This window comes from Juglans regia, chromosome 1 (genome assembly GCF_001411555.2).
Source record: "Juglans regia cultivar Chandler chromosome 1, Walnut 2.0, whole genome shotgun sequence".
NCBI lineage: Eukaryota > Viridiplantae > Streptophyta > Magnoliopsida > Fagales > Juglandaceae > Juglans > Juglans regia.
The window spans coordinates 31,442,300-31,514,388 of NC_049901.1; the positions used below are offsets into that span (position 1 = coordinate 31,442,300).

Consider the following 72,089-nt stretch of genomic DNA (forward strand, 5'->3'; position numbering starts at 1 on the left):
AATTGATTGGCTCCACAAAATTTTAGATTTAATAATAGAGTTAATAATATTGTAATAAAAAGATACATGCACTATATATTTATATAATATGAACCATATTTTTATTGTTAAAAAACACATGTACTGTTTTTGCTTTTCGATTTTCGATCCTCACAATAATTAATAATTTCATCGTTCTGCTTCTATTCCTACCTTTTACTATTCTATATATATTTCCAATATATATCTTAAAAGCTGTTGAAAAATATGCTATTTGTAAATTATTATAATCATTTCTTATTATAATGAATACGAAAAGACAAATCTACATAAATTTGTTTTCCCATTATAACGTATTTTCATAATAAATCTGCTTTGTTAGCATATTTAAAGATATTAATAGTGGAATAGAAACTAACAAAAATCATAAAAGTAGCCACAAATAGAATGTAAAGGAAAATACAATTGTATCCCTATGTTTTGTAATTATTACAAACAGAGGGAAAGTTAATAAAAACTAGCATATTCCGTTAAAACAAGAAATTTCTGTTAAAACAAAAAAATTCCATTTCTTAGGCTCTTTATATATATAGAGATATATATTTTTAATTTTTTTCTCTTATTAAATATATAGTATATAGATGTTGAGTAGAAGAATTCAATAAGTTTAAGAAGAATAAAAGAAAAAAATCTTAAAAAAATTAAAAAAAAAAGGTGTATAGTGTGTGAGGATGATGAGTAATAAAACTCAATTTTTTTATGTGCTCCTAAATTATTATTTCTTATTTATCAATAATTTATTTTATAATTTTTACACCACGTACCATTTACGCTGCATAATTTAATTTAAAAAATAAATTTTAAATTTTATAAATTAAATTATGTTACAAAAAATTTTCAAATAGAATTACTTTACATTTATTAAATTGCATCACAGAGTACAATAAAAAAAGCCCATTTGCACCCGATGCTCCTAATTTTATTGAATTTGCACATCATCACCATCCTTCAAACAATTAAATTTGATGTAACCTTTAAGGTTTTTTTAATAGAACTTTTTAAAATTTCCTATCCGAAATTTGATACAGATAAAAAAAATTAAATAAAGAATAATATAATATCAACAGAAAATAATTACATAATAAGAATATAATGCATGGAATATAATGTATAGAATTATTCCATCGAGGAGAAGATGCAAATCGAAACCAATTGGCGAAACTTCTAGATTTGTAGTGGTCAGTAATCAGAACTTACTTTTAAAGGGTATTACCGTCATATTGTTTGCATGGACCTGGACCACCGGCATTCTAATAATTCAACCTAGCCGGAAAAAGAGAAACCACACGTGTCGTGTAGCGTAATGGTTTTCATCCAGACTGACAGCTGAATCGGACGGACGGGACAAACTTCGTACGAAAAATTCGACTAGAAATTGAAAATTAAGAAGGGCTTCGTAAAAGCGAGAAATCTCACCAAACCGCAACCACTTTTGGATGGATTTGAATTGAATTGATATAAATTGAATTGTTTATGAATTATTATAAATTAAAGTGATGGAATGAGTTTTATAAGATTATTTAAAATTAGTTTAGATGGATTTAAATATTAAAATAAATAAATTTATAAAAAGTTGAAATATAAGTTTCATATGTAAAAATGTGTTGAGTTAAAAAAATTATGATTTTTATGTGTAAAAAGATTTTAAATTTAGATGAATTTAATGATTTGAGAGTTAAATATTTAGATATTAAATTTAATTTAAAATTAAATTAAATTAAATTAGTTTCAGTTGGATTCCAAACGGCCTTAATAAGTTTTTTGAAACGAAAATAATCCTCTCAAATGTGTTTAATTTTTTTTAATAGTTAAAAAAGTGATTGTTAATAAATTTATAATCTTTTTAATGGTTAAAAATATTTAATTTTTTTTTTAAAAAAAGATAAAAATCCATTTATATGCATATTTAAAATTAAATTAAATTAAATTGATTTTAGTTCAATTGGATTTCTGAACGGCTTTTAATAACTTTTTTGAAACGAAAGTAATCCTCTCAAATGTGTTTAATTTTTTTTAATAGTTAAAAAAGTGATTGTTAAAAAATTTATAATTTTTTAATTTTTTAAATGTTAAGAATATTTAAAAAATTAATTTTTTTTAAAAAAAAGATAAAAATCCGATGTAGACTGTAGTACACCCAAATACTGTCCTTTTCTCGAAATTAAATTAAAAAACCTACTCAAGTAAACCAAACGACATGGACACGTGCATCCCGAATCCAGCGAGTAGTAGCTTTTTCCCTACGCTAGCGTGTACCAGATTTGCTAATCCGCGTCGCCTTTTCTCTATAAAACAACCGGGAAGCTCGGACACAGAGGCATAAAAACAACATTACGCAGTTCTGTCGCCCCTTTCCGTTCTGCACCAAATCTGTCCACTTTTTCTCCAAACAGATCAAATCCCAGATATTTTCTCTATTGCTCTAAAAGCACATCCAAAACCCTCGCATTTTCTTCTCTCATCGACCTAAAATCGGCGATAGGGTTTTGGAAATCCGTGTAATTTTTCGAAACTATAAGGGGGAGAGAGAGAAAACTGTATGAGCTGGTTTGGGAAGCCGGGTTTCTTATTGAATTATTCGAATTCTTCTTCGAATTCCAATCATTTTATAACGTGTCTCTTAATTTTTATTCTTCATTACTCGCCTCAATTGCCTCCTTCCCTCTTTAATTTCGAGAAAAAACGTCTGGATCCTTTATCCTCTATTATTAGCATTAGTAATAGTCATAGTAACAGATTAAATAATTGTCTTGTTGTCGATCGCCGATTGTCGCTGCGAAATGGAGTCTGTAGGCACCAAGAGTAATCCCCAATTGCGCAGAGGTTTGCTTTTGTAATTTTTACAGTTTCTTGACCGTACGACTCCCTCGCTCTCTCTTGACCTTTCGTTGTTTGTTTTTATTTTTAATACGAATTTGTTGTTGCCTTTAAAGTAAAAAATTACAGGGAAAGAAAATCCTATTATTACTGTAATGATCGCTACATTTGCTAGGGAGTATGTCTTGACTGGTATATACGTTTTTTGTTTTTTATTTTTAATTTTATTATTGATGTTGCTGAGTTATGCTGTTCTCTAGCTTCTGAAATTATTAATCACTCATTTTATTATGAACTATTAGCTTAGGTGCTCTTTGGACTTTGAAAATACAAAAAGGGGAAAATAAACTTTAAATTAAGGAAAAAGTTAGGTTATAAAAAAAAAAATGCTGTTTGGACAAATGAAAAAGGAAAATTAATTTAATTGTGTTGATTGTGGCAAGGAAACTTCGATGTGCTTTCAATTGGTATTAGTCGAGCCGTTTTGGATGGCTTCATTAATCTGAATTCGTTCATTTTCTTTGTAGGTCTCTGCTCAAATGTCGAGAGGAAGCCATCTGTCATTGTCATTGGCGGCGGTATGGCTGGAATTGCAGCTGCCCGTGCTCTTCATGATGCCTCGTTTCAGGTGTTCTGAGTATAACGTGTTAAGTGCTATTGTGGATGATAACCATTGTTTCGTGATGCCTCGTTTCAAGTAAACTTCGATGTTTACTTGGGTTTGATCGGCTCTTAACCAACTCCCTGCCCAAAAGCAGCCAGATTTTTGAAATCATAGATGTTGAGGAAAAAGCTACTTTTGGGTTGGCCCTACTTTATAGAAAAATGATAAATATGAGGCTGACCCAAAGTTATTTGAAATTAGCACATTGTTGGGTTTAGTTAGAGCTAAGACTCTTCAGTCATAGTTCGTGTACTATATTTGGTGGGCAATATGGTTTAAGCAAACTGCTAGGTGATCTACTGCCAAAAGGCACTTATAATATGCAATTATATGCCAGTGTGGAGCTGATATATACTTGCTGTTAATTTAGGTTGGTCTCACTTTAAATTTGGAGAAGTCCAACGTAGTTAAGCTTAGTCCACTTTGTCTATGCATGCTAAATAAGTAGCTAATACTGATATTATATGTGCTACCTGTCACTTGCAGTCTGGCTGGATGGATGAGTGTGAGTGTGAGAGAGTATCATTGTACTTTGATGTGGCAAGATATATTTTTTTCTCCACCGTGATGGATGAATCTATGTTGCTATTAATTGTACTTTGATTTGATAAGATGCATCCATGCATCCTTTTATTTTTGCTTGATTTTTTTGTGTGTGTCCAGGTTGTCTTGTTGGAATCACGGGATAGGATTGGTGGTCGCGTTTATACAGATTACACCTTTGGTTTTCCAGTTGACTTGGGTGCATCATGGTAAATTTTTTTGTAAATATGTTCCTTATTAGATATTTGAGAGTGCCCATATATTAATGTCGAAACTTGACATATTGGCGTGATGCCGTAGGTTGCATGGAGTGTGCAAAGAGAATCCCTTGGCACCATTGATTGGGAGATTAGGACTACCCTTATACCGTACTAGTGGGGACAACTCTGTGCTTTATGATCATGATTTGGAGAGGTTAGTATTTATTTTGCTGCTTTTGATGTGTGATTTTTTTTTCCCTGATAGATGTGCAAATATTTGAATTCTTCTAAACAGGGTTTACTTCCTAGAGGAGGGTTTAAAGGGCCTCGCATTGCTCAGATTCCATATTATAAAAAAATCTATTCTTTCTACCAACTTGCATGAATTCCTGCTATTTAAAAGCTCTAACTTCGTCATTTCATCCTGTTTGTAAGGTTTAAAATACCCATTTAGAGTAGTGACTGGATCCCCTTATTGCTGAAGCAAATAAAGACTATTCCTACGTTCTAATGCATACATGGTTTCAATCCTGTTATTTTTTATATATATTGTAATTTTTGAGTTATTTTTTAGCTCCGGTACGTGGATATGTCAGCTATTTCTCTTTACCTATTAGAATGTATGTCAAGCTGAAATAATTCAATTGCCTTAATTTTGAATAAGGCAAGGTTCTCATGCATTTTAAAAATTTTCAGCCATATTTGTTTCTTATATATTTTTGGCGTATTTGTTTGCTTGTTCTATTATGGTGTATTGCTATGTAAATGTAAGTCCATCTTTCAAACTGCTGCCGGCAATAAACTGAAACGCAACGAAATACAAAGGATACATTCAAATGTGTTGTATGTGGTTGTGGATAGCTATTTTTTTTTTTTGGTGAGGATAAGTAATGGCAGATACCGAAGTGGGTATACAATATCTTGTGGATTCCCTTTGGCTAGCTCTGTGTGAATTTAGCGAGTGTGGTTCTTGTGCAGGCGGTTGCGAATTATTTAAATCTCTGGCAATCATAGCATAAATAATTGTTAAAAGGACAAAATCATGGAACAAAGCTTCTTATGTTATCAATTCACTCCTTCAGAATATCTTCTTGTATAGATTGCATCTGTAACATATATTGACTTTTATTTTTCGACATGTCCTCCAGTGTAGCTGGAATTTCCTAAACTCAGTTTGCTTGTTTTTGAGTATTATTTAATGGATAATTTTTTTGGTTTTATATATCATATGTTCTCTGCAGCTATGCGCTCTTTGATATGGATGGAAATCAAGTTCCTCAGGAATTAGTTACTAAAGTTGGTGAAGCATTCGAGAGTATTTTAAAGGAGGCAAGTGATATTTTATTTTTCATTATTCAATTTTAGTTTTCTAGTTTTATCGATTTTGAGATTTATAGTTCGAATTTCATCCAAGTCATGTCTGGTGCTTCTAATATTTATTCTGTCTCGCTATGGACATTCATTGACTTGATATTTTCATTCTTAAATGTAGACGGATAAAATAAGAGAGGAATCAAGCGAAGACATGTCCATATTCCGTGCTTTCTCAATTGTTTTTGAAAAGAGGCCAGAATTGAGGTTTCATCAACATGCTTGCATAATACAATTCGTAGTTTTATTTTTGTGTTAATTGATAGTCAAGAACTGGTTTACCTAAATTTTCCCTTGCATGCAACAGGTTGGAGGGGCTTGCTTATAATGTTCTTCAGTGGTATTTATGTAGAATGGAAGGCTGGTTTGCTGCGGATGCTGAGACCATCTCACTAAAATGTTGGGATCAGGCAAGTTTCTGTATGCCAGAAATTTATATATTGCAGGACTGCTTGAAGTCTATACGTAGCATTATGGGGAATTTTACCATTTTCAAGATGAATGGTGAAACAAGAAGTCTATAGTGGTAGACGCTAGAATATAGGTTTGCATTATGATAATTTCTTATGTTGGGAACTTGAAAATGAGTTAAATACTTTTTTTTTTAATTAATAAGAATTTTATTAACAAGAATAGGCATAGTCCAAGTACACAGGATGTACAAAAGAAATACCTACTATACTCTAGAAAGCAGGAAACTAAGACAGAAACAAATTCAGTACATTATCGTCATTCCTTACAAAGATCTTAGCCCACAAACTCAAAGTAGAAAAGAAAAAAGTTTGATGATCTTCAAAAGAACGCTCTTTTTCTTCAAAACATCTTTCATTTCTTTCCAGCTATAAACATCACATTAAACACAAATGAATCATTCTCCATCTGGCAGCAACACATGTCCTTGCCTTGAAACCACGCCAACAAGCAAGAAGATCCACGACTTCCTTAGACATCACCCAATATAAACCTATCCAACCAATGACCTCGTTCCACAAAGACTTTGCTACCTCACAATGTAAAAAAAAGATGATTAACAGATTTATCATACTTCTTGCATATGACACACCAATGAGCTATACACAAACCATGTTTTCTAAGGTTATCCGTGACCAATACTTTCCCTAGAGCAACCACCCAACTGAAGAACACCACCTTAGTAGGTAACTTCACCCTCCAAATGCCTTTCCAGGGTAATGCACAGCCAGAATGACAATTAAGCACCTTATAAAAAGAACTGATTGAAAACTTGAAATTTTTAGCATGATCCCACCATAGCCTATCCTCTCTTCCTTGCATCATTTTTGAATTATAAATTCTTCCCAAAAAATCTAAAACAACATTTACTTCCGAGTCATTTGCATCTCTAATAAAGTCAATATTCCATAGAATATTATTATCCTTTCATTGACGATAATCTGCCACAACAACATTTTGATCTCTTGCAATCCTGTAAAGAGATGGAAAATCTGATTTAAGAATTGATTCCTCACACCAAATGTCATGCCAAAAGAGAATCTTCTTCCCTTCTCCCACCTTAAATTTAATATGTTTAGAGTACTCCCCCAACCTTCATAATAAACTTCCATAAACTTACCCAATACGCATCTCTAACTTTATTAGAACACCAATCCCCCCACCCACTCACATATTTAACAACAACAGTCTTTCATAAAGCATCTATCTCTTTATGATATCTCCAAAGCCATTTTCCAAGGAGTGCTTTATTAAACAACTTCAAATTTCTCACCTCCAATCCTCCACAAGAAACCGGTTGACAAACCTTATTCTAACTAACCAAATGAAATTTCTTTTATTCTTCTATTCCTCCCCATAAGAAATTACGATAAATTTTCTGAATTCTTCTAGCAACCCCAGCCGGCAAAGGGAAAAGTGGGAGAAAATACGTAGAAAGATTAGTCAATGTACTCTTTATCAAAGTAATTATGCCCCATTTAGACAAATATAACCTTTTCCATCCAGCCAATATTCTCTCAATCTTCTCAATCACTCCATTCCATATCAAAACAGATTTGTGAGGAGCCCCCAAGGGAAGACCAAGATACTTCAGCAATCTTACACTCCAAAATATTACCTACGACACCCATAGATACAATTTCAGACTTGTTTAGGTTAATCTTGAGACCCGAAACAACTTCAAAACATAACAACAATGCTCTCAAAGATCGAATATGTTCTTGGTTGGGCTCACTGAAAATCAAAGTGTCATCGACAAAAAAAAGATGAGATAATTTCATGCTCCTCATTGCCCACCTCAAAACCCGACAAGTACCTTCCTTCTACCACCGCTTCCAACATTCTACTCAATGCATCCACGACAAGGAAAAAAAGAAAAGGAGATAGTGGGTCTCCTTGTCTCAAACCACGTGAACTATTAAAAAACTCAACCGGAGTGCCATTCACCAAAACAGAAAATCTCGACGTCGAAATACAATGTTTGATTCACATACACCACTTCTCTCCAAAGTCATATCTCCCAAGCAAATACAATAGAAAATTCCAACTAACATTGTCATACACTTTTTCCATGTCCAATTTAATCAAAATTCTAGATTCATTTGATTTAATTCTTCTGCCCACATACTCATTAGCAACTAAAACGGAGTCAAAAATTTGTCTCCCTCTTACAAAGGCATTTTGAGATTTCGATTTAATATTTCCCAACAGCATACTCATACGATTAGCTAACACCCTAGAGATTATCTTTTTTACCCCATTCAGCAAACTAATAGGCCGAAAATCCTGCATCTCCACAGCACCTATCTTTTTGGGAATAAGTGCTATAAATGTAGCATTGAAACTTTTCTCAAATTTCATTAATGTATAAAATTTATTAAAAACCTTCATAATATCATCCTGCACTATAACCCAACAAGATTGAAATAAAGCCATTGAGAAACCATTAGGACCCGGAGCCTTATCCCTTGCCATTCCTCTAATCACATCAAGAACTTTATCCTCTTCAAAAGCTCTTTCCAACCATTCTGCACATGCCTGATCAATGGAGTGAAAAAATAGTCCATCAAGCTTTGGTCTCCATGAGTATTCTTCGCTGAACAACCTCGTGTAGAAATTGACAATGTGATCCTTAATGACCTCTTGTCTGATGAAATGATGTTTTCACCATCATAAAGAATCTCAATAGCGTTATTTTTTTTATGATAGTTTGCCATACAGTGAAAAGATTTCATGCATGTCACCTTCCTTCAGCTAAATGACTTGGGATTTTTGTCTCCAAGAGATTTCCTCCATTAAAGTGATATTCTCTAAATCCTCCACAACCACTTTTTTTTCTCTCCAATTCGTCACCAGATGTCTCCTAGCAGCTTCCTTTCCTCCAAACTCTGCAACTGCTGCATCAAAAGTTTCCTTTTATTTTCCATGTTCCCAAACTTCTCAACATTCCACTTCTTCAAATCTGTTTTTAATGCTTTAAGTTTACCAGCCAGCACAAAGCTCGGAGTACCAAAAAAAGAGTATGAAGACCACCACAATCTCACCCTATCCACAAAACCCTCAGCGTCCAACCACATATTTTCAAATTTAAAATACCTTAGTCCTCTAAAAGTGCCCCTACTTTCCAACATAATAGGATAATGGTCAGAACACATTCTCGGTAACCTTTTTTGCCTCAAATCAGGAAAACGAACCTCCCAAGAAGCTGAAACCAGAAACTGTCTAGCCTAGACCATGCCCTTCCATTGGACCACGTAAAATCCCCATCAACCATCGGAAGATTGATCAAACCAAGCTCAAAAAAGCAGATCTGAAAAAGCATTCATGGCATGTGAGAAATAATTACCCCCCACTTGCTCGCTAGGAAACCGAGTAATGTTAAAATCCCCTCCAAAACACCAAAGAACCTCCCAACAGCAGTAAACACCCGCCATTTCATCCCATAAAATACTCTTACTATTATCCATGTTAGAACCATAAATCCTTGCAAAAGCCCATTCAAAACCATCATCCACACTTCTGAATCGGTAAGCAACCATAAACTCTCTGACATAATGATCTACCATCTCCACTAACCTCCTATCCCACATAATAATAATACCACCTGCAGCCCCTTTTGAAACTAATTCAATCCATCCCACACATGGACAGCTCCATAAACTATTCACAATTGTTCGATTAACCCACTTCAATCTTTCTTGGCCCGCTTTAAGATTTCAAAGCATGGATTTTTCTACATACAATCTTTCATGGTTCCCAGTTGTCTATCTGGCATGACAATAGTTAGTTGATTGTTTTTCTACTTGTAGCCCCATACAAGCTTGGAAAACATTTAGGGCATGCTTGGGTAATGAGATAGATGAGATTTATGTGAATAGTAGTGTAATGGTTTGTGAATAGTATTGAAATGGTTATTCCCAAGGGGTTGGCCCATGTGGTGAAGGCCTTGGTCTTGGGGTATCGATCCCTTCAAGGTCTAAGGTTCAAGACTTTATGAGTGCAAATAATCCTTTGGGACCACATCCCTTGGTGAAAAGTGATTTAACCAATTCCGTATAGGAAAACTTCAGAGGGTGCGGTGCATGAGACTGGGGTTTACTTTACAGAGGTGGGTCCGAAGAGTCCTGCCTTGGAGAGGTTCCCCGACATAAAAAAAAAAGAAGAAAAGAATAGTTGAAATGATTTGAGTTAAGATGTTTTTATTGAGTTTTGAAAAAATAGATAGAAAAAGTTGAATAAAAATATTATAGAGTTAAAATATTGTTTGAATATAATTTTCTAATATTATTTTGTTTTGAAATTTGAATAAAATTGTATTATTTTTTTTGTATTTTGTTTGGAAGTTTGGAAAAGTTGTAATGATTAATTAATGGTTAGATGAAAAAGTTGAATATTTGAAATTGAAAAATGTTTGTTGTTTAAGTGATGTTTGGGAAGGAAATTATGAAAACTTTAGAGATGAAATGAGATAATAAAATCTAAGTGTCCAAACATGGCCTCGATCAATAGAGCTATCGAGTCTAAGAAATCCAATTTTATTAAACCTTATTAAGGAGATACAATGACATAAAATTTCATGGAATGGATATTAGAAGAAACAAAGAAATCGTCCATAAATTTGTATTCAGGAGTTCATATTGTATTGCTTTTGATGATTTGAATGAGACAGTTCTGGCAGCTTCCTGAATATCACAAGTGAAATTGTAGCGAGAAATATTCCTGTTGTCGCGAGAAATGTTCCTTTCCTTTTGTCGAGTAAATACATATCAGGGTTGGGTTATAGTTCTCAAAGATAAAAAATAAATTTAAAAGAACAGCACATCTGCGGGACTAATAACATAAGCAAAACTTGAAAAAAAACCTAGTAGTAGCGGAAAATTCCTCTGTTAAAACTATCTGTCTCTCTGAAGGTTTTGCTAGAAACCTGTTTCTTTCTAATAATACTGTTTTGTGTTTCTCCTCCTTTTGTTTTTTTTCCCTTTTGGGTGGTGGGGTTGTTGATTTATATTGTTGCTAAGCTAAGCATTGACTGCGTGCTGCCTTTATATTATTCTTATATACAGGAAGAACTGCTCCCTGGTGGTCATGGGCTTATGGTAAGGGGCTACATCCCAGTTATAAACACTCTTGCCAAAGGTTTAGACATCCATTTGGGCCACAGGTTTGAATTAAGTCTTTGCAATGCTTTTCTTTTGCTCAGCCTGTGTATTCTATAAGAGCTTTAATTCTTGTACCTACCTTCAGGGTTACATGTTCTGTAATTTGCTATTAATTCTTGTCACTGCCCTCAGGGTTACAAAGATTGTAAGGCGTTATAATGGAGTGAAGGTAACAGTAGAAAATGGGAGAACATTTGTTGCAGATGCTGCTATTGTTGCTGTACCTCTTGGTGTGCTGAAAGCAAAAAGCATAAGCTTTGAGCCAAAGCTCCCAGAGTGGAAGGAAATGGCCATTGCTGACCTTGGAGTAGGGATTGAGAATAAAATACTGTTGCACTTTGAAAAGGTGTTCTGGCCAAATGTGGAGTTCTTAGGAGTTGTTGCAGAGACATCTTATGGTTGCAGCTACTTTCTAAATCTTCACAAGGCTACTGGTCACTCTGTCCTTGTTTATATGCCTGCCGGGCAGCTAGCCAAAGACATTGAAAAAATGTCTGATGAAGCTGCTGCTAATTTTGCTTACATGCAACTCAAAAGGATCCTTCCAAATGCTTCTGCCCCGGTACGACTTCTGCTTTATGCTGTTTATTTATTTATTTATGAAAATTTTCAAGTTGAGATACTTTAAAGGCCTTTGACAGAGGCAGTATCTGATTCCATTTTACCCGGAAGTTCTCGAATATGATTTTTGTCTGAATTATGCAGATTCAGTATCTTGTTTCTCGTTGGGGTGCAGATGTTAACTCACTTGGCTCCTATAGCTATGATACAGTAGGCAAATCCCATGATCTGTATGAGAGGCTAAGGATCCCAGTGGATAACTTATTCTTTGCGGGAGAGGCAACAAGCTCGAACTTCCCAGGTTCGGTGCACGGTGCTTTCTCAACTGGACTGATGGCTGCTGAAGACTGTAGGATGCGGGTCTTGGAACGATATGGGGAGTTGGATTTGTTCCAGCCAGTCATGGGTGAGGAGGGCTCAGTGTCAGTCCCACTACTGATCTCCCGGATGTAACTCTTAGGCTGCCTCCATTTAGGTCTTATAATGAAATAGGAGATATGTATTAGTGGGATCTGGGTAACGCATTATTGCCGTTTTGGTTGGCCCACTGGGAAATGATGCTAAGGAAAATTTACCTTTTTTCTCATGGATTTATCAATTAAATATTGGTTAATGCCTGTCTTCTTCTGTATGACGTGGGATATACTTTACAGGTAGTAGTCATCAATATTGGGGCTCCTAAAAGTAAATCTGGTTATCAGAAAATTATGTTATTAGGAGGCAGTAGATGGTTTATTTGTAGGTGCCTCTTCTTTGTTGGTGGGAAGGACACTATAATTTGCTATTTGAAGTTGTAATAAATAAAGGTTCTCTCTCGTTACGTATGTTTTCTTGCTCGACCACCAATTTGCAAGGATAGATTGCAAAATCCTTGATAACCTTACTGCTGTGCTGAATTTATAGCCAAGAAAAATGTGTTTGCTTCAACGTCTTAATATTTAGCACGGTGAGAAGTTTAGAACATCGAATCGGTACTTGAAAATGCCCAGAGTCCCGCCCACCCAACCCCCCAAACATAGACGGCTGAAGGTGTTAAAATTGGACTGTAATGCTAACATGTATTTTTTCATATCTTTTTTTGGTAAAAAACATGAAAAAAAAAACTTTTAAAAACAAAATATAGAACGCAATGCAATTCTGTCATTATGCTCAACAAATTCGGAAACTGAATGATTAAATAACGAATAAAACCTCATCTTAGATCAAGCGAAAAGAGAAAAATGCAATTGCAGTCCATAAACACCTCATCTTGGGTAGAGTGACTGTGTGATAATTGGGGTGGAACGTTTTTGTATTGGTTCAATTGATAACATGGATAGATAGAGTCTCCAGGTTGATCATGTGTGACATCTTTGTGTGTGTATTGGCCGGATAGAATGATTTATTGAGTCAGTTGATTTTGAATTTGGTGAATCAGCTCATACGTTGATCGGATAGAGTGATTCTCTGCGTCGAACGGGTGGAGTGACTTCTCGAGGGTACTTATATAATGAGATATTTTGGATTTACATGAATTGCTCATATGATGATTCCTCACCATACTTATATAATTGAGAATTGTTCAAAGGGCAATACCTTGCCATGACTGAATACGTGTTTCTGCCCCGAATGGTGATTTCTCGCTATGCATAAATATATGTGATTTCCTGGCGGGCATAACAGGTAGAGAGAGTCCTCAAGTTGATCATGCGTGGTGTCTCTGTGTGTTGACCGGGTAAAGTGATTTCCTAAGTCGGGACATGCAACACAATGTTACATACTCTCATTCATAACAGTTAAATATGTAGTGTACCTAGCATGCATATAACAATATGCAATATTCCTAGTAAATAATTTTTTCTTTGAACAATATAATGTACAAGAAGTACTATATCCCAAAAATATAAATATGTTTCATAGATTCACATAAGAACATATATCCAAAAGGTTACAACACTTTTCCAATAGGTCTGTAACATAAAGAGTACTGGAGAGAGCACTCCATAAATACAGACTGTAATAAAACTATTGCAATAAATTGCTAAGCCGCTTATGCAGCTTAGCTATGATGTCTAAGATCATGTCCAAAAAGTGGATAACCGAAGTTATCAGTTCCTCTTCCTTGTCGTCTTGTTGTGGACTAATAAGCCTTGTCCAGTCTGTTGGGCGTGGGTCCTCTATATCTTGACACATTGTCTACCACTATGGGAGGAATCTAGGAATGATAGTTGGGATAACCAAGTGAGATTTGTTTACAAATCTCAGCAAATAGGCTACTAAGCTACCAACAGTTTATATATATATATATATGCATGACAGTAAAATGAGATGGATGCATCGTGGTATGAACATGAGTACGTATGACATGACTTGGCAAATAGCATGACATGTGCATGACTTGCACTAAACTTGACTGCACATGGATATAACATGAGCTTGACATGAACTGAACTTGACATAATCATGACATGAGTGTGAACATGAACTTGAAAACTTGTTAACAAATACATCGTTGATTAAATGTGAACATGTGGATGCTATACGGATCCCTTGAGCAGTGTGCTCTTGCTGGTGCTACATCACATCACAAACATTTGTGTCAGCTATGAGCACATAATGATAATTGAACTTATTTGATAAACATGTGTTGGCACCCCTGACGTTGGGTGTCTAACTTTGGTCTGCTAACCAGTTATTTAGGTCACATTCGATACCTGTTGATAATACTTTGTCAACTCACAAAATTTCACACCAGTTTAAACACTCCAACGTGGACAATGGAATTCTACTAGGATAACTCCACATCCTAACACTTGGGGTCGTGATAAAAATAAAAGACTCTAAATAATTTGAAAATATTTTTCATTACATACTCTATGCATGTGACATGGCATGACATGTAACAAAATGAATGTATGACAGATGACATGGCATAACATGACATGCAACATATAAGTATGTACTTGTAATAAATGGAATGACATATTATAACAATTTCTAATAATCATAAGTGACAAGAAAATGACAATAATGATCTTACCATTGTACATACATAAATACACACGAAGTGAGTTAGAAGCTAAGCTATATTGATTTAGCATTACGTAAAGTATAGCGTGAAAAAGCATAAACTGAAACGAGATATTTCTAAGGGTTAGAATATCTCACTACTACTTATAAACATAAAAAATTTACTGACTATGTTGAAAATTGTAAAGTTAACCCTCTACTTGTGGGAAATTATAATTTTGCCTCTAAAATAAGGATTTTGCATAAAACTCCAAATCATACGAAAATTTACATTCCACGTGTAAATTTTATTTGAATCCAATTAACAGATCAGAAAAGTTTAAAACACAACACAACTAGGAGAACCACTCCTTGGCTGATTCACATTAAAGGCAAAAACTTTATTTTTGTTGCAATTTGACCAATCCTCAAACTAACATGCTTAAACCGATTTTTGCAACAATAAAAAATCGTATCCTCGGACGTTCTAAAATTATGCTAAGACATCAAAATGCACATTTCATAAAGATCTTAAATAGGACCAAGTTTAGGTCAAACATGACAAACACTTGATGTTCTTGGTCTAATGCTTTCCAGATAAACTCCAACGACTCCAAAAGTCCATAATCACACTTCTAACATGTTCATCATTCAATGTGCGAGCTCATTCACCAAATTTAGAACCAATTGACACAGAGAATTACTCTACTCGGCCAACACACTCACATAAACACCACACATGATCAACCTGAGGACTCTCTCTACCCGTGTTATCAATTGAGGCCAATACGAAGATGTTCCATCCTAATCATCATGAGGAATCACTCTACTCTTATGAAACTCGTGGTAGTGTATTGTAAGAATGGTGCCAGGACTCCTCAATCGGTCCATGATTATTGATACACAGTAAGACTCAACAATCGGAAATCACATCATTATTGAATCACAACTTTCAAACTCATCATCCCAAAATAATGGCATAAATGTAAACGACAAAAATAATGAAAAAAATATACTTTCATGCAAAAATGAGGTGATTTACAGAATATGCAAAATTCTAAACATACAACATACTCATAATCATTTACCCTACATTTTCAGTATGGTTGTAGGAGCTAACCAACTTGAATAGTATTTCTAATATTATAGTAGCGTCGATGTCGATCCTTCCGTTGCAAGCCTTGAAGTCCCTTTCTTTCTTGAAGACTTCAACTAGAAGAGAGAACAAATACTTTTTGATCTCAAAAGTGAGATTTTGGGTTTTGTCCAATGCCTTTTATATTGTGGGATCGTCAACCCTAGTTTTGACGTATGTCTGACTCCAGACATGCAAAAATGAGAGACCTTCGATCTTTGCCATCCATTTGCCCACTGGACTTGTAGGATGGCAGAGACTGACAGGAACAAGGCATGCACATTCTCTATAGTTTGCCTTTGCTCAAATCCCATAGTCCTCCTAATAAAGGTCTCTCACATGGTGCTAGACCATAACTTTGAGATCTATTGATATGACTTGCAAATTCATAATCTTTTTTCCGTAGGCTCACTCCAAATGTAACATCTCTTATAGAGTATGAGCCTCTCTGTATGGCACCTACACCATCTGAGAACCTCCACGTTATCTCGAAGAGCTCTCATGTCTACATCAAGCTTGTCCTTGCTTGTTGCTTGCCTTGCTACGGTTAGCACTATATTTGCCTGCCTAGCATAAGGTGAAATGTCTTTTATCGCTTAGTACTAAATCGTGTTAGCCAACCTTTCTACCTAGTGCCCCTCGCCCTTCTCCTAGACTAGCTGCACTTTGCTTGCCTGGCCATCTACTTGTCACCTGCCTTTAGTTCATGAGAGGGGATTGTTTCCCTCTCATCGTCGCGGTCCTCACAGTAGATCCACTCTAGTTCCAACAATAAATTATTTTCCTTTAATGTCCCTTTGGTACCCATGAAATTGGGTGTCAATGTGTCAGGAACCTATCATAATTTCAGTTAGGATGATCTGCATGCTGCTGTGGAGGCTGACATGGTGGATTTAGTAGGTGATGTTCAATTTGTCTTTCCTGATTTTGCATTTGTTGGGTCATTAACTCGTTCATTCGAGTAACAGACTGAGCCATTACATGTGTTTCATCTTGAGGTGGGTTGTCCCTAGGGGGCGACATATTCCAATATTCTACACCCTGTTGTCCTCTCCCACAACCTCTGCCTCATTCTTGTGGCTAGATTTTGTATGATCCAAACCTGATCTCTAGTACATAAGTTCCTAGGTAATGTGGTGTACCTAGAACCATAATAACACTGATACAATCTGTGACGCCCCCAACTTCCCCTTTCCTATTCTTACAAGGTCTTTGAGACGTTGAACCTATCACCCATAGTTTTGGTTCTATTGTACCATTAAAACTTATGGAAAATGAGGTATATATTTTTTTTCTTAAAATGAAGCAAAATAATTTTAACTAATTATAATTATTATAACAGAGGTAAAACTAAGAACCATCATATATATACAACAAACCTTTAGAGTATAAGGTTACAAAATAGCCCTCGACATACTTGAGCTCTCACGAACTCATTAATTTACAAAATAATTATACAACAGTTTTCAAATACAAGGACCAAATAATATTGTTTCATTATTACACAAAAATTTCAATCAAGTATGTAAGAGACTCCTATAATTATGCATGCAACACTTGAGTTCTATCAATGAATATAATAGATTAAATTTGACAATCCACCATTGGGCGAGGTCGAGGACATTCCAACGTATTGCATCGAAAATGGTAATTAGTTATTCTATCTTTTTGTGGGTTAGTTTATAAATAAGTGCTAATATATTTTTGCTAATGTGGTTTATTATAAACGTGAAGATCCTGACAATTTCTCCCTCATTCACTTGTTCATTCGAGTAACAGTCAGAGCCATTACATGTGTTTCATCTTGAGGTGGGAAGTCCCTAGTAGGTGACATATTACAGTATTATGCACCCTGTTATCCTCTCCCACAATCTCTACCTCATTCTCGTGGCTAGGTTTTGTACGATCCTAACCTGATCTCTAGTACATAAGTTCCTATGTAATGTAGTTTACCCAGAACCATAATAGCTCTAATACAATCTGTGATGCCCCCAGCTTCCTCTTTCCTATTCTTGCTGGGTCTTTGAGATGTTGAACTTATAATCCATAGTTTTGGTCCTATTGTGTCATTAAAACTTATGGAAAATGAGGTACATTTTTTTTTCTTAAAATGAAGCGGAATCATTTTAACTAACTATAATTATTATACCAGAGGTAAAACTAAGAACCATCATATATATACAACAAACCTTAAGAGTATAAGGTTACAAAACTTCCTTTGACATACTTGAGTTCCCATGAACTCATTAATTTACAAAATAATTATACAGCGGTTTTCAAATACAAGCACCAAATAATATTGTTTCATTATTACACAAAAATCTTACTCAAGTATATAAGAGGCTTCTATTCATTCTGATCATCCTTGTCAACAACCTCTTCCTCTAAAGTGGGCTTCAGTGTGCTTGCTATAAAATTTGTGGTTTTATTACTGGTAAATACCGAAACTACAGTTGGACCACCATAGTGAGATTTACATCTTAGTATTCGAGATCCATAAATGATACATGTGAAATTGAATAAAATAAACACTTACATTAAGAATCATAATTTATTTCATAATTAATCATAAATTCTATAAACCTAACCGATCATTAATTCACAATTAGTTCCAACTCTAATGAGCATTCAATTAATATCTTATAAATTAGATATTAACACCATAAACTTTATCAATGAATATTCAATTCATAAACTATAAATACTTTCTTTCATTTTCTTTTACTTTTATGTTTTATTGCACAAGCCATGGCCTTTCATGGGCCATCAATGGTATTTGTCACTAAGTCATGAACGACGATTGCATAATGGTTTCAATGGGAGAGTAGAGGTTAGAACTTATCTGAAGGAGTTGTCTAGGGATGAGACAGAGACACATTTAATGAAATTTGGGGAAAATAAATTTGGCAGGGGTCAGGGAAAGAATAAGAGAAAATGTGGTGCAATGAAGATGAGTTGGACAAAGATGAGTATTTTTGTTAACTACCATATTGGTCATCATCTAAGTTGCGTCATAGTTTGGGTTTGATGAGCATTAATAAAAAGACAAAAAACATAGTGAAGATGATGAAAGATATTGAGAGAATTGGAATTAAACATTACTTGCATTTGCGTGTAGAAGGCAATAGAATTGTTATGCCACATGCTTGTTCTGCCATGATAAGGGATAAGAGGATGCAGTTTTGCAAATGGTTGTAGGGTGTGTAGTTGTTAGACGACTATGCTTATAATACTTCTAGATGTGTGAACATTGATGAGTGGAAAATATGTAGGATGAAAAGCCATGATTGTCATGTCTCTTTATAGAGATTGTAATCAATTGCCATTAGCAAGAAGTTAACATCTAGTGTTCATGTAGCATTAATTGAATTAAGCATGTTCTTCAAAGACTTGTGCTCATGAGTACTAGATTTGGATGTGCTATGGAGGATGGAAAAGGTTGTTGCAATAATATTATGTAAAATTGAGCAGATCTTCCCACCTGCTTTCTTTGATGTAATGTTTCACTTAGCAATACATTTACCTCGAGAGGTCGTGCTAGGTGGACCAATGTAATTTCGATGGATGTTTTCAATTGATAAATTTTTGGGTAGGCTAAAGCGCACAATTGGGAATAAAGCCGAAGTAGAAGGGTCAATAGCAGGGGCTTATATAAATCTTGAATGTTTGACATTTTGCTTACTATATCTTCATGGGGTTGAGACGTGTTTTAACTGACAAGAATGGGATGCTGATTTTGGTGCCGACCACTACTCATGAGTTCTCTATATTCTCCCAAAAATTTCGACCAATGGGTGCATAGTCGGGCTATGACTTGGTGTATAATTTTATAAAACTCAGTGGTATGTGTTGAATAATTATTGTGAAATTGATCTGTATCTTAGGTACACACTCTTGTAGATTAATTTGAACATTCACATGTTCAGCTAACTCAGCTAAAGAAAACCTCCTTCATTGTATGCTATTATTTCAAATAGTGAGCACATGGATGAACTTAGATAACAAGGTATAGAGAATGTAGAGGCTAAGCATGAAGAAAATTTTTTCAAATGGTTTAAACAACGTGTATGCATTTAACTTATTAGTTAAATTCATGCCAGTTATTAATTCTTTTAATTCATTTTAAAGACACTAGTGTTTTGTATTTCACATTTTACATTTTACAACTATGAGACCACAATCCAGAACTAGTATCTTCTATGTTGTATGTATTGGCACTTGGTCCTTCAAAAAGAGTTGTTCGATACACTGGTTGCACGGTTCAAAATTATAGGTTTTGTATTGTGGAGTGTAAATGTAATCAAAATACTCAAAATTGTGGTGTGTTGGTTGAGGGTAGTCATGTGACTGAGGACATTGACTACTATAGTATCATATTTTACATTATTGAATTGAAATACCTTGGTGGAAATGTAACATATTTATTTAAATGTGATTGTTGAGATCTATGGTGGTTAGTTATCAATACATAGAGATAGCCACTTCACGAGTGTGAACATTGTATGTAAGTGGTATGGAGATGATCCGTTCGTATTGGCTTTTCAAGCGACCTAAGTGATTTACTTGATTGATTCAATGAAAGAGCCTGATGAAGATAGTTGAAAGATAAGTTAGCGAGTGGTACAATAGTGTGCCCCTCAAAATACTTAAGATGCATCAACAGTAGTAGATGATTTTTGTAGCGTTGAAGATGACTCTTCGAGTACAGAGGCTTACGAAAACAGTGGACATAGTAAGAATTTGTTGACTTTGGTGCGTATGAACTAATCCCATTATGCAAGATGATGTTTCACCCGAACATCTCGATGCATCGGTATTAAATGATGTGCCAAATGAAGATGTTGTGGACTCTGAAGTAGTAGAAGAAGAGGATGAAGATAAAGATGGAGAGGATGAATATGATGGTGATGAAGATCCCACAGATGAGGAAGAAGGCATGAACAACGTTATTGAAGAAGATTCTAGAACTAGCATGGACAATACGTCCGAGGATGATGGAGAATAAATGTAGTAAATGTCTTTTTTTATTAAGTTGATGTCTATATTTTTCATAATCACATATCTGTTAATCTATTTACAATGACAGTAATTACAAGGATGCCATAAAAAAGATAATGAAAAAATGTGCCTCTGCCGCCAAGTTCGAAACTTGAGGACTCACTAATTGAGGAGAACACACCTCTTGATACTCCTGAGGTAGACTAGCCGACTAATGACTGTAAGTACCTTGTTTCATATTATTGACCATCTCTATCCTACTTAGGAAGAGTTTAGTGTTTCTAATACATTTAAATACATTAGCTAATTTATTACGTCATCACGAATGTGGCATAACATGTGTAAGTAGGGGGTTGGAAAAAGTACAGCAGAATGAAAAAATCAAGGTTAATATCCCCCAATGACTGTATAGAATAGATCAAATTTGAAAATCCACCATTGGGTGGTGTTGAGGTCATTCCAATGTATTGCATTGAAAATAGTAGTTAGTTATTCTATCTTTTGTGGATTAGTTTATAAATAAGTGCTAATATGTTTTTGCTAATGTGGTTTATTATAAACGTGAAGATCCTGAATATTTCTCCTTCATTCATGTGTATGCTACGACCCATACTGATGACAACTGAGAGTGGTTGATCCTGTAACCAAAGAGAATTAAGTAAGGAAAATTTAGTTTTTAGAAAATTATTTCATTATTAATCACTTTATTTTTTATCTTACTAATTACTCCCGAAATACTTGTAGGAGAAAATGATTTAGTTGCAGTATACTTATGAAGATTCGTCTCCGAGCGACATCGACATATTTACCTAGGTCCTTAGGACCAAGTCTAGGTTTGGATTGGGACGTACTTTCAAGCGTTTGGGTTCAACCACCAAGGCTTCAAGTTCTAGAGTGAATAATCATACCAAAGATTTGGATGCTACGCGCCAAGAGATTAAATAAATGAAAGAAAGACAACAAGAGTTGGAGGATATACTGTCTCTACAGTCAGAACTGGAAATGCATTTGTGGGAGCAGCAAAAGGAGAAGGGGGAAGCCACTTTAATTTATCATAACTTCTGAATAAGGATTAGTATACATGTCATGTAAATAAGGATTCGTTTTAATTAATTGAGTTGGTATGGAGAGCATCCAAAGGATATGATTTTGATGAAAAAATTCGTTATCAGACAAGATAATTTTAAAAATATGCGATAGAATTCATTTAATTATCTGGTCTCACTCAAGTGTCACAACTTTAAAAGATTGTACGTGCCACTACAGTCGACTATACTATATTTCATGTTGTGGTAGTCAGGCCTTGCTACTTCAAAACCTAACCTTATGGTAATGGCCAAATAGTGTTAGGGACTTTGGATATTGCAATATTTTCAAGAGGAAAGAACTTTCCACTTAGCCTGTTCTCAGATAATAAAACTGCACCGTATAAAATCCTTGCTTTGTTTAAGTTTGCATGCACAGTACTTATCGCAAAGCATTATCAAGTAGTGATTATGACTGCAACGGGCAAGCATTATCAAGTAGTACTTATCCCCCTTTAATTTCTCATCTTTTCCTTTGTTTTTTTGTCCTTTTGGTCGGGTCTTTAGATCAGATGCTTTGCCCACCATTAGTGTACGTGCATTCCACTATCAGCATTCCCATGTTTTTGTTCCAGAAACTTTAATATATTGAAACTTAGACACGAGAGTCTATGAGTATCAACACCCACTGCTACTGATCACGCGCCATACAGAAAATCGATCTCTTGAATATCATACCCTGGAATCATGCACGTACGGCCATATCCATCTCTATTTTGTCTGTTCAAGTACTTTGGATTGCCTTAATCTAATGTTTTGTTGGAATTCTTTTTCTGTAAAGTCATGCAAACGACAAAGTGCCATTTGGCGGAAAAGGCCATCGATCGACGACTGTTATTTCTTTGATTCTTCTCGACATCATCATTAGTTTTTCTACTTGCACTGACTATTTGGCATTTGCCGAGGAGTCTGCTGCGGTCCCGAATTCGGGATTTAAAAATTGTCTTTAGTAATTTTTTTTTTTTATCGAATGATTAAAAAAATATTTTTTAATAATATTGTAAATTTTTTATTTTTTTAAAAAATATTTATGATGATAAAAAAAATAAATGAAAAAAAAATTCTATTAAACACTTTTTAGATTCCGAATTCTGGCCCAAAGCATTTCTCTTTGCCGAGTCAGATCATATCAGTTGAAGTGGACAAAAGTAGAACGTAGGATTTACCAACGAAAATCAAGGAACTTTGCTAGCCAAACTTTTTGGCACTCAGCTGTATATTTAACGAACAAATATTTTGTACAATCTCTTACATTGCAACCATATTTCCTTCCCTCGTAGAAAATGGAAGTTTGGACAGAAAGTTTCTACAAGTTTTGCACAGCTATAGTCTTTGTCTTATTAATTCTAAATGCCAAACCAGTGGCGACTTCTAGGCCCTTGAAGACAGATCAGGCCACCATGAATGCTGAAAAAAATCAAGGATGAATGCGACTGATTTATGATACTATTTTTGTCATTTAGACTTTTGGTGTTGAAGTGGGGGAGTATTTATTTAATTGTGACAAATTAATGACCTTATCTCATGTGAATCAAAAGTACTTTATTAGTTTCCTAGCTAGGTTTCTTCTTTGCTCATTTTTCTTGTTTCTTGCATCCACACATACTCACAGACACTACTCTTCCTTGCACCCGAGGCACCACAATCTTTCACTACCTGCCCTAGTAGTTCTCGTAAGAACTCATCGGACTCTGGCAAGCTAACCCCTTTATATATATATATATATATATAAAGACTTCCAGAATAGGACCAAATTGATGCCACCATCTTAGGAACCAAAGGGGAAAATCATATTTGAATTTCTTGTCAAAATTAAGGAATCAAGAATGTGTCATGCATGTCTAGAGTTTGAAATAACATGAATTTGAACCAGACATCAATCATGTAATCAAAGTAGCAGTAACAATATCAAAGTTAGGAAGTTTTTTGGAAGTATAGGGATGGGTTCCCCATTTTTGTTCAGTAACTAGGTTTAATATATAAGCACTACGGTAGTCAGTTTGGTCTTATCAGTCTTCTCGTAAATGGGTTAGATATATATATATATATATATAAATATATTATATTTGAGGAGAAATTACAAGATAAAATCAGTTGTCCATTGTCTTGTTTCTTTGAGTTTGCTTGGTACTTGTTGTTAAGGCCTTCTTTTCGTTTTTTTCTTTTTGGGGTGTGGGAAGGAGGGTGTTGAAGAGCAATGGAGCTGCTGAGTTGGAGAGGCAAGAATAGTCACTCTCACCCACATCAGCACTGGATGGCAAGTCAGCAGAGAGGAGAAAAAGGACGAACCAAGGGGAATGAGAGAAGTGCGCACAATAGTGCCCTTTTGTATGCTAGTGATATACATGTAATGCTATAAATAGCCACACTCTGTACAGACAGAAATACACAAGGAAATATAGAAATTCAACCCTTTCCAAACCTCCTCCATTGTTTTGCTCTTGGTGATTTACATACACTGTTTTTACATTTCTAACATGGTACCATAGCAAGGTTATGGAAGATAGCAACTCAGAAACCCAAAACTAGATCAAGGTTATCGAAGATAGCAACTCAGAAACCCAAAACCAAAATCAAAACCCCAATCCCAACAAAGACCCTACTCACCCAAGCAATCCATACTACATTGGCACCAATGATGGTACTGGCTCCATGCTTGTCACTCATAGCTTGGATGCCAGTAAATATTACTCATGGGTTCGATCATGAAGAGAGCATTAAGAATAAAAAATAAGCTCAGCTTCATTGATGGAAGTCTATGTGAACCAACTGATCCAAATGACCCCCTCATGGAACATTGGCTGCGTTGTAATGACATTGTGATTACTTGGATGCAAAATACCATGGTTGTTGACATCAAGTGCAGCACAATGTATGCAAAAACAGTACACCAACTTTGGCTTGAGTTAGAACAACGTTTTGCTCAACAAAATGCTCCTCGGATTTTTGAGATTAAGCATGCTATAACCATGCTAATGCAGAACCAAGATGCTGTAAGTGTTTACTTTTCCAAACTCAAAACTTTGCTGGATGAACTTTTGAACTATGAGGTTATTCCTAGTTGCAGTTGTGGGGGCCTAAAAATAGTTGTACAAAATCAACAAAGGGACTGGGCTATGAAATTTTTAATGGGCTTGAATGATTCTTGTAACAGCCCGCTAGAAATTCATTGGTAGAATTTCTATTGACTTTAAGAATCTCATAAAAACTTCATAAGTTTTTACGAATCGACCAATCGCATAGGTTTTAGTCTGTCAACATAGTCAGTGTTATCGCTCACTATGGTACTAGTAATATGAGTTTAATTATTTGAGGCAGTTAGAAGTGTCAGAATGCGTTATGGTCTACGCCATTAGACTCAGTGGATTATTTAGGATTTTATGGCGCAATAACTTATTTTCATAATTCCGGACGAAACGTCTGTTGAAAATTGTGAAATTATTTTTAGGGGCACTTCGGGGTTGAATTTCGTTAAACGATTTTCACTATAAGTTAATATGAATGTTTAGAATTTTTTAGTACTAAGTTTATTATGTATTTTTTGGAGTGAATAGTAACCTCGATAAGCGCACCCATTGCAGTGTTTTCAAAATCACAGTGTGGAATGTCCAAATTAGGTTAGAGAAGTTTTATTTGAACACTTGGCAAGATCTTAGCCACACTTAGTGAATGATATTAGACACTTGGCACAAAGAAGAACCATTAGATAGATTTGTGAAGGAATCAAGGTGTGAGATCATGCCACCTAAGCAAAGCTGTGTTTCATCTGTTCAACCAAATTGTGCCAGACCAAAGAGGGTTTCAACCTTAGCAAAATGCTAAATGATTGGAATCCAATTGAAACCCCAAAAGCTTGGTTGAAACCAAAACCCTAAATGGTTTTCCCAAACCCTAAAGTTGGCCTCCAAACCCTTTTTAATCCGATTTCTAGCATTGTGTTTAATCACTTGATTAAATCACTTCCACATGCTATTAATTAATCAAATCCTTGTTATGATATCATTATTCAACCTTTTAAACCTTGGGAATTTGATTGGGCCAAGAAAAATTGATTTTGGGCTTGATAGCATCTCAAACCCTAACCAAACCCCCTTTAAACTCCAAATTGAAGCCCACTTGGTGGGGCCCAACAAGGCCCACGAAATTGGCTATCTTGGCAAAGCTTCTTGGAGAAGTTTCCTCCCCTGCATGGCAGACCATCTACTGCCATTGGCTGCACCCAATAGTGTCTTGATGTGAAGGAGAAATCCACTCCATCAACCTCCATCTTTCACAGCTGCTGCAAGCAGTCTCTGCTCCTCTCTATTCTCCACTTTATGTCACATATCCACCTCCAATCAAGGGTCATTCAAGCCCATAACTTCCCCCTCTAGAAGTCTAAAGTCATGCAAGACACACTTCTCTCCATTTTATCACTTATTTCTCCCGTTCTTAGAGAGAAACCCAAAAGAGCTCTCTCGGGCAGATTTCAGAGACTTTTTGCGTGGCCATTTACGACCATTTGTAAGTATTTTCGCACGATGATTCCTTCACATAAGTTGTTCGTCTTTTAGTCTAGTTTCCGTCGATATATTATTAGTCTCATTACATTCTCATTTGGTCGGTCAAAAGTATTTTTAACCATGGAAAGGTCATTCTGGGCGTGAAACTGGAGAGTATGTTATGTTTTGGAAGTTTTGACCAAGCTAATGGACTTGTCTTGGTCCGAAAATTTTATGAAGTGTTGTTAACATGTGTTTATGAATGTTCATTGAGGTTTTGTTGCATGAATAAAGCTTTTGATTATAGATTTGCTTAGAGTTAGAAACTTGAAAACTGGAAGTGGAAAAACAGTTTCTGTTTGGTGAAAGTTTGAATATTTCGTGGTTTAATCTTATTCCAAAGGCTTTGATATTTTTATATGATGATCCTAAGCCTCTTATATACATGTTAGGATGTTATTTCGAAGATATTTAGTATTATTTTTAAAGATATGATTTTCTATGCAAGAGGATTTCGGTTAGGCCTAAACTTTGATGTTTTTGAGTTAGATCCATGTTTTATTAAATTTTAGCCATGTGATTTTAAGTTTGATGGTTGGCTCTTCTTTAGGACACATTTTTAAATCATGTGATGTGTTAGTTTGAAGATCACATGCTTTTAAGTCATGGATCAAGAGATTGATCATAGTTAGTTGGGAAAATCAGTTTCTGTTTTGGACTAAGTTTAAAACCAAAAACTCCAAGTGTTGTTTTGTATTTTTTGGTGAGTTTTGTTTGACGTTTTAAAGCATGTTTGATCTTAGGATGATGTTATGAATATGTTAGAAGTAAGATTTGATTTTTTAGAATTCTTGGAGATGTTTTTATTAAGGTCAAAACTTGTGATTTAAGGTTTACTTTTTGTTAAAAAGTTTGGGTCTTTTTACAAAAAGTTTGGTATTGATAATTAGCTTTTTCTTAATGGATATTTTTAAGGGTGTTTTTAAACTTAGGATAGGAAGATCTTTGTTACAAGATTTTGGTTTATTCATGAGTTTTGGAACTTGAAAGAATTGTAACCAAAATCAAGACAAATGGCCTATGTAGGTTTCGGCCATAGTTAGTTTTTCATAGTTGTGATTGGTCTTAAATTTTTCTGAGTTGATATTTGAGTTTGGGACAAAATTTAGATGAGGAATGTAAATTTTGGTAATTTTTGGAATTAGGATATCAAATCCTTAAGTTAGGGGTAAAATGGTCATTTGCCCACATGTAGAGGGTAAAATGGTAATTTTACTCTAAGTTGTCTCTTTTCACATTTCTAATTGTTAGTAATTAATTTCTAACTTTTAGGGCAGGTTTGGGGCCAAAACCAAAACACAAAATTCTCATCTCATCTCATCTCATCATTACACCTTTTTCAAATCCCCATATAAAATATAATAAACAATTCAACTTTTTCAAATCCCAATACACATTTTTCAAATCTCAAAACAATAATAATACCAAAACTTGATATTTTAAACTTCAAAACAAAACACAAAATTCTCATCTCACCCCCCAAACCTACCCTTAGAATAACCTTTTACAGTTTCTCGTATTTCGCGCTTTATTATAGTAGAATGCGACGATCGAGGTAAATTAGCTTTTAACTTACTATCAGTTTAATGTGTATGAGTGAAAAGTAAGGGAACTAAACTGTATGTATGCATGTTATCATATGTGCCATGCCAAGTCATTACATATTTATCTGTTACATAGAATTTATTTTATGATGAATTATTCATCTGTTACACAAGATATTCTGTCACGTATTCCTATACATTGCAAGTATGTCATGTTAAGTTAAGTATGTCATCTGTTACATGTATTTCATGTCACGTAATATTCACTGTCACATGTTACACTATGTTAAGAAATGTTGTCTGTTATATGGTATGCCATGTTACGAAATGTTGCATGTTACATGTATGCCATGTTATGAAATATATTCTGTTACATTTATGTCTTGAAGTATGTCATGTCTTTCATCTTACGTTCATGTCACGTTATGCTACGTCACGACTTTTGTCTTTTATGTCACGTTCATATTACGTCACGTTACGAAATGTCATGTATGCCAGTTAAGTCATTCATGTCAATCACGACCCTAAGCGCTAGGATGGGGTAATATCCTAGTGGAACTCCTTTGTTCACGCTGGAGTGTCTAAATAGGTGTGAAATTCCCTGGGTTGACGAAGTACAGTCAACAGGTTGCGAATGGGGCCTAATTAGCTGGTCACCGGAGCGCGCCAGGCACTAACGCCGATGGTGCCACACATTATGTTACGTGTGTCCACAGCAAGTGTGGCACAAACAAATAAGTCATGGGGCCACAACAACTGTGGAGCATACACTACGTGAGACACAGCAATTGTGACACGTAGAATACGTGGGGCCACAACAACTGTGGAGTACGTATTAACGCACTCACAGCTGGTATAGAAACCTGTGATGTGATGCGGTAATCGGCAGGGACACACGGCTCAAGGGGACCTGTGTAGCACCCATATGGTCACTTTAATTATTAAGTCTATTGAATAAGATTTCAAGTTCATGTATTTCACGTTCAAGTCATGTTTCAAGTTCACGTTATGTTACGTTCAAGTTTACGTTCACGCAATCATGGTAATCCCATGAGACAAGAATATGTTTCAAGTTCATGTTATGTTATGTTCACGTTTACGTTATGTTCCAAGTTCACATTTATGTTATGTCATGCTCAAGTTCATGTTCAAATTATGCATGTTCACGTTCATGTTATGTTTTAAGTCCATGTTATATTTCAAGTTCACGTTCATGCTATGTTTCAAGTCACGTTCATGCTAAGCTTCAGTTTCAGTTTAAGTTATGCCAGTTATGTTATGTTGTATGTCAAGTTATGCTATGATTACTTATGATTTGATTATGCATTCATGCTTTTACTGCCATGCATGCATCATTAACCTGTGTGGAAGTTTTCCGTTAACTTGCTGAGATTTGTAATCAAATCTCACTATGGTAGTCCCAACTACCATTCCCCCCGAATGGTAGATTTTGTTATAGGATCTGAAGGAGAACCGGGAATCGACCAACTGGAAACGGCCGACTAAGCGACGGTGCGACGTAGATGGTATTACAATAGTTACCTCAGATTACTACTTGTATTGGTGGAGTTCAATCTCCAGCACTCTTTTGATCACAACCTTATGGACTATTATTGTGATCTTAGTTGTTTAGTATGTCGTTAAGTATGAAGTATGTTTTAAATATTTGGGATATTTTAGTTTGGTGCATAGTATTGCTAAAGAAAAAAATTATCCGTTGCGAATATTGCATAATGCTAGATGCATGTTAGGAATATTGCATCTTATATGTCATGAACGGGGGCAGGTAACCTTGTGTTGCATGTCTTGACACTTCAAATGTCTGTCCGATCCCAAGCGGAATTTGTGGGCGTCACAATTCTTATAAGGGAATCAAAGCTCAAATCCTCTTAATCAAACCTTTCCCTAGTCTTAATGAGGTTTATTCCATAATACAACAAGAAGAGAAAAGAAGGGAAATATCTACTGAGGGACTTGTGCATAACTCCATGGCAATGTTTACTCGAGGAAACTACAAGGAGGGTGGTAAACCAAACATTTCTACACAAAAGAGGGATCGATATTATTGTTCTTTTTGCAAAATATCAGGACACTCTCTAGAAAGATGCTTTAAGGCTAACCCAAACAAACCAGTTTGTTCTCACTGTCAAATTCCAGGTCATACTGCAGACAAGTGTTTTAAGCTTCATGGATACCCATCAACTCACAAGTTTGATGGGAGGAACAGATCTTCAGCAAACCAAGCCACTGCATCTCCAACTTCTGCCCAGGATTTGGTAAATGACAAGTCTCAAGTGTCCTTAAGCCAAGATCAATACTTACAGCTCCTGGCTTTGCTCAAACCAGCCACAAGTCCTTTACACTCAAACCCCTCTGCCAACAATGTTCAAAGCATTTTTGCTTCCTCATCTTCTGATGGAAATGTTCATCCTTGGATCATTGACACAGGAGCAACAGATCACATGATCTATTCTCCCTCACTGTTCTCTTCAATTCAATCACAAGCTTCTCATTCTGTTGCTCTACCTAATGGTAATATAGCTGCTGTTACTCACATAGGAACAGTAAGAATTACAAACTCTCTAACCCTTTAGGATGCTCTTTGTGTTCCTAGCTTCACTTTCAACTTGATTTCTGCTAGAAAACTAACTCAAACACTTCATTGTTGTTTGATTTTCTTTCCTCATTTATGCTACATACAGGACCTTTCAGTTTGGAGGATGATTGGCATGGGTGAAGTGAGGCAAGGGCTGTACCATATACTGCAAAGGGAAGTCTCTCCCTCAGCCTTGTCAGATGCCTTGGGCAAAATGAGTCCATTATCTTCACTCCCAATTTCTGCTTCAGTCACCAACAATGACCAAAATTTTGATGTTTGGCATTATAGACTAGGACATTCTTCTTACTCAGTTTCTAATATAGATGGTGATGTTCATTTTTCAAAAAATCCTAGTGAAAAACTTTGTTCCATATGTCCTTTAGCCAAGCTCCACCAACTACCCTTTCCTATAAGCACACACAAAATAGAAAAGTGTTTTGTATTACATTGTAACATTTGTGGTCCTTGCAATGAAATTGGCAGTGATGGTTCAAAATACTTCTTAACTATTGTGGATGATTTTAGTAGATGCACTTGGACTTATATGTTGAAACTAAAATTTGATGCCACCACCACCCTTCAAAGCTTTTGTGCTATGATAGAGACTCAATTTGAGACCAAAATAAAAACCATTCAGAGTGATAATGGAGGGGAGTTTAACATGAAGGATTTTTATCTCAAAAAGGGCATCATACATCAAAGAAGTTGTGTTGAGACACCACAGCAAAATGCTGTGGTGGAAAGAAAACACCATCATATTTTAAATACAGCCAGGGCATTAAGATTCCAAAGTAGCATTCCCTTAAAATATTGGAATCATTGTATTTTAACTGTTGTGCATATCATAATCAGGACACCTTCACCTATGTTGAGCAATAAAAGCCCTTATCAGATTCTGTTCAGAAAGAAACCCAGTTACACACACGTTAAAGTTTTTGGCTGTCTAGCTTTTGCTACAACCATTGTTAATGGAAGGCATAAATTTGACCCTAGAGCAAAGAGGTGTGTGTTTTTGGGATACCCCTTTGGGATTAAAGGATATACTTTGCTAGACCTTGAAACCAAGAGAATATTTGTTTCTAGAATTGTGGTTTTCTATGAAAATGTTTTCCCTTACAAAAATAAAATCCTCATTGACACTCATGTGGAATCAAACCAAAACAATATCAGTTTTACTCAAATCCCTACCATTTTTACAGAATCTATCACCACAACCTCAAACATTCCTCAAGAAACTGAAGCAAACTCTCAAAATACCATCTCTGAACAGGAAGTTCTTGATACTTTCTCTCAAACTGAGTCAGAAACCAGCCCTTAATATTCTGCTACTCATGAGTATGCATCAAATACCACACCTATCAGTCACTTGCCTAGGAGGTCAACAAGGGTTCGAAGAGCACCTTCCCACTTGCAGGATTTCATATGTCAGCAGGCGACCTCTCTTCACCCATCTCAAATGCTGGACAAACAGAAAGGCAAGAATCCCTCAGATAATGCTTATCCTCTCAGTGGTAGTGTTTCATATGAAAAGTTGTCCAATGTGCATAGAGCTTTTGTTGCCTCAATTACATCCCAACCTGAACCTAGAACTTATCAAGAAGCCAAAAATTCACCTGAATGGTGCACAACCATGAGAGCTGAAATTGACGCTCTTGAACTTAATAACACTTGGGCCTTAGTTAATTTACCACCGGATAAGGAAGCAATTGGGGGTTAAATGGGTTTATAAGGTTAAGTTTAAAGCTGATGGGATTGTAGAGAGGCTTAAATCAAGACTAGTAGCAAAGGGATACACCCAACAAGAAGGACTAGACTACCATGAGACTTTCTCACCTGTGGCTAAACTTGTCACTGTCAGAACCCTCTTGGCTGTAACAGTAATAAAGGGATGGGGCCTTTTCCAATTTGATGTAAACAATGCATTTTTGCATGGTGAGTTAGATGAGGAGGTGTATATGGAACTTCCTCCCGGTTATTCCAATGATGATAGTAAGAAAGTGTGCAAATTAAATAAGAGTTTATATGGATTGAAACAAGCATCACGACAATGGTATTCTAAGCTTTCAAATTTTATTGTTGAACAAGGATTCACACAGTCTAAAGCTGATTACAACCTGTTTACCAAGAGCACTAAAAGTTCATTCACAGCCATTTTGGTATATGTGGATGATATTATAGTGTCTGGTGATTGCATTGAAAGCATTAACTATCTCAAAACCACCCTTCATGAAAAATTCAGAATCAAAGACTTAGGCAAGTTGAAATTTTTCCATGGAATTGAGGTGGCCAGGTATGAAGATGGGATTCATATATGCCAGAGGAAGTATGCTCTAGACATTCTAAGTGACTCAGGCACCATTGGGTCTACACCGGCTAAAATCCCTATGGATCAAAACATGAAGTTGAGCAAGGAGGAAGGAGAGCTGCTCCCAGAACCAACAATTTACAGAAGGCTAGTTGTTCGATTGCTATACTTGACAATAACTAGGCCTGATATTTCATATGCAGTCCAGGTATTAAGTCAATTTATGGATAGCACTCGGGTCCCACATCTATATACAACACACAAGATCCTAAGATACATCAAAAGGGCACCAGGCCAAGGGTTATTTTATCTAAGAAATTCAAAGCTACAGCTACATGGGTACAATGATTTAGACTGGGGAGCTTGTCCTGATGGCAGGAGGTCTGTGATAGGGTATTGTGAGTTAATTGGTGAATCACTAGTGTCTTGGAAGTCCAAGAAACAACATGTTATTTCCAGATCATCCTCAGAGGCAGAGTATAGGGCTATGGCTAATCTATGTTGTGAATTCACATGGCTCAAATATTTGTTCGAGGACTTACAAGTTGAACATTTCCAAGCTGCTTTCCTTTACTGTGATAACAAGTCAGCTTTATACATAGCCACCAACCTTGTCTTCCATGAAAGAACCAAGCATATAGAGTTTGATTGCCACCTAATATGAGACAAGATACAAGAAGGAAGCATTGTTACAAAACATGTATCTAGTAAATCACAAATGGCAGACATACTAACCAAAGCTTTGGACTCCCAAAGTTTCTATTCTTGCATGCTCAAGATGGGAGTAGCAGATATCTACTCTCCATCTCGCGGGGGGCTGTTGAAGAGCAATGGAGCTGCTGAGTTGGAAAGGCAAGAACAATCACTCTCACCCACATCAGCACTGGATGTCAAGTTAGCAGAGAAGAGAAAAAGGACGAACCAAGGGGAATGAGAGAAGAAAATTCTGAAGCATGAAGTTTTGTTTTATATGCATAACTCTATCCTTTGTCTGTCATATGCTCCTTTTTCATTTATGTAAAAACAAAGTTGGTTAGTAGTGTGCACAACAGTGCCCTTTTGTATGCTAGTGATATTCATGTAATGCTATAAATAGCCACACTCTGTATAGACATAAATACACAAGGAAATATAGAAATTCAACCCTTTCAAAACCTCCTCCATTGTTTTTCTCTTGGTGATTTACATACACTGTTTTTACATTTCTAACAGAGGGGGGTCTATTTTCATGTGAAGATTGTTGATTAGTTTAATATTTGACCGTTGGGATGGCCATGCCTAGTTTTGGGTTGTGTTCAATCTTGGCTTTCGTTGTATGGAAAGATGGTTTTGACATTATTGAAGAAATCGTATGTTAAGGTACAGTTATTCATGATTAGCGATTTTGCTGGAACGGTTACATCTACTTCATCTACTTCAACTGAGTGAATTGATTCTTTTCTTACCTTCATTTGTGATAGGCATATTTAACAATACCATCACTGTGAGCCAAACTCTGCCTAAAAAACCAGATCCAACATATGGACTATTTAACTAAATCGGATAAAATGTAGAGTTAGAATTCAAACTCAGGATCTCTAGTCTGATACCATGTAAAATCAACATTTGTTCCAAAGTTTAAGAGGATGTGAAGTTGTAAATTTTATTATTTATATCTTTAACAGACCTAACTAATTGCGACTTTTATTAATCATCTATTTCTCATTTCCCTTCCCTCTGCGCATACGTGTAATTGCAACCCCTAACTAATAATCTTCATTAATTAGGCATGGAGTGTCCTTCAATTGGCCAGAATATGGTAATGTAGTGTCACTGATCGAAGATATTTACCCCTAAGGGAACAACGAGATATTTGAGATATGTATCCTCGATATGTCAATCATTTCCTTCTAAAATCATATTCCGGGAATCTAGCGATCATGACCCTGAGATTTGAGGAAATAATAAAATGTCCTATTCAGCAACAATCTACCCCTAAGAGCACTCTCATTGGATTATGCAAATGCAAATCCAATGGAGGGTTTGGTTAATAGAATCCCAAAATATGTTGTATTGGATTATGCAAATGAAAAATGAATGACTTTTAGTTTCAATAAATTAGTTCTTTAGGTCATATTTGATAGTCACTCTAGCATGACCAAAGAGAATAAAAAATATTTTTTCCTTCCAAGCTCTATTTCTTCCCTCGGTTGTGGCTTCTACTGAACTCTCTCTCTCTCTCTTTTTATTTTTATTTTTTTTTTCATTTCTTCCCACATCTTCTTCCTCTCCCATTTGTTTTCGTTATCCTTACTTTTTTTTTTCCTTTTTTTTCCATGTTGCATTAATGGCAGTAATTGTTGGACCCAAAATTTCCCTGTTGCATTAAGAGCATTAATTGTTGTATACTGAACGATTGTATTAATTTTTCAATTAATGTTTGTATCATGAATGGTTGTATACTCCAAGTCTCATATTGTATAACATTAATATTTTCATGTAGCTTTTAATTTAGAAAAAAAATTAATGGAACAAAAAAATTGAAAAAAATTATTAAATTTAAAATATTTTATTATTATTTTGACTAATAGATGGATAATCCAATATGAGAATAAGTTTTGAGTGGAATAATCAAATGCAAAATCATGTCATATTATGCAAATTTTATATTTGCATTTGCATAATCCAATGCTAATGCTCCTAGGGACCAACACTAGCAGCTCGAGGTAACAGATTTAGACTCCATATTGCCCAGTAATACACACATATTTCTAACTTGGGTATCAGAGATGCAACAGGCACACCGGGCCACCCTTTTTCTTTGTTGCTAGTTAGCCATCGAAATCAGTTGGCGGTGAAACACGTTAGAAACATATAGGATTTTGAAGTCCAAGACAAGGGCGTAGACTTTTTTTTTTTTTTTTTGAGAATGTTATTGTTGGTGGAACTGAATAAATGTCAGTGTTATATTCTTACAAACAAGTCTAACCAGATCATCCTCCAACGAAGTTACTTTTGGATCAATGGTATTTAGAATTTTAACAATTGACTGTATCAAAATAACTAGGACTATTGAATGCTAACTTAGATTAAATCTTTAATCATTAAGATCATATTAATAATCTAAAGCTATTTAAGTATTAAAAACAATATGGCTTGTTTACAAATGGAGATTGAGAACTTCTTGGTGAGATTGGAACCTACTTTTAGGCTGCTTTGCATTGGCAGAATCAGAAAAATATACAAAATAGGGAGGCAATATTATAAAAATATTTTTTCTTTGGGGCAAAATTAACTATAATAAAAATTTCCTTGTGTAAAAACCATAAAAACTAAAAGTTTTGGCTCCAGCCCTATATCTATTTATGTGCGCATAATTTTATAACGTTGTGGGTGTACAAAGAAGAACACAAGCTGTGTAATACATTCGAAGGAATCGTAATGTTGTTTGGGTAAGAAAGTATATATATGAGACTAGTTTTGTAACGCTATGTAATAACTACCCCGTTCGCATTTATGAAAATATATAGGCGTTAACATGAGAAGTTGATAAGTACAACACAAGATTTATTCTATGGTTACATACTCCACTATATACAATCTCTAATGATCAGTACTATTTAAGAGTTCCTATATTTATTGGGCTGATGAGCCTCCTAGGTTTTGTGGCGCCCCAGCCCCCACTTGAAATTGGACGGTGACTGAAGCCTCGGGACATATAACTTAAGACTACATACCCTCATACATGACAGTTAAGATGCAAGCTCCTAGAATGTTTCTAACAGTATGCAAAACATGACAGTGAAAATTCACATAAAACTAAGTAAGATTGAGAGCAATTTGTTTCAAAATCATGATACCATTAGAACTAAATATCCCCAAAATAACTTCATTGTTTAAACACCCAAAATACAAGAGGGTACAAAATCAATAATCCTTTCCCTCTTTTAACATTTTTACGTTTCTTCTCAAAACCCTACAAGGCCTTGTCTATTTTGCCTTGTCCTTGTTGATAATTTTTTGCAAGTTCTCGAACAACTTAAGCACTTCGCAGATGAATTGGTCGGCGACTTCGAGCCTATCTTCCAAAGATGGCTCCCGCTGAGCACTCAGGGCTCTTCGGGGCCTCTTTGACTATTGGGAGAGTTGGCCTCTTGCATTTTCCCATAATTGGTCTCTTAACTTGTCACAACTTCTACTATTTCGGGTGGGGGGAATGGTAATGAAAACTACTACGGTGAGATTTTAGAAAATCTTAGCAAATTAACACATAACATACAGGCAGATAAAATAAGCATATAAAGGCAAACCATGAAGATGTATGCATGGGCATGTACTTAACCTGAGACCTTAACACATGCGTATATGTTACAGAAAACCGATGACAAAAAATCATGTTTGACCTTTCTTTTTAGAAAAACACTTAATCATCTTTTCTTAACACATTATTCATAACATATACTTCTTATAACATGAAGGTGGGACACCTCACGGCTCCCTTACGCACCATGGGCTCCTTGCTAGTTATTGCATTACTTCTTGGTCCACTTGATTAGTTGTGACTACGTCAGAGCACTTATCATTACGCGGCAGTATGCAACTTGCCTTCACCGCATCCATCTTATGGCACCCACTAGTGTTAGATGCTACCTCGCTCCAGAGTCATTTTAGAAGAACCCATTCAAGGTTTGCCGACTATGCTTCGTTGACCTTGGGGTTACGACTTCAAATTTTATGCACTCCAGAGTGGACAGAGGAGTTCCACTAGGACATTCCCCCGTCCTAGAATTTGGGATAGTGACAAAACATGTAACAAACTTTTCTTTTTGAAAACAAAGCACAACCCGAAATGCATGTGACTTGAACTTGGGACTCTTTTCTTCCATATGTAACTTGAATATATAGTTTTCGTGTACTATAATCATGTCATGTTATCAAACAACACACCAAAGCATTTCATGTTACGGCTTGAAAATATTAGAACATATAGTTCACTTCTCATGAAATATGGGAAATAACAATCGATGCTCAACATAACAAGAAAAAATTTCTTCATCATGCAAGTATACATGGCCGAAACATCACAAACATGTAAGCATGACACACATTACTTAAAACTGAATACAAGACGCACCATATCATAGATTCCTTTTATGCAATCGATATAACAACACTGCAAAGATCACATGATATCAATAATAATGTAAAGTTCACTCCTCATATAAAAACATTATCTGAGCGTAGGTTAAGAGTGAACTTACAAATATCCAAAGCAAAATACAAGTTTCACAATCAAGCAAGCTGGAAATATAATTTAAACTATTAGACGTAGTGACATTACAAAACCCTAATCCAAGTAGGGGTATGTGTGTGTGTCACGTCTAGGGTTTACTCCTTCAAGGTTTGTGGAGCTTCTTCCATAGCTAGTATAGCTTTCCATGTACTTGGCCTAAATGAAGTTTCCCTAGGTTGTATGCTGTCCATTGCCTCCTTAATAAGGTGTGATCATGGTGTTTTACTAATGACGCATTGCGTGTGCATGTATGTGAGTGTGGGTGTATGTGTCGCCATGCATGGTATCTTTTCTTTCTTAGCTGAAGGTTTTCCAAATGAACAAATTCTAACTCAATCTGAGTAGTGGCCGATTCTTTCATGCTCCTTAGAGCTCCATTTTTATTAGTGTTTGGCTAGTGAAGGTTTGGCTCTTTTCTTGTAAAAGCCCTAGTTTCCTGAGCGTGTTTGTGCAAGTGAACTTACAAATCTGAACCTTGCTTCACCCATTCATTCTAAGTGGATGCGTGTGTGAGGATGAAAATGGTTGAAGTAGGGGGTTCTAGTGGTTCTTACAGTGCGAACTCCTTCATTTTGGATGGATTCTTGGCTTCCTTCTTCACTTGTAGGGTAGGTTGTATGAAGATAGGTGATACGTACACGATGTTTGGTTAGTGAGAAATCGTGAGAAAGTGGAGAGATGAGCTTCTTTCCAAGGTTAGAGAGAGAGAGAGAGAGAGAAAGAGAGAGAGAGAGAGAGAATCTGGAAATGAAATTAGCATAGTGTCCCCTTTGGGCATCAACCCTTGAGCCTCCCTTTATATAGATCACCGAGCTCCCACTTCCCCATGACATAGAGAATCTCAAAATTTGGATGCATGAGTGAGTGCTATGTGTCACTAGTCCCATAGCCTTGGCCGAAACCTTTCACCTTCTCCTTTCTTGGGAAGTCCAAGTGGCTTCTGTAGCTTGAGTGACAAATGGCTTTCCCTTTTTGCTTAAGAAATTAGAATTCCCTAAGTGCCATTTGGCATGTGGCACAAAGTGGTCTAGGTTCATTGAACCTTAGGGGCGTGTTGGTCTTTTGACAAAACCCTAATCCTAGACTTTGGCTTCTTAGGTGTGTGGATGCTTGCCAAGTGGCAAGTGGCATGTAAGGGTGTGTGTTTGTGTCCCCTTGCCATCCATCTCTTGCTTTTCCCTCATAGGGATTCATCTAGAACCTTGGTGGGTGTGTGTGCGTGTCTGCCATGCATCCTTTCCTTTTCCCCGTGCATCTCTTTCTATTCCCAATCATCACCTCCTTCTAGAACGCCCCAAAGCCTAGTGCATGCATGACGCTTGGGTAAGTGTTGGTTGGCCTCCCCTTGGCAGGCGTGAAGCCCTCTTGGCTGAAACACTAAGGCCTTTTGGTAACTTGTGCAGGTGACTCTTGACATCTCCTATGCGCCTCTCCCTCTTCTCCCACTTTTGAGTCTAGGTTCAATGCGTCCAAGGGATGCACTAGCATGTGTGCCAAGTGGCATGTGAATGGGTGAGTGGGGTGCGTGCCCTACGTGAGCTGACTCTTTCTTTTGGCTTCTTCTAGAAGTCCTCAGGCATGGTTTCCAAGTGTCAACAAGATGCTTACCAAGAAGGCCTTTTCCGTAGGTTCAAATGATGGAATTACTAGGGAAAGAGCAAAACAACCCTTCCTCTTCCAAGTTTGCGCCACCATGCCCTAAGTTCTAACCCTAGTTAGGGTTTTGCCTATTCCCCTAATTACCCTTCCCTTGGCCGAATACCCTCAAATGGGCTTGGACAAATAGGCTATTAGGCCCAAGTGATCTCCTCAGGACTCCTGCTAGTCAAACATTGGGCCAGAAATACTAGTTGAACTAAAAATTAAAATAAATTAATAAGCAAAACTTTTGGCAAAAAAAAAAAAAGTCAGGTCGTCACCCTTAAGAAAAGATTTCGTACTCGAAATCGGCATCGTAATCATCAACTGAGAACAACTTGCTACAAGAATAAGGATGTTGATTATACTCAAATTGTACCTCTCTTATTGGCTGCCATGGAATGCTCAGATGATGAGGGGGATGGTACTTCATCCACCTTTTCTGTTAGCGAGCCTTCCTTAGGGAGACGAATACGATCCGTAGAGGTATGTAAGGTCTCGAAAGGAATATATCTACTGGCACGAGCTTCTGCAGCGTGACTAGTCTCTGCCCCTTGATTAAGCCCTACCAAACACATCCTTGTAGCATCCTTCCACATTAACATGTCGTGTGGGGGTTGCCGCTCTTCATGTGGTAACGCTCGTCGTAGAAAATATTTCCTCTAAAATCCACATCCACCACATTAGTGTGATGATGTTGAAATTTCTCCATTTGCTACCAGTGAGGTGCCATCATTCGATCTCTTCCTTCATGCTGATTTCTACGACTACGCTCTCGCATTTCTATAATTCTGGCTACTGACAATGTGGACATACGTACCGTTTTTCTAGTTCGTGCCATGTCCTGTTATTAAGGGTATGGTATGTGCACATAAGGTTACTAACAATGATAAGAATCAGAAAATCAGTCAAAGTCTATTATTCAAACATGCTAGAGTATAATCAGTCAGACACAGAATTCCTAGCAAACAATTAAATGAGGGTATTTAGTCCTCATAAAATCCTCCCTTTCCCAAGTTGCTTCTTTAGATTATTCCAAAGTACTTTAACTAGAGATATTCTGCACAGGCCATTTCTCATATGATCGGTTGGGTTGGAGTTGAATACTGCTGGGCTCCATCACGTCTGGTCATCTTTCTCCGAAGCTCTTATTTAGAGAAGTTATGTGAAACACGTCATGTATTCCCTGCATTTCGGTTGGCAAATCCAATCGATAAGCTACAGATCCAATTTGTTCCACGATTTCATAAGGTCCTACATACCGGGGACTCAACTTCCCTCTCTTACCAAATCAGACCACTCCTTTCATTGGCGATACCTTAACATACACCCAATCTCCTACAACATATTCCATGCTTCTGCATCGATTATCGGCGTGGCTTTTTTGTCGGTTCTAGGCCTCCTGCATCCTTTCTCTGATCAAAGCTACTTGCTTTTGAACTTCTTGTAGATATTCGGGTCCTGGTATCTTCTTTTCTTCGACTTTGTTACAATACAATGGGGACCTACATTTTCTTCCGTATAATGCCTCGTAAGGTGTAACAACCCACTAGAAATTCAATGGTGAAATTTCTATAGGTTTTAGGAACCTTGTGTAAACACCGTAAGTTTTCATGATTCGACCAATCACGTAGGTTTTAGTCTATCAGCATAGCCAGATTTATCACTCACTATGGTGTTAGAAGTACAATTTTATTTATTTGATGTAGTTAGAAGTGTCAGATTGAGATATGGTCTTCACGAATAGACTCAGTTGATTATTTAGGATTTTATGGCGCAATAATCTCATTTTTAGTTTTTGGACGAAACACTTGTTCGAAAACGCGTTTTACTTTTGTCGAGGCACTTCGGGATCGGATTGCAATAAATGAATTTCATAGTTTGGTTTGTATGAATATTTAGGTTTTACAATGCATAATTTATGTTTCACTTTTTAGGAGTGAATAGTAACCTCTATAGTAGCATCTAGTGTAGTGTTTTCAAAATCACAGTCGAATGTCCAAGTTAGGTTAGAGAAGTTTTATTTAGAAACTTGGCAGGATCTTAGCTACACTTGGTGAATAGTATTGGACACTTGGCACAAAGAGGGACAATGAGATGGATTGTGAAAGAATCAAGGTGTAACCCCCGGATCCAATGAAGCTCAATTTGTTTTATTTATTTATTTTGTTTTAGTTTATTCTTTTTATTTTTTTATTTTTTTTTTCACACGTTAACTACGTTAACTTCTGCACGTTTCATTTCTTTCCGTCTATTTTTTTTTTCCACTTAAGTTTCCCTCTTGCCCACGGCATGCATGATCACACACGTCTCTAATGTTTTCTTTATCCACTCCATGCACACGCATGATTTTTTTTCTTTTCTCGTCCGCACACATGTCTCCTATGGCTCTAGGGTTTCTTTCTACGTTCTATCACCTTTATATATATATATATATATATATATATATTTATACTTTCTGCAAAACACAAAGCCGCAACACCCTCAGTTTCTTCCCACCGATCGAAAATCAGCCCAACGCCTCCACCACGCACGTACGTTCGCAGCAGGACTGCACTGCGTCTCAACCTCCATCAAACCCTCCACTGAGTTCCAGCTGCTGCTACCGTCTTCAACCATTGCTCCACTGTCGCAAGCGAGCCAGCCCGAGATGCAGCTTAGCATTACTGCATCAGAAAAGCCAATGCCGTGTGCACTCAGCCGAATGGAAACCACCCAGTGCGAGTCTTTCCCCTGCACGGCAGAAGCCACCAGTCATTGCCCAGCCACTCGTGCAACCGTAAGCCACCGTATCTGCACCATGCACACGATGCCAACCACTGGCAGCCACGAGAAGTCATCCCCTGTTTTTGATCATCAAAACAGAGCCATTTTTCTCCGCTGCGTAAGGCTCCTCTACGGGCTGCCCAACCACTAGGAGGGTTGCTGCGTGCAGCCGTCGCCACCTCTGCCCCGGGCCGTTATCACCCTCTGGAAATCAGTCCTCCACTGCCTAGTGATGTCCAGCGCCATCGTCCGAAGCCTCCATGCACGCCACATCGTGCATAATCTCCCTCTCGGTCTCTCTGTCTCTCACAATCCATTTTCTCCCTCTCCCATGCTTAACCCAGCTTGACAGCATGTCCGCCGCATGCCTGCTCTCCAGCCGCGTCACCACTGCCTACCCAGCCCAGCCAGCGCACGCTGCCGCTTGATTTTTCCCTCCATGAGCAAGCCCTGCCATGCACATTATTTTGTTTTCCGTAGGTTTTATTGGTTTTCAAAGAAATGAAGGAAATTACATTAGTGCCCTTTTACTAAGTGTTATATTAATGTGCTTTAAAATTCTTATTATGTATTGGTACACTCTTATATAATTATGATTACAAAAAATCACTTAAGTATTTTAATATGTTATTTAAGTAAAGATTTATTTTATTAGTAAACAATATTGGTGTAATGTTATTTTTACATTTTAGATATGTTTTAGTCTATTTAAAATTGTTATGGGTTTTTTAAAAATATTTTGGAATAATTATATTATCCAGTATTAAACTTTATAGTTGGTTTTCAATAATAAATAGGTCTGACTTTTAAATGTTTTAGTCATAGTATTAAGTTAGCATTGGCGATTTTAGAAAGTGATGATTTGTAATTTTAGGTTTTGAGGAATTAAATAGGTTATTTTATAAGCTTAGGATTAAATATCGAAATACGTGATTAATTGAAAATTTATGAGAATTACGTGATTATTTTATTGGTGACGATTAATTATTGTTTGACGTTTTTGAGGAATTCCGAAAAAGCTAAGAAGTTCAGGTAAGCGGGGTTCCTATGCTAGACTTTACATTTAAAATAAAATGAGCTGAGGTTATTTTTGGAAAATATACATATTTGATGTTGAAAAGAAATTTGGACTGCCTCAGTTATTTGTTCTGCATTACTCATGAGATTCTGTTTAAGAAGAAATTATTTTCTGTAATGACTGGTGTAGACATGAGTTTATTTTTGACATTCTGTTTTTGAACTTTGAAAAAGAGAGCGAATATGAAATTTTGTGCATAAATTATGTTGTGTTATGATTTTGTTCAGTTATGAATATTTTTTGTACTCTGATATGATAAGACGTGATTTCTGAAAACCTTTGGCATGACTCTCTAATTCTGAGTTTGATTCTGTTTCCGCTCTGTTCAGTTACGGCCCTGCCACGGGTGATAATAGTGGCATACGGCCCAACCATGGGTTACAATAGTGGATACGGCCCAACCACGGGTTATAATAGTGGATACGGCCCAACCACAGGTAATAATAGTGGATACGGCCCAACCACGGGTAATAATAGTGGATACGGCCCTGCCACAGGTTATAGTAGTGGTCTCTGTTTTGAGTGCACACCTTGGTGACATAGTGTTTTATGTTTTGCTTGGCTATCCGCAGATGCACAACCCTACCACGGGGGTTATACATGGCTTCTGTTCTGATATGATGTTCTGATGATGATGATGATCATTTATGCTATGCCAAAGAATATTTTTGAATGAGAATATTTCTAAATTTTCGCTCTGATATTTTTTATAACATGTTTTGCTTCCGCATTCTGAAAGTGAAAATGTTTTGTTCTGCATTCCGATTTCTGTAACTGCTCATGTTTACACACTAGTATATGTTCTCTGCTTACTGAGTTGTTGATAACTCACCCCTTATCTCCATATATTTTTCAGATGATTTTGAATAGTCCAGCTAAGGATCATGATTATGGAGCATCGGTGAGATGATTATTTAAGCATAGTGGTTTACTCAGAAGATTTCTGAGAAGTGGCGGATTTTTATTTAGAAATTCTGTAGTATTCTGATGACTTTATATTTTAGAGTCTATAAATACATTGATGAATTGTGAGTTTTCAGTTATAGGGAGTAACTCTTCGATCCCTGCGGGACCGGGGCGTTACACAAGGTATGAGATCAAGCCACCTAAGCAAAATCCTGTTTTCCATTTGATCAATCAAATTGTGCCGAACCAAAGAGGGTTTCAACGATAGTGAAATCCTAAATTCTTGGAATACATTTGAAACCCTAAAATTTTGGTTGAAACCGAAATCCTAATGGTTTCCCCAAATCCTAAAGTTGGCCTCCAAACCCTTTTTTATTCGATTTCTAGCATGTGTTTAATCACTTAATTAAATCACTTTCACATGCTATTAATTCATCAAATTCTTGTTATGACATAATTATCCAACCTTTTAAACCTTGAAAATTTGATTGGGCTAAGAAGAATTAGATTTGGGCTTGATAGCATCCCAAACCCTAACTAAACCCCTTTTGAAGCCCAAATTGAAGCCCACTTGGTTAAGGCCCACCAAGGCCCACGAATTTGGCCACCTTGGCAAAGTTTCTTGAGGAAGTTTCCTCCCCAACTTGGAAGATCAACTTCTGCCCTCAATAGCCCCAAATAGTCCCTTGATGTGAGGAAAAAATCCACCTCTAGAAAGCAGCAACAACATCCCACTCCCCCTCCACTATTCTTGCCTTTTTGTGACCTAAACACTATCCCTCAAGGGTCATTCAAGCCATATCTCACCCTCCAGAAGTCTAGAGGTGTACAAGGCACCATTTCTTTCATTTCATCACTTCTTCACCCCGTTCTTAGAGAGAAACCCAAAAGCGCTCTCTCGGGCAGTTTTCTAAGTCATTTTCATGGCCATTTACGACCTTTTGTAAGTAATTTCTTGCAATTACGTCTTCATAAAAGTTGTTCGTATTTGAGTCTAGTTTTCATGAATATCTTATTTGTTTCATTTCGTTATCATTGGTCAGTAAAAAGTTGTTTAAACCATGGAAAGGTCATTCTAGGCATTAAACTGGAAAATGTGTTATATTTTGGAGTTTTTGACCAAGCTAATGGACATATCTTGGTCCGAAAATTTTATCGAGTGTTGTTAACATGTGTTTATAAATGTTCATTAAGGATTTGTTGCATGAATAAAGCTTTTTATGAAATATTTTCTTATATATAGAAACTTAGAAACTCGAAGCGGAAAAATAGTTTCTGTTTTGAGAAAGTTTGAATATTTCGTGGTTTAATCTTACTCCAATGAGTTTGATATTTTTTTTTTATTTCATGATCCTAAGCCTTTTATATTCATGTTAGGATGTTGGTTTAAAGATATTTAGTATTAGTTTCAAAGATAATCTTCTTTAGGACACATTTTTAAACCATGTGATGCTTTAGTTTGAAGATCTCATCTTTTTGCCATAGATCAAGATATTGATCAAAACTAGTTAAGAAAAAGTTTTTGTTTTTGGACTAAGTGTAGAACCGAAAACTCCAAGTGTTATTTTGTGATTTTTGATGATTTTTATTTTTATTTTATTTATTTATTATTTTTTTAATGATTTAAAGCATGGTTGATCTTAGGATGATATTATGAATATGTTAGGAGTAAGATTTGAATTTCTTCGAATTCCTGGAGATGTTTTGAATAAGGTCAAAACTTGTGATTCCAGGGTTTATTTTTGGTTAAAAAGTTTGGATTTTTTTACTAAAAAGCTTGGTGGTGATCATTAACATTTCTTTTTAATGGATGTTTAAGTATGTTTTAAAACTTAGAATATGAAGATCTTTGTTGCAAAAAGTTGGTTTGATCATGAGTTTTGAAATTGGGTGAATTATAACAAAAGTCAAGGGAAAAAACCTATGCATGTTTTGGCCCCTATAGAGTTTTCATGGTTGTGTTTAGTTTTAAATTTTTCTGATTTAACATTTGAGTTTAGGATAAAATTTACTTGAGGTATGTAAATTTAGGTATTTTTGGAGTTAGGATACAAAATCCTTAAGTTAGGAGCACAATGGTCATTTTCCCACATATACAGAGTAAAATGACAATTTTGCTTTAAGTTAGTATTTTTCCAAATTTTTAATTGTTAGTGATTAAGTTCTAAATTTTAGAAATCACTACTTTTAGTTCCTCGTGATCGCGTTTGAGTTTTTGCTTAAAAACGCGAAGATCGAGGTAATTTAGCTTTTAACTTACTATCAGTTTAATATGTATGGGTGACAAGTAGAGGAACTACAGTGTATGTATGTATGTATGTTATCTTATGTGCCATGCCAAGTTATTACATATTCATTTGCCACACAAAATTTATTTTGTCATGAATTATGCATCTGTTACGCAAGATATTATTGTCATGTTTTACTATACATTGCAAGTACATCTTTTTAGGTATGCCATATGTTAGATTTTTGTCATGTCATATAATATTCACTGTTGTAAGCATGTAATGTTAAGTATGTGGTCTGTTACATGTTATGCCTTGTTACGAAATGTTTATATCTCAAGGAAGTAATATCTTTTGAGTTACCTTCAAGTCAGTTATGTCTAGGATACTCACGATGTAATCACTATGATTGTTTGAGCATCTCCATTTGTAATTCACGTGAGGTACTTCTAACGAAATCATTTTGATTGTTAGAATTCAGCTCAAGTTTAGTTATGCAGATACTCCTGGCGAAATCATTCTAATTGTGAGAGTATTACTAGGTACTCCTGGTGTAATCATTTTGATTGCTAGGGTACGTGTTTTAAAATACTCGTGATGGAATCACTTTGGTTATCTGAGTATCTCTAACGACATATGTTGGGCAGAATTATTCTGATTGTTTACTATTCCTGAACGACTGGCAAAACCATTTTGATTGTCAAAATTCAAGTCCAAGTTCATGTTAAGTAAAGAAGTCAGTTCAAGTTCATGTAAAGTTAAGTTTCAGTTCAAGTCCAAGTTCTTGTTAAGTAAAGAGGTCAATTCAAGTTCATGTAAAGTTTCAATTCAAGTTCAAGTTCATGTCAAGTTAAGTTTCAGTTCAAGTTCAAGTTCTTGTCCAGTTAACTTTCAAGTCAAGTCCAAGTTCATGTTAACTAAAGTTTCAAATCAAGTTCATGTCAAGTCTCAGTTTAAGTCCAGTTCAGTTTAAGCAAGCCAAGTTCAGTTTACATTTCAGTTTAAGTTATGTCAGTTATGCTATTTTGTATGTCAAGTTATGCTATGATTACTTATTACTTTGATTATGCATTCATGTTTTTACTACCATGCATGCATCATTAACCTGTGTGGAGGTTTTCTGTTAACTTGTTGAGATTTGTAATCAAATCTCACTGTGGTAATCTCAACTACCATTACCACCCGAATGGTAGATCTTGTTACAGGATCTGAAGAAGAGTTGGGAATCGACCAACTACAAACGGTCGACTAAGCGATGATGTGACGTCGATGATAGTATAGTAGTTAACTTAAATTACTACTTGTACTTATGGAGTTGCATCTCCAGTACTCTTTTGATTATAGTCATTTTGGATTAGCTTTATGATCTTAGTTGATTAGTATGTCCTTTTGTATAAAGTATGTTTTAAGTATTTGGGATATTTTTAGTTTGGTACATAGTATTGCTAAAGAAAAAAAATTATTCGCTATGAATATTGCATAGTGCTAGATACATTTTAGGAACATTGCATCTTTAATTGTTATGAACGGGGGTAGGTAACCATGTGTTGCATGTCTGACGCTTCAGATGTCTATCTGATCCCAAGTGGAATCTGGGGGCAACACATAAGGTGCCATTTGAATTGTAGACTGAAAAATGTTATTGTAGGCAAATTCTAATAAAGGCAGGTGTCCTTCTCAATCACCACTTAGTTCCAACACACAAGCGGAAAGCATATCCTCCAACGTCTATATCGTACGTTTCGTCTGTCCGTTTGTCTATGGATGATATGCACTGCTAAACCTTAAACTTGTGTCTTGCAACCTTTGCAAACTTTCCCAAAAACTCGAAGTAAACCACGTATCTCTATCTGACACTATGGAATTGGGTACTCCGTGCAGTTAAACTATTTCCTTAACATATATCCTGTTGAGTTTATCCATAGAGTCTATGTTGGATATGGGCAGAGATTGTGATCTCTTTGTCAATCGGTCAACTACCACCCATATGGAGTTCTTTCCAGTTGATGTCCTTGGCAAGCCTACCACAAAATCCATAGATATGTCTTCCCACTTCCACTCTGGGATGGGTAACGATTGTAGCTCTCATGCTGGCCTTTGGTGTTTGGTTTTCACGAGTTGGCAAACCGGGCATTTTACCACAAATTTTGTTAATCCTTCTTCATTCCATCCCACTATAAATGTCCTTTCAAATCTTGATACATCTTTGTACTACTAGGATGAGTAGTATAAGGGTACAATGTGCTTCCCTCAATATTTTCTCCTTTATCTCTGGAACTGCGAGAATTACCTTATTTTCTTTATAGCACAACATCCCATCTTCACAAATACTGAAATGTTGTGGTCCTTCCGATTCTAGCACCTTCTGCTGGAATTTACTAAGGTTCTCAACCTTTTGTTTTCCATCTAGGATCTGCACATTGCTAAGTGGTACAATCTCTTGTATTGTTGCCAACATGACATCCCTTGGCGGACTCCAAATCAGTAGACTCCTCATGCTTGCCAGTAGAGATGGGTCTGTTTGAGCCTTACGACTAAGAGCATCTGCTGTCACATTAGCCTTTCTGGGATGATACTTTATTTCACGTTGATAATCACTGATCGTCTCAACCCATCTTCTCTACCTCATATTCAAGTTCTTCTAACTAAACAAATACTTGAGATTCTTATGATTAGTGAACACTTTGCACTTTTCTCTGTACAGGTAATGTCTCCAAATTTTCAATGCGAAGACTATTGCAGCTAATTCCAGGTCATGGGTAGGGTAATTCTGTTCGTGATCCTTGAGTTGTCACGATGCGTAAGCGATGACTCGTCCTTTCTGCATTAGTACACATCCTAATCCCATTTTGGAGGCATCCCTATAGACCACATAAGGCTTATGAGGTTCAGGTAATGCTAACACTATGGTTGTGGTCAATCTTCTCTTCAACTCTTGAAAACTCCTTTCACATTCCTTGCTTCAGTGTACTTAGCATTTTTCTTGGTTAATGTTGTAAGGGGTCCAAAAATTTTGGAAAATCCTTCCTGCTAGACTAACAAAACTACGTATCTCATGGGCATTCATCGGCTTTTGCCATTCGGTTATGGCTTCTACCTTGGTAGGGTCTACGACTACTCCCTTACTAGATATTACATGTCCTAGAAACTTCACCTCTCGGAGCCGAAATTCACATTTATTGAGTTTGGCGTAAAGGTGGAGCTCCTTTAATGTCTCCAATACTAACCTCAAGTGTTCCCTATGTTCTTCATCACCTCATAAATAGATCAAAATATCATCTATAAAGATCACAAAAAAACTATCTAAGTACTGCCTGAAAATTTGATTCATCAAGTCTATAAATTCTTTTGGAGCGTGACTCAATCCAAAAGGCATCACCAGGAACTTAAAGTGTTCATAACTAGTTTGGAAAGCAGTTTAAGAAATTTTCTGCTCCCTAATCTTGAGTTGGTGATATCCCAATCGTAAGGAATAACGAGTTCGTAACTGGTCCAATAGATCATCGATCTTATAGAATACCGAACCTCCTTGCAATTGGTCCAATAGACCATCGATCTATGGTAGGGGTACTTGTTCTTGACGATTACTTTGTTTAACTCCCTGTAGTCAATGCACATCCTTATAGATCCGTCTTTCTTCTTCACAAACAAGACTGGCGCACCCCAAGGGGATGAGCTAGGTCAGATAAATCCCTTATCCAGGAGTTCCTCTATTTGAACCTTTAGTTCCTTTAATTTCGTCGGGGCCATTCTACGAGGTGCCTGGTGCATAGGGGCCGTTACTAACTCCAGTTCGTTATCAGTTCTATAATGAAATCCATTTTCTAACTTGGTCATAACTTGGGCAACTCATCGGTAAAAATCTTTGGAAAATGTTTTCTCATAGGTATTCCCTGTACTCCCCTTGGCTCCTCAGTCTTATTTGTTGCAACCAAAAGATACGCGGTAGCTCCTTACACCATACTCTTTTTGATTTGGCAGGTCATGGCTAATAGAGCTAACTCGATTGTCTCCCCCATATAACAGATCCTATCTCTGGTAGGTAGGTCAAATATCACCTCCCTCTTTTGACAATCTATATTGGCATAATGCTAGAATAACCAATCCATTCATAGGATCAAATTGAATTCCATTAGATGGAAGACGATTAGCTCAACTTTCAATATTAGGCCCGTGACCTCCAAAGAACAATCTTTAACTACACATGTGCAACCAACTACCTTTCCGTCCAGAATAGCTATCAGACCCTTCTAAGGCAAAGGCTCTGCATTCAACCCACATCTTTGTACACAATTAGAAGATACAAAAGGCCGTGAGCTCTCTAGAATCAAATAAAGCACAAGTTGTGTATTGCAACAATTTAACCTTACCTATCAAGATAACTAAGTTTATCTAGGGTTTTGAAACACACTTACTACTTATTCAATGTAGAGTTTGAGATATTACCAGTAATTACTCCTATGTCAGTGCCTTCGTCAACCTCTAGATCCACCTCTCCTAGAGTGATGGCATATATTTTAGCATTTATTGGGGTCCTTAGGTTTCCACGGGGTGCTTCTCCTCTAGGCGTGGTATGCGGACAATCTCTAATTAAGTGGCTCGTCTGACCACATCTAAAACATGTTGCAGTGATTAAGCGACATTACCTGCTATGCCTTCGTCCACACAGTCGGCAAGTTGGTTGTGTAACGGGTGCCAAATTCCCGACCATTATTCCCTTTCTTTTATCCATCGTGGCGGGAACTCTTTTCTTCTCCGTACTCCCTCCGGATGAGTAGGGCATTCTGCTTTTCCGCTTGATGTTGACTTGAGTGATCAAACTTTGTTGTTCTGCCTCTTCTATCGAAGCAACATTACCAACTCTTCAAAGTTCTCAATCCTTAGACATGCAACTTGATTTTGGATTCAGGGTTGTAACCCTCCTTGAAACTTCTAGGCTTGCATCTTCTCGGTACCAATAAAGTGTAGCGCAAACCTCCCTAACTCCATCAATCGAGCTGCATATTGTTCCACCATTTGATTGCCTTGGGTAGATTGGTAAACTCTAACGCCTTTTGTTGCTTAGTCAATTCTAGAAAGAATCGATTATCTATTTCTTTCTTAAATATCTTTCCTAAGTAAGAAAAGCTATATCTCCCAATTCTCGAACCAACAACTGTCGCTTGGCCTCCAACCATATGCCAGCCTCCCCTTGAAGTAGGTGTCTAGCATACTATACCTTTTGTTCTTCAGTACATCCACTAATATCAAAGGTCCTCTCCAAGTCGATAAGCTAGTTATTGGCTCTCAGGGCTCCTTCCATCCCCAGGAAGTTTGGGTACCAATAAACTAAGAATCTATCAAACGGACATCCGCAATTCCTCATATTGGCGGTTCTTGCCTAACATTCTACCCTTGCACCATCTGGTGCCGCACAAACTCCATCATTTGGCAGATTGCTTCCATAATTGTTTGTCCTCCTTCCAATGGAGGATTCTTTCCATCTTGGTGACTTGAGCTCAGAGAGATGTCCTCACGTCCTCCACGTGCCATGAACTTCTTTCCTCCTGAAATGCACAAAGTCAAAACTTATCAGTCCTACTCTCATGATAGGGCAAATCTTAGCTTTGCTTCTTGTCCCATAGCATGCACCATTCTATATCATGTACTACGAGAGTTCAAACCTATAGCTAAAAGATTCAAGCCTAACATTTGGTAGCATGTTTCCCTAAGACAACTTGTTGGTTTACCTAAAGACGTAATTGCTTTGATACCACCATCTGTGACGCCCCCAGCCCCCCTGTAACTCAAGGCTTACACCCCCCCCCCTCGCGCGTATATATGATAGTTAAGATGAAAGCTCCTTGAATGTTTCTAACAGTATGCAATAAATCCCAGTGAAAATTCACATAAAACTAAGTAAGATTTAGAGCAATTTGTTTCAAAATCATGGTAGCATTAGAACTAAATATTCCCAAAATAACTTCATCGTTTAAACACCCAAAATACAAGACAGTACAAAATCAATAACCCTTTCCCTCTTTTAACATTTTTACGTTTCTTCTCAAAACCCTACAAGACCTTCGCTATTTTGCCTTGTCCTTGTTGATAATTTTTTGCAGGTCCTCAAACAACTTAAGCACTTCACAGATGATTTGGTCAGTGACTTCTAGCCTATCCTCCAAAGATGCTCTGTCGAGCGCTCAGGGCTCTTCGAGGCCTCTCTCACTACAGGGGGAGCTGGCCTCTTGCGTTTTTCCATGATTGGTCTCTTTTGACCTGTCACAACTTCTACCATTCCAGATGGAGAATGGTAGTGGAAACTACCACGGTGAGATTTGGGAAAATCTCAATAAGTTAACACATAACACACAGGAAGATAAAATAAGCATATTAAGGCAAACCATGAAAATGTATGCATGAACATGTACTTAACTTGAGACCTAAACACTTGCATATACGTTACAAAAAACTGGTGACAAAAATTCATGTTTGACCTTTATTTTCATAAAAACACTTATCATCCTTTCTTAACACATATTATTCATAATATATACTTCTTATAACGTGTAGGTGGATACCTCAAGGCTCCCCTATGCACCGTGGGCTCCCTGCTAGTTATCGCATCACTTCTTGGCACACTTGACCTATAGTGACATCGTCAGAGCACTTATCATTATGTGGAAATTCGCACTTCGCCTCCACGACGTCCATTTTATGGCACTCACTAGCGTTAGGTGTTATCTTGCTCTGAAGTCCTTTAAGAAGAACCCATTCGAGGTCCGTTGATTTTGTTGATGCAAGAGTTGCCACTTGAGATGTTATGCACTCTAGAGTGGACAAATGAGTTCCACTACGACATTCCCCCATCCTAGCATTTGGGATCGTGACAAAACATGTAACACACTTTTTTTTAAAACAAAGCGCAACCCGTAATGCATGTGATATGAACTTAGGACTCTTTTCTTCCATATGAAACTTTAATATGCAGATGCCGTGTACTTTGTATTCATGACATGTTATCAAACAACACACCAAAGCATTTCCCCGTTCGGCTTAAAAATATTAGAACATGCAATTCACTTTTCACGAAACATGGGCAATAACAATCGATGCTCAACATGTCAAGAAATGATTTCTTCATCATGCAAGTATACCTGGCCAAAACATCACAAACATGTAAGCATGTCAAACATTACTGAAAACTGAATACAAGACACACCATATCATAGATTCCTTTTATGCAATCGATATAGCAACATTACAAATATCACATGGTATTAATAATAATGCAAAGTTCACTCCTCATATACAAATATTATCCAAGAGTAGGTTAAGAGTCAACTTCCAAATATTTAAAGTGAAATACAAGTTTCACGATCAAGCAAGCTGAAAATATAATTTAAACTATTAGATGTAGTGACATTACAAAACCCTAATCAGAGTAGGTGTATGTGTGTGTGGCACGTCTAGGGTTTACTCCCTCATAGTTTGTGGAGCTTCTTACATGGCTAGAATAGTTTCCATGTACTTGGCCTAGATGAAGTTGCCCTAGGCCTTATGATATTGCCTCCTTAACAAGGCATGGTCATGGGGTGTTACTAACGATGCATGGCGTGTGTATGTATGTGAGTGTGGGTGTGTGTGTCGCCATGCATGATTTCGTTTCTTTCTTAACCGAAGCTTTGCCAAACAAACAAATCCTAACTCAATCCTAGTAGTGGTTGATTCTTTCATCCTCCTTAGAGCCCCATTTTTGTTAGTGTTTGGCTAGCGGAGGTTTGACTATTTTCAAGTGAAAACCCTAGTTTCCCGAAGATGTTTATGCAAGTGAACTTACGGATCAAAACCTTTCTTCACCCATTCATTCTAACTGGCCGTGTGTGTTGATGAAAATGGTTGAAGTGGGGGGTTTGAGTGGTTCTTACTGTGCGAACTCGTTCTTCTTGGGTGGATTCTCAGCTTCCTTCTTCACTCATAGGGTTGGTTGGATGAAGATAGGTGATACATACATGATGTTTGGTTGGTGAGAAAGTGAAGAGGCACTTGTTCATGACAATTAATGATAAAATGCACCTAGCATGCATTTAGCAATATGCAATATTCATAGCGGATAATTATTTTCTTTGAGCAATACTATGTACCAGAAGTAATATATCCCAAAACATAAACATGCTTCATAAAATTCACTGTGTAGCTAGTATCGAATGGTTACAGTACTTGTCCAACAGATTTGTAACATAAAGAGTATTGGAGACAGAGCTCCCTAAGTACATGTGAAACTAAGGTAACTACTAGGCTGATCAATCGAATAGCTCGTGCAACTTGGTCAAGGACACCATAATACTATCGATGAAATGTAGCATCGAAGCGATGAGCTCTGCATCATGTCGTCATTGTCTAGTTGGTGCCTTCAAATGATCTTTTACCATCACTTGATCCTGGCACATGATCTACCATTTAGGGAGGGAATGGTAGTTGGGAATATTATGGTGAGATTTGATTACAAATCCTAGCATGTCAACAAATAACTTAACATATAGTTTACAAATGCAGACATGGTAGTAAAAGAATAAATGCATAATCATAATCATAAATAAGCATGACATTACTTGACATATAACATGGCATGAACTGATATGATTTGAACTGACATGAGAAGAACTGAACTTATGTGAACTAGACATGACATAAAACTGAACATGAACTGAAGATGAATTGAGCTTGAATTGAATGTGAAATAAAGGTGACGTGAAACTAAGCTTGAAATTGAACATGACCTGAATTGAACAGAGACTTGACTTGACATAACATGAACTAACGTGAACTAACTTGGACATGCACTTAACGTGAATTGACTTGGACATGAACTTAACGTTAAATAACATGAGCTTCAAATGTATTCTTGTCTCATGGAGTTACCACGATGTTCTTGTCTCATGAGGTTACCATAATGATATTCTTATCTCATGGGGTTATCATAATGATAAAGTAGTCTTACCTCATAGAGTTACCATAATAGAGTAATATTGTCTCATGGGGTTATATAAATAGAGTAGTCTTGTCTCATGGGGTTACCAGAATAAGGTAGTCTTGTCTCATAGGGTTACCATAATAGAATAGTCTTGTCTCATGTGGTTGCCACATTGTTTCAAAATAACAATGAACTGAACAATAACTTAATTGTACGTGGACGTAACATGACTAGATTTGAAAAATACTCTTTTGGAGACAAACTTTGAACTCGAGACATAACATGACATGAATGAAAGGACAGATAGACTGACGCAACGTAACATGACATGTACGTGAGATGAATGACTTGGAGTAACATGAAATAGATAAACAGTACATAACATGGCATAACATGTAACAGACAATATTACATGACATGACCTAACGTGTAACAGATAACATTACGTAACATGGCAAAATGTGTAACAAATAACTATTTCATGACATAATATAATATGTGCAACAAATCAATATTTCGTGATAGAGTATAATGTGTAATTGGTAAACATGTAGTGACATGGCATGACATATATGATAACATAAATACATAACCAATAGTTTCCTTACCAGCATACATACATAGTAACTTGACAAGGAAAACTTTGTATGCAGGAGAGTTAGACCATGATGCGCACAAATAAACGCGAGAGATTTACGTGGAAACCAATACAGTGCGTTTTAAATTTTTTCCCCTCCCAATTTCTGAAACTCATCTCGTGCTCCCCCTCTATCTCCCTCCTCCATGCCGCGACCCCGTGATGGGTTTGTTCTACTGTGCAGTTATCCTCATTTGCTCCATTGGGTAGTGATAGTAAAGCTAAGAGAGGTTGTGAGGCCTGATAAGTTTCCTCTGCTTTCACCTTAGTCATGGACACATGCAACTCGAGTTGCAAGAATGGATTTTCCAAATCATACGTGAGGCTCAAAGGAATCCAATGCAGCCTAGAGACTCTGTTGGAGCCACCTAGCCTCAATGCATCACCCTCCATTAGCTCCACGCATTCCCCCGGCTCCACTTTCTTCTCCCAGACCCAGGTCCCATGCACTGAATGACCAAGAAACCATCATGAGTTGGTTTTTATCATAAAAGAAAACCCAATATCACAAACTGAAGAAAAACTTTGTAAGTGAAAAGAAATAATTACCAAATGATAAGTCCAGGACAAAGAGTCGTTGCTTAGAATTTGTGAGGATTTTTGGTTGGGAGAGAGAAACAGAGGCGGACAGATAGGGGGGATTGGTTTTTACAATGATAGAAAGAGAGTTTTTTTTTTTTTTTAATAGATGGAGGAAATGAACCCACTTATAACAGATGATGATAAAGACTGGTAGAGATGAAGTGTTGAAAATTGCCAGAGATAATGCTGACGATGACCTGCGACCATGAAATGTTAGGGTCGAAAATGCTAGACATGTGATTGAGAACAAGAACTGCGTCTTTCCCTCCTCGTGTATTTATTTTTCATGTATTTCCTATTCTTTTTTCTATTTTTTATTATGTTTTTTATTTTTTTAAAACACCCTAACATGACATCTTGTGCAACTCTCGTGTGCAATGTAACCTGCCTGTAGCGAAATTGATTTGACAATAAGTTAGAAGCTAACTCACAATGATCGTTGCATTTTACGAGGCAAAGTACGAAACACAAGAAACTATAAGTAGGAGTTCTAAATGTTATGATCAAACCAAAATCTTGCAACAAAGATCATTATATTCTAAGCTTAAAAAAATTCTTAAAACACCCAACAAAATCTACTTCTCATAAACATAAAAAGTTTTAAGCAAAAGATCCAAACTTTTAACCACAATACAAACCCTTCTCAAGGTTTTGACCTTTTTCAAAAAACTTAAAGAACTTCCAAAAATCCAAAAATTTATTCTAACATGTTCATAACACATTCCTAAGAACTAACATGCTTTGAATCAATATATAAAAGTCACCAAAAATCCCAAAATCTCACTTGAAGTACTCGGCTCCAACACTCAGTGGAAAACATGATTTTTTCTAAACTTTGCTTTGATCAAACACTTGATCCAAAACATACCTTGATGAAATATTTAGACCAACAACATCATATGGTTGAAAAAGTGTCCCAAAGTAGATCCAAGCATTAAACTTAAAATCATATGGCTAAAAATAAACCAAAACATGGATCTAGTCGAAAACATCAAACTTTTGACCTAATTGAGTATTCTCTTGCATAAAAATTAATATCTTTGAAACTAACACTAAAAATATTCAACCTAACATCCTAAAATGTAGATGAAAGGTTTAGTATCATCAAAGAAAATTATGAAAGCTAATGGAGTAAGCTTAGACCTCAAAAGATCAAAACTTTCTTAAAACATAAAATTGTTTTCTCCTTCCAGTTTCTAAGTTTCTAGATCAGAGAATATATTTCATAAAAAACTTTAAGCATGCAGAAAATCCTTAACAAACATTCATATAGACATGTTGACAACACTCCATAAAAAGTTCAGACCAAGATCTGTCCATTACTTGGTCAAAAGTCCAAAATACAACATATTATCCGGTTATCGTCCAGAATGACCTTTCCATGGTTAAAATAACTTTGGACCTATCAAATGACTATGAAATCAAACAAAAAAGCTCGTGAGATACTACTTGCAAGGACTTTGAGAACTGGAGGCAAGAAAGCTCAGAAAACTGGCCAAGAGAGGACTCTAAGGGCTTGTTTGGAAAAAAATTTCATCCCAAAATTCTCCTCCCATCTCTTTCCTAAACATTACTCAAACACAAATACATTCAAACTAATTATTACAACTTTTTTAAACTAGTCATTACAAATTTTCCAAACTTTCAAACAAAAAATAAAAAATAATTCAACTTTTTCAAAATTTCAAACAAAAATAATATTATAAAACTATATTCTATCAATGTTTTAACTTTATAATATTTTGTACTCAACATTTTCTTTCTACTTTTCCAAAATCTAAGAAATAATCAACTCAAACTATCTTACTACTCTTCACAAACTATATCACTACTATTCACAAATTCCCATCTTATCTCACTCTCCAAACATTCCCTAAGTCTTCTCTCCAAGACTAGAATTCAAAAGGGGTGAGAAAAGTGAAAGGATGATCTACACGCCTAATACAATTTTGAAGAGTGAAGTATGGGCTTGAGTGGCACCTTGATGGATGGTGATTAGGTCACAAAAAGGTGCAAATAGTAAGTGGTTTTCAGCTATGGAAACTTCCAAGAGAAGGGTGGTGGTGAGGTGGCCTTTGGCCTTCAAATTATGCACGCTTTTGGGTCTGTCATGAGCAGTGAATGGTCAATATGGGTGGAAACATCCTCAAGAATTTTTGCCAAGGTGGCCAAAATTCATGTGCCTAATGGGCCTTAACTAAATAAGCTTCATTTTGGGGCTTATAAAGGGTTTGGTTTGGGGTTGAGATGCTATCAAGTTCAAATCCAATTTTTCTTGGCCCAATAAATTTTCAAGGTTCATAGGGTTGGATAATGATGTCATAACATGAGTTTGAGGAATTAATAGCATTTAGAAGTGATTTAATAAAGTAATTAAACACAATACTAGAAATCAGATCAAATAGGGTTTGGAGGCCAACTTTAGGGTTTGGGGAAACCGTTTAGGATTCGGTCTCAACCAAGCTTTTAGGGTTTCAATTGGATTCCAACTATTTAGGGTTTCACTAGGGTTGAAACCTTCTGTGGTTTGGAACAATTTGGATGGTTGAATGGAATAGGGTTTTGCTTAGGTGGCATGATCTCACACCTTGATTTCCTTCATATTCCCATCTCATGGTTCCTCTTGGTGGCAAGTGTCCAATACTATTCATCAATTGTGGCTAAGGTCTTGTCATGTGTTCAAATAAAACTTCTCTAACCTAATTTAGACATTCCACATTGTGATTTTGAAAACACTGCACTTGGTGTTACTATTGAGGTTACTATTCACAATTTTACACTTTAAAATCCTAAACAAACACACTAACCTACCTATGCAATTCGTTTATCATTCAACCGTGTGACGCCCCCAGCTCCTGCTTGGGATTGGATGGTGACTGAAGCGTCGGGACATGTAACTCAAGGCTACATACCCCTCGTACATGATAGTTAAGATGCAATGTACCTATAATCTAGTAGTATGTAAGAATTCACAGCGGATAATTCTTTTAACTACTTAAGGATGGTGGCAATAAATAATCATGGTATCGAATGTAAAATTCCTAAAGTTTGAAACTTCCATAATTGTACTTTTTCAAAATAGATAATTGTTTTGAAGTAATTTCCCCAAAACAAAGGGACCATCAAAATATTGTTTCACAAAACCATAAGTCATTTCCTTCTTATTACCACTACTGTTACTCCCGTGATCCTCTTCTTTCTCTCTCTCTCTTTTTTTTTTTTATATTCTAATCCGGCTTCTTCCTCTTTTCCAAAAAGCGATCCTTATCTTTATTCTTTAGTCTCTTCATCTCTTCTATAAGTTGTAAGGCCTCAGAAGGCCTCGGAGATAAACCGGTCGACATTTCTATCCTATCCAAAAGAGAGCATTGGTCTTGGGCACCTCCTCGGTGGTCGGGGGTACCTTGGTCCTTTTGTGTTTTGTCATATAAACCTATAACAACTTCTACCATTTTGGGTGGGGAATGGTTGGAAACTACCACAGTGAGATTTTAGGAAATCTGAACAAGTAAACAGTTAACATACAGTGGATATCACAGGCATATACAAGTAAACCACAAACAATTACAATCCATAAGTAAATGCATGGACATGAACCTCGACATAAAAACTCAAATATATGCAACATAGACTTTTCATAAAAACATCCTTTCCTCTTTTAGACTTCTTATCATATGGTCATATCATTTGAGCTCGGTACTTGTTCCTGTCAAAACATATCATGACATTCTTATCATTTCATAATGTTTTCATATTGCGATCATATCACATCGTAGCCTATTATGACATATCATTGCATATCATAACACATCATAACATGGAGCTCAAATGCCTTATTCAGTTCATGATTCATAGGAATGGATACCTGACGACTCCCCTAAGCACCATGTGTTCTCCGCTAGTTACTGCATCAACCAACGATCCACTTGATTGAGGTGACTACGTCATAACATAAACATAGTCTTTTACGACAGTTTGCTTATTTCGCTTTCACCGTACGACACTCATTAGCTTTAGGTTGTACCTCGCTCCGGTATCCTTTCCTTAAGGAACAATTCGAGGTCTGCCAACTATACTTCGTCGATCTAAGGGTCTCCACTTGACTTTAAACACTCCAGAGTGGACATGGAGTTCCACTAGGGCATTTCCCCATCCTAGCACTTGGGGTCGTGATAAAACATGATTTTGACTCTTTCTTTTGAAAACATAGACTTACATGCATGTGACATGAACACATGACGTTACACTTTACCATACTCATGCAATCATATATAACCCGAAACATATATGATCCAATTCACAATGTACATCTCACAATTTGGCTTGAAAACATTAGAACATGCAATCATATGATGAATACATGTAAACATACTTGAATCACACTCATCCAAACCCAAAACAGATTCGGATTCCCTTAATATGGTCTTGGCCGAAACATCCAAGTCCTCCAATCATGAATTTACATCATTGTAAAACATACTATCATGCTTTTACATGTCTATAGATCAAAACAAGAATGTATGGCATATATACATGTCAAAATCGAAACCCTAATCATGGCATATTTGAAATTCACTTCAACAAACCATCATAAAAACATGGCATCTCATGTTCATCCCAAAATCGAATATACATACCATAATATAACAAGATTCAATCAATGAGAAACAAACGAAAGTTCACAAAATATATACAAGTGCTATCCAAAGTAAATTGAAAGTTTACTTACAAAAATCTGAAGTATAAACTAGAAAAATCTGAAAAATACATGCAAGACATATTAGAAAACCACTAGATAAATCCTAATCTCGAAATAAGAGTGGTCGTGTATGTGCTTCTAGGGTTTTCAAAAAATGTTTTTTCATGAGAAACCCTAGAGTCCAAAACTCTTGGGGTTAAGAAACCCTAACCTTCTTCTAAGTGGTGGCCGTGGCCTTCAATCCCCCTACACTTTGTGTTCAAGATCTTGAAACAAATGATATTTTTGGGTTCTTCCTCTTCTTGAAGAAAAAATGCTAGTTTCTAAATTGAGAGTGTGTGGACATGTGAGAAAAACCCTAAATCCGAAACTTGGTGTTGTTTTTCCCTCTTGGCCGTGTGTGTAAGTAAGAAATGATGGAATGGCTCTTACCTTCTTGTGGTTTCCTTCCTTTCGAATGGTGTAGGAGAAATCCTTGTGATTCTCAAAATAGTGGAGAGGAATGGGGGTGTTTGCTTGGTAAGAAAGTTGTGAGAAAGTGTAAGAACTTGGAGAGAAATGGTGGTTGCCGAAAATTCCTTAGAAGAAAAATGAGAACTTGAGCCAAAAGACCTCCCCTAATTTCGGCAATACCCTTATATAGAGCTCTCCATCTCTTCTTGAAATTCCAAAGACTTTGTGTATGGATGCCACTTGGCCTCTTGACAAAGAGTCTCTTCCTTTTCGCTAGGATGACCTTGGAAACCTAAAGGCCTCCCTCACATGTGGCGTGTAGCCTCCACCAACTGAAACCCTCTTTCTCTCTTTGCCCTTCTTCTTTTGTCTAGGTTCAATGTATTTGGTGGCATAAGGGTCAAAGCACAAAAACTCAATCCTTCTTGGAACTCCACCTCACACACATGGTTGCATGTGGCAAGTGAGCGTGTGTGTGTGTGTGTTGCATGTGTGGCTGAAACCCTGGCTTCTCCCTAGGTGATCCTTGGCCTTCCCCATGCATGGTGTCATCGCCCCCTCTCTCTTTCTTTGCTCTTCCAACATTCTTCTAGAACATGTCTTTCCCTCTTTCCAAGAAGATCCTCTTGGAATTCCACAAGCCTTTTGCATTGCCAAGTGTCACTCACCAAAATGGGCCTTGCATGTGGGTGTGTAAGCCCTAATTTTGTGACATCATCCTCCACTCACACCTTCTAGAACCTTCTGCATGTTGGACAAGTGTCACTTCTTGCCTCTTCCCAAGGTTTCTTTTTAGAAAAGACAAAATGACCCATCTTATGCCATGTGGCACGCTTGTACACCCATTTTTAGAAGTAACTTTGGGCTTCCAAGCCCTAAGTTCAACCTAGTTGGCCGAAATTCACATGGGCTTGTTGGGCTCTTTCCTCCACCTATCTCTTATGGACTTCCTATTATTAGAACTCTTAGGATCCAAAAATACAATATACTCTAAGAGTAGGTTTGGGGCATAAAACAAAACACAAAATTCTCATTTCATCTCATCTCATCATTACACCTTTTTCAAATCTCCATACAAAATATAATAAACAATTCAACTTTTTCAAATCCCAATACACATTTTTCAAATCTCAAAACAATAATAATATTAAAACTTAATATTTTAAACTTCAAAACAAAACACAAAATTCTCATCTCACCTCCCAAACCTACTTGGGATCTTCTAAGGACTAAAATAATTCTCCAAATAAAAACAAGAATGGGGATTTGGCATAGTCTGGGTTCTCACAAACCCCAAAGTGTCTCGAAATAAACAAAATGTGTTTTCGAACAAGTGTTTTTTTCTTAAAACTAAAAATGAGTTTATTGCTCCTTAAAATCCTAAATAATCAACTAAGTCTAATGATGCAGACCATACCACATTTTGACACTTGTAACTATCTCAAATAAATAAAATTATACTTTTTTGACCCCATAGTGAGTGGCAACACTGACTTTGCTGACAGATCAAAACCTACGTGATTGGTCGATTCATGAAAACTTACTAAGTTTTCACGAGGTTCCTAAAACCTATAGAAATTCCACCATTGAATTTCTAGGGGGCTATTACATCCTCCCCTTCTAAAAAAAGGATTTCGTCCTCGAATATGATACAAGTACTAACAATCAGTAATACTAAGGAGAAGATGCTGCTCACCAAGCCTACTACCCATCATTGGACATGTCATCACTAGTTAGTGCTGGTGGTGATGCGTCGAAATCCATCAGTATGATATGCTAGAATAAGTAGTAGAACGCGTCGTGCTCTGAACCATATGCCGCATTGTCGAAATGACTTGGGTCTGGGTGCTACATGACCCCTTCATTGTCGCTATCTGGCTTCTAACCCTTTACCAACAGATTTCCATGGTGAGTCAATGACATAGACGATCCTGACCTTGTGGGTTCAAGGTTGGCGGCTACGGCACGGTCCTCTGCTGCTCGACTAGATTCAGCTTCGTCATGTGCCATCCTTACTTGAAGCTACCTCAATCCATCCATGTGGTTGAGTGAAGAGGTGGATAACATTCCTCGTGAGGCAAGACCTTCCTCTCATAGCCTATACCATTCCCATCTATATCCATCACACGGGTACACAAAGCAACAAGTCCCTTATAAAAGGAGAATATAATACTCACAAGGATAATGCCTAAACCTAACAAGTTCTAGGCTAACCTTCTAGGATACTGAATCCTTGCTTAAGTGAAATCACTACTGTTATTGCTACTCAAAGAGTTATTCACCATAGATATTTCTACTCAAAGATTCTGCCATTCCTTAACACTCTCTCTCTAATGGTTGGCATAATTCTTCTATCCATCATGAGCTTCCTCTTATTCTGAATCCAACAAAAGATATGTTCCTACTATTCACATAAATCCTCAAGACCAAGATTTTACTCTCCATATATTCGTCTCCGATATAAGGGTGATCTATGCATCCACAAACATAGTACTTCGCGAGAAACTATTTACTACTGGCTGGGTAAAACTAATATCATAAATGAATCCTCTTAAGGACAAAGCTTCTCCCAATCACTTTACTCTTTTGAACACAACTCCATTGCATCCTTAGAATCAAAACAAACACCAAATATGCAGAATACTGATTCATCAACCTTCAATATCCTTCCTCCAATTACTAAAATGTATTCTATATCTACACCAGTATGAACAATAATACTCCTAATAAGATTTGTTACTCTTATCACCTGGTAACAATTCGAATTACCTATTGAACTCTCGTGCAATACCACAATCACTAAAAACAGGGACTCGCTTGAATCAAACAACCTACAAGTTACAAACCTCTATGACTTGACATTACCCCAAAATAAAAATAATGCAACAATACCATTAATTGCGATCAAATCAACCTTAACTAAGCTTAACAATACGTAGGTCTTAGAAAAATACCAGAAATGGCCTCTGCTTTATATGTTCTTGGGGCTTCAGCATCTGCATTTCCCTGAGTGACAGTGTACACTCTAACAAGTACGTGTTGCCTCGGCTCTGGTTTGTAGTTGAGGGAAACCCCCTTTCTTTCCTTCCTCAAAGCAACCTTAGGGCAATCTTTGATCATATGACTTGGTCGGCCACACCTGAAACAAGTCTCTAATGCGATTTTGTACTTGCCTCCATGGTGTTTACCGTACTCTCCACAAAGTGGAAATGTGATATGCATTGGGCTCCCAATCTCGATGTCTTTTCCTTTATCTGGTCCGGTAAATATCTTCTTCCTTTTCGAAGTCTCTTCAGTAGCATATGGTGAAGTCCTCTTTCTTTCCAGAATGATCTAGGTGGTTAAACCTTTATGTTTTGCCTCTTCTATGGCAGTGACATTTACTAACTCCTAGTAGGTTTCTATTTTGTGACAAGCCACTTGGCTATGGATCCTAGGCTGAAGTCCTCCTTGAAATTTTTGTGCCTGTATCCTCTCTATAGAGATCAGGTGAGGTGGAAACCTCCCCAATGCCATAAACTTGGCAGCATACTCTTCCACAGTTAAACTGCCCTTAGTCAAATATGCGAACTCATGCGCCTTCAGTTGTTTGACCGTATCCGAGAAGAATCAATTGTCAAATTCCTCCTTGAATCCTCACCAAGTACAAAGCGGCTAGAGTTCCCAGCTCCCTCACTAGAGGCTACCTCTGTGTATCCGACAAAATGCAAGGTTCTCATTGAAAAAGGTACGCAGATCTCATATGTCCTTTCGAGATTGATAATCCATTTTTCTGCTTTAAGAGGTCCTTCATTACAGGAAAAGTTTGGGTGATGATGGATCAGGAACTTCTCATACGAACAACCCCTAACTTCGGGTCTAGGGGCATGCACTTGCTGCTATTACTTATGTCTAAGCATGTCAATCAACACACGTATTGTTTCAGTGAATACTTGCCCTCCGTCCATTGGAGGATTCTGATCTTCCTAGTTGTTATTTCCACCAGGTTTCCTAGGTAATCTACCACGCATCATGTGTTACTTCCAAAAACTCATGTGTACACATATCAAATACACGTACTAACTCTTATACTCAAGAAATTCAAGCTTAAATAAAGAGTAAAATTTCAATCCTAGACTCTAGTACAATTTCCTAGGGACATATGGGTTTAATCCAAAGTCGTATTGCTCTGATACCACGCTGTGACGCTCCCAGATTTCGCTTGGGATTAGACGGACACTGAAGCGTTAGGACATACAACACAAGGTTACCTATCCCCATTCATTAATTAAGGATGCAATGCACCTAACATGCATCTAAGAATATACAATATTCGCAGCAGATAATTCTGTTTGAGCAATACTATGTACCAGAAGTAATATATCCTAAAACATAAACATACTTCATAAAATGCATGTGATAGTTGGTATCCAAAGGTTACAGTACTTGTCTAACATGTCTGTAACATAAAGAGTATTGGAGACTTAGCTCCCTAAGTACATGTAAAACTAAGATAACTACTAGACTAATCCATCGAGTATCTTGCGTAACTCGATCAAGGATGCGATAATACTATCGATGAAACAGAGCATTGAAGCGATGGGCTTTGCATCATGGCGTCACTGTCTAATCGACCGCCTTCAAGCGATCTTCTGTCGCATCTCCTGATCCTGGCAAATGATCTACTATTCTGGGGGAGAATGGTAATTGTGACTACCATGGTGATATTTGATTACAAATCTCAACAAGTTAATAGATAACTTAACATACAGTTTACAAATACATGCATGATAGTAAAAGAATAAATGCATAATCATAATCGTAAATAAACATGATGTGACTTGACATATAACATGGCATGAATTGACATGACTTGAACTAACATGAGAAGAACTGAACTTATGTGAACTAGACTTGACATAAAATTGAACGTGAACTGAACAAGAATTGAACTTGAACTTAACGTGAAATAAATGTGACGTGAAACTGAGCTTGAAATTGAACAAGAAACTTGACATGAACTGAACTAAGGCTTGACTTGACATGACATGAACTAATGTGAATTGATTTGGACACGGACTTAACGTGAATTGACTTCAACATGAACTTAATATGAAATAACATGAACTTGAAATGTATTCTTGTCTCATGAGTTACCACGATATTCTTGTCTCATTGGGTTACCATAATGATATTATTATCTGATGGGATTACCATAATAATAGAGTAGTCATATCTCATGGGGTTACCATAATAGAATAATCTTCTATCATGGGGTTACCATAATAAAGTAGTCTTGTGTAATGGGATTACCATAATAGAGTAGTCTTGTCTCATAGGGCTACCACAATGTTTCAGAATAACAATGAATGAATAATAACTTAACTGTATGTGAATGTAAAATGACTAGACTTGAAAAATATTGTTTTGGAGACATACTTCGAACTCGAGACGTGACGTGACATGAACGAAAGGACAGATAAACTGACGTAACGTAACCTGACATGTACGTGAGATGAATGACTTGGCGTAACATAAAACAAAAAAATAATACGTAACATGACATAATATGTAACAGACAATATTACGTCGTGAGATGGCCTAACGTGTAACAGATAACATTATGTGACATGACATAATGTGTAACAGATAACTATTTCATGGTAGAATATAATGTGTAACAAATAAATCTTTCATGACAAAATATAATTTGTAACAGATAAACATGTAGTGACATGGCATGGCATTACATATATGATAACATAAATACATAACCAATAGTTCCCATATCAACATATATACACAATAATCTGACAGTAGTTAGAAACTAACTTACAGTGATCATCGCGTTTTAAGACGCAAAGCACGAAATACGATAAACTATAAGTAAGAGTTATAAATGTTGGAAGCTTTATCACTAATCACTTAGAAACATGAAAAATGCTAACTTTGAGTAAAATTACCATTTTACCCTCTGCATGTGGAAAAATAATCATTTTATCTCTAACTTAAGGATTTCATATTGTAACTCCAAAAATCACTAAAATTTACATTTCTCATGTAAATTTTATCCTAAACTCAAATATTAACTTAGAAAATTCAATAACATAATTACTAGGGATCCGCATATTGTAAGGTAGAAAAAGGATAAAGCTAAACAAAATACATGGTAAGGATCCAAGGACAAAGTTCTAGTCAGAACATCAAACTCATCAGGGCATCACAATCAACACAGATTATCTAAGACCATGATTCATGATGATATGTCCTGATGAGACATCTTTGCCGAAAGAACACTATCAACTGCAGAATCACATTCTCTAAAGGGATCACACCATGCAAATAAAGCATCTCAATCCTTATAAATACACCCCAAGTATGTACTACAGATACAAATTTCATTTGATAAAGAGAGTGTGGCCTCTCTCTGACTTAACCATCATATGATTCCCTTGGTGCATTCTTCAAGGCTTTTCTGTCTTGTTGCAAGTTGACTGTCTTGATGCAAGTTGACTAGGAGTGCTGTCGGCATTACTAGAAATTGCATCAAACATTTATAATAATTTCTAATGAGAACTTACTTTCTATTTGTAAATGCCAATAACATTAATTAGAAAAAAAAAGTGTTGGAAAGAGGTCATGGCCGCAACTAGTTCGAGTAAAGGAACACTACAAGAAAAAGGCCCTATTGCAGCTCCACTTTTCGTCGCAAAAAGTGGTTAAAATCGCCGTTTTTAGTCTTTCCTGTCATTTCTTAATTCGCTGCACGTTAGTTGCCATTGTTTATTCACTTATGCTCTACTACAACGAACATCTAAAATTGCCGCAATAACTATTTTTGTCCGGCAATTTTGTTGGCCACAATTAGTTGTAAAAATCGCTTCAATTGTAAAATTTGTATTCCACCAAAAATATTGGGAAAACCATATTGCGACGGCGTGGTAGCATCACAAATACTGTTGACGTTCGCTGCAAATATTGCACATCCTTTTCCATCGACTAAACTGATTGTCGCAATTTGATCCCTTTTGTAACGTATATGAATCAATGCAAAAAATATTATCACCGCATCTTGATTAGTTCCGATGATAAAAAAGTTTGACGCGAAAATTTATTGAAGTCATATGAACTTATTGCGGCCACAAGTATTTGTCGCTATTATATATTTCCAACGAAAGGGAAATCGCTGCAAAAAGTAATTCAGAGATCAAAAGGTTCTTGCGTCCACATAGATTCACCGCAATAGTGGCAATGACAAGGTTCTATCTTTCCCAGCGAAATTGAAATCGCCGCAAAAACCCAATTTACAATGTTTTGCCCAGTTATCGTATTGGGTCTCCTTTTTTTTTTTGGTTCCTAAATTTTCAATCAATTACACATCTTCCAGAGGCCATATAATACGAAATTAAGTTCTGCAAACAACAAATATAATTTGGGTTCTAGCCATTTCAATTGATAAGTCACTAGCATTTTGTTGAAAATAGACATTCGTAATTTTTGGTTTCATGAAACATGCTGAATTTATTTTAACATAACATACTAACTTTGTTAAAATAAATTCAGCATATGAAACATGATAGACCACCTGAACAATAGTGAAATTTATGACATTGCATATATATTGAACTTTTTTATCTAATGCATTCCCACATTTAAAGTAATTTGTAACTGGAAACAAAAAGGAAAGAAAATGTACTCTGATGAACACTTTATCATAGCCAACTAGAGCTCAAAACTGACCGAAATCGATAGGGAACTGGTCAGTCGTTAGTGGTAAATTATCAAAACCGACGTCGGCCGGTTCGGTCCTGGTTTGAACCAGCCAAAAACTGATAAACCGGCCAACGTCATATACATTTAATTTTTTTGAATATATACCTTCATTAAATGACGCATCCAGCCACTCACCAGTGCCCAGGAGTCTAGCAGTTCGCATCTCACCACTCACTAATGATGCTGCCTCCACCGCTCCACGTTCCTCCAACAAACGACGCAGCCTCTAGCCTATTTTTTAGGTATGATTTTGAAATTTGAATGATGAAAATTCTAAAATTTTGTTTTAAATTTGGTGATGACTATCAACAGATGAGTCTGATTAGTGATTTTGTTGAAATTTATTTTTTGGTAAGAGCCTAAGAGGACTAGAGGGCAGAGGTTGTGCCGTTGTGTCTTGTGGTATTTAGGTCTAGGGTTAGGGATTGTGTTTTCTGGTTTGGGATGGTGAAGTAGTGAATCGCTGATGAACATTGATGATTGAACACCATGTTGATGACAAATTTTGTTTTAAATTTGGTGATGACAGTCAGTGCATGTGTATGACTGTGCAGTGTGCATTCACGGATTTTAATAAGTATAGATTTTGTACAATCGGTGGTTTTTGAAGATGTAATTTGATAAATGTTCATAACTTCATAAGACTCAGTCAGTTTGTGAGATTTATGAGTGATCTAAATTTACTGTTTTGAGAGTTTTGTTATAAATTTATTGACAGTTGTGTTATAAATTTATTGACAGTTTTGTTGATTGACAGTTTTGTTATAAATTTATTTTGATTCTTAAAATAAGTTGTGAGATTTATGAGCGATCTAAAATATAGATTAGAATCTTAGATTTGTGATGTTTGCCACATTGCAAACTAGCTGTTGTGTAATTGACAATTGTGTTGATTTTTTTGTTCTTTCTTGGTTTTACATGTTAGATGGATTATTGGTCAAGTCCAATTGATCTTGATTCGAACTCCCAAATACTAAAACTCCTGACTTCAAGTGCCCCTAATAGTAGTAATTGTCCACTTCCTAAGAAACAGAAGGGGAAGGATCAATCAATTGTTTGGGACCATTTTACAAAAGTTGAGGGTTGTTCCGTAGATGATCCTAAGACCAAGTGTAATTATTGTGGCAAGATATAGGCTTGCCACTCTAAGAGGAACGAAACTTCAACCATGCAAAACCATCTACCATCATGTCCCAAAAATCCTCATAAACATGGGCCTTTAGATAAATACCAAACAACATTGGTAGGTGAGGTATCCTTGGAGGGGTTTGGAGAGAGTGATAGTTTTTTAAGAAATATTCTAACCCATAAATATAATGAGCAGGCTGTGAGGATGGCACTTGCGGAGATGGTAATCCTCGATGAATTACCATTTAGAATTGTTGAAGGGCTAGGATTTAAGAAGATAGTTTGGTTGCTTGAACCTAGATTTAAAGTGCCATGTCGAGTAATGGTTACAAGAGATTGTATGAGACTATTTACATCTGAAAAGGCCAAGCTTAAAAAGTTATTTAAAGATGGGGGAATGAGGATTTCAATAACTACCGATACATGGACATCGATACAAACTCTTAATTATATGTGCCTAACTGCCCATTTCAATGATAGTGATTGGAAATTGCAAAAACAAAAAATCATTAATTTTTGTTTAATCCCTAATCATCGAGGGGATACCATTGGAAAATATGTTGAATCGTGCCTCCTTCATTGGGGCATTGATGAGATATTTACTGTTAATATTGATAATGCTAGCTCAAATGATACTGCAATTACATATTTGAGACATTTTTTTACGGAGAATATGTAGGAGGGAAAGTATATGCACATGAGATGTTGTGCTCATATTCTGAATCTTGTCGTGAATGAGGGTCTTAAGGAGTGTGATGATGCCATTACAATGGTTAGAAATGCGATTAGATATGTGCGCTCCTCTCCTACAAGATTAAACAAGTTTAAGAGATGTGTAGAAAATGAGAAAATTGATTGTAAAAAAATGTTGTGCCTTGATATGCAAACCCGATGGAATTCAACTTACATGATGTTAGAGGCTGTTGAGAAATTTGAGGACTACAATTTTCTTTCTTACTTTAAGGATGAAAACATTG

General features: G+C 36.5%; 1 protein-coding gene across 1 annotated transcript; it reads left to right on the forward strand.

Moving 5' to 3' along the window:
- Positions 1-2,326: 2,326 nt before the first annotated feature.
- Positions 2,327-12,649, forward strand: LOC108993577 (polyamine oxidase 2-like). The gene is made up of 10 exons (XM_018968552.2): positions 2,327-2,862; positions 3,384-3,484; positions 4,184-4,272; positions 4,364-4,477; positions 5,505-5,592; positions 5,756-5,841; positions 5,942-6,044; positions 11,169-11,266; positions 11,397-11,826; positions 11,970-12,649. Exons 1-10 carry the CDS (start codon positions 2,820-2,822, stop codon positions 12,276-12,278), a joined length of 1,461 nt encoding a protein of 486 aa, XP_018824097.1. The 5' UTR covers positions 2,327-2,819; the 3' UTR covers positions 12,279-12,649.
- The last annotated feature ends 59,440 nt before the right edge of the window (positions 12,650-72,089 follow it).

What these genes read in the sequence shown, in the direction of transcription:
- LOC108993577 (XM_018968552.2), top strand. Translation starts at nt 2,820, where the DNA reads ATGGAGTCTGTAGGCACCAAGAGTAATCCCCAATTGCGCAGAG. An exon ending in GTTGACTTGGGTGCATCATG is followed by an intron (nt 4,273 to 4,363) that starts GTAAATTTTTTT and finishes GTGATGCCGTAG; the next exon opens with GTTGCATGGAGTGTGCAAAG. An exon ending in TTCCAAATGCTTCTGCCCCG is followed by an intron (nt 11,827 to 11,969) that starts GTACGACTTCTG and finishes TGAATTATGCAG; the next exon opens with ATTCAGTATCTTGTTTCTCG.